This window comes from Choloepus didactylus, chromosome X, assembly GCF_015220235.1.
Source record: "Choloepus didactylus isolate mChoDid1 chromosome X, mChoDid1.pri, whole genome shotgun sequence".
NCBI classification, from domain to species: Eukaryota; Metazoa; Chordata; class Mammalia; order Pilosa; family Megalonychidae; genus Choloepus; species Choloepus didactylus.
In genome coordinates, this window is record NC_051334.1 from 143,692,219 (window position 1) to 143,757,396 (window position 65,178).

General features: G+C 41.8%; 4 protein-coding genes across 5 annotated transcripts; 3 read left to right on the forward strand and 1 right to left on the reverse strand.

Annotated features, from left to right (window-relative positions):
* Window positions 1-23,336: 23,336 nt before the first annotated feature.
* Window positions 23,337-29,869, forward strand: LOC119523346 (E3 ubiquitin-protein ligase Mdm2-like). The gene is made up of 2 exons (XM_037822112.1): window positions 23,337-23,671; window positions 29,053-29,869. Exons 1-2 carry the CDS (start codon window positions 23,337-23,339, stop codon window positions 29,867-29,869), a joined length of 1,152 nt encoding a protein of 383 aa, XP_037678040.1.
* Window positions 25,641-27,844, forward strand: LOC119523345 (M-phase inducer phosphatase 3-like). 2 transcript variants are annotated; one of them, XM_037822109.1, is made up of 2 exons: window positions 25,641-26,707; window positions 26,780-27,844. In XM_037822109.1, the coding sequence occupies exons 1-2, from the start codon at window positions 25,904-25,906 to the stop codon at window positions 27,458-27,460; spliced, it is 1,485 nt and encodes a 494-aa protein (XP_037678037.1). In that variant the 5' UTR covers window positions 25,641-25,903; the 3' UTR covers window positions 27,461-27,844. The 2 variants fall into 2 exon arrangements, with proteins under 2 accessions (XP_037678037.1, XP_037678039.1); XM_037822111.1 differs by having other exon boundaries at window positions 26,801-27,844.
* LOC119523347 (GTP-binding protein SAR1a) lies at window positions 28,267-29,008 on the reverse strand. The gene has a single exon (XM_037822113.1). It carries the CDS (start codon window positions 28,901-28,903, stop codon window positions 28,307-28,309), a length of 597 nt encoding a protein of 198 aa, XP_037678041.1. The 5' UTR covers window positions 28,904-29,008; the 3' UTR covers window positions 28,267-28,306.
* A 4,763-nt stretch (window positions 29,870-34,632) lies between the features above and the next one.
* Window positions 34,633-36,369, forward strand: SOWAHD (sosondowah ankyrin repeat domain family member D). Its single transcript, XM_037821794.1, has one exon. The coding sequence runs from the start codon at window positions 34,866-34,868 to the stop codon at window positions 35,781-35,783; it is 918 nt and encodes a 305-aa protein (XP_037677722.1). The 5' UTR covers window positions 34,633-34,865; the 3' UTR covers window positions 35,784-36,369.
* The last annotated feature ends 28,809 nt before the right edge of the window (window positions 36,370-65,178 follow it).

Consider the following 65,178-nt stretch of genomic DNA (forward strand, 5'->3'; position numbering starts at 1 on the left):
TGTCCTTACTTCAACCATTTTATCCCTTGGCTCTTATTTGTTAGATCTAGTATTTTTCTCTCTTTATCCTTTTAGTTACCCTTACTGATAATCATCATTTCTATACTCTCCTCCAAATCTCTTTCTCCTGTCTTTTTTTTCAGCTGGCAGAATTCCCTTTAGTATTTCTTTCAGGGCAGGTCTCGTTAACCAATTTTCTCAGCATTTGTTTATCTGTGAAAATTTAAAATTCTCCCTCACTTTTGAAGGACAGCTTTGCTAGATAAAGAATTCTTGGCTGGCAATTTTTCTGTTTCAGAACCTTGAATATAACGTACCACTGCCTTCTTGCCTCCATGGTGCTCAACAAGTAGTCAGCGCTTAGTCTTATGTTGTTTCCCTTGTATGTGGTGAATTGCTTTTCTCTTGCTGCTCTCAGGACTCTCTCCTTCTCTTCAGCATTTGATAGTCTGATTAGTCATGGAGTGGGTTTATTTGGATTTATTCTATTTGGAGTTCACTGGGCTTCATTGATTTGTATATATATGTGTTTTATAAGGGTGGGGAAATTTTCCCCAATTATCTCCTCAAATAATCTTCCTAGCCCTTTACTCTTCTCTTCTCCTTCTGAGACACCAATGATTCTTATATTTTTGTGCTTCATGTTGTCCATCATTCCCCTGAGATCCAATTCAAATTTTTCCATCTTGTTCACCATTTGTTCTTTTGTGCATTTGAATTCAGAGCAACTGGTTCACTCATTCTTTCTTCTGCCTTCTCAAATCTGCTGTTGTGTGTCTCTAGTATATATTTTAATTTCATCTACAGTATCCTTCATTTCTGTAAGATCTGCCATTTTTCTATTTATTCTTTCAAATTCTTCCTTATGCTCTTCTAGTGTCTTTTTGAAATCCTTTATCTCTTTAGCCAACTCATTGAAGTTATTTAGGAGATTTGTTTGAACATATTTGATTAGTTGTTCCAAATTCTATGTCTCCTCTGGTTTTCTAATTTGATCATTTGGCTTGTCCATATCTTCTTTCTTTTTTCATATGGTTTGCGATTTTTTGTTGGTGTGCCGGTTTGGATGTATTATGTCTCCCAAAACACCATGTTCTTTAATGCAATCTTCTGGGAGCAGATGTATTAGTGTTGATTAGGTTGGAATCTTTGGATTATGTTGTTTCCATAGAGATGTGACCCACCCATTCAGTGTGGGTCTTAATTAAATCACTGGAATCCTGTAAGAGCACACAGACAGAAGGAGCTTGCTGCTGCAGCTTACAGAGACATTTTGGAGACAGCTGTTGAAAGCAGACTTTTGCTGATGCTTTAGAGATGCTAGCCCAGAGTTTGCTCTGAAGAAGCTAAAAGAGGACAAAATGCCCCAAGAGCAACACTTTGAAGAATGCAAAGGAGCTGAGAGAGGAGATAGAACACAACCTAGGATCAGCAGTCACTAGTCACATGCCTTCCCAGTTCACAGAGATTTTCCAGACACCATTGGCCTTCTTTTGATGAAGGTATACTTGTGTTGATGCCTCAATTTGGACATTTTCATGGCCTTCAGACTGTAAATTTGTAACCAAATAAACCCCCTTTATAAAAGCCAGTCCGTTTTTTTTCTGGTATTTTGCATAATGGCAGCATAAGCAAACTGGAACTGTTGGTTTCTTGACATTTGATAATCTTGGTAAGGTTATTTTGAAAGTTGGTTTCCCTTGTTTGTCTAATGTTTTTGCTTGATTTTTGCATTGAAGGTCTTATTTGGCACTTGGTTTGTCAAGAACTACTTTTTTGTGGGCTTAAAGGAAAGATGTAAAGGAGAAAATGTTTTTAACAGAAGTTATGGGTTTAATTTTTTAATGTCTTATAGAAAAACTGTAAATGTTTTTTATACTGATGCAGTGATGCTTTGACCAGAATTTTCTTTTTAAAGGGGTGGGGGCAGACTTTATGGTACACTTACCATGAAAGTTGGCAAGCTATTACAGCAAGGAAATTGAAGCCTGAAATATTCAAAGTGGTACAGGATGTCATCCATACAGTTAATGGTATAATAAGACTTTTGATGTACACTAGAATCTTTACCATACTCTATTTTGTAATGAAATAGGAAGTGACACTGAAAATCCTTGGTACCACACAGAGGATGACTGGTTATTTTGTGGCAAAGTCCTTAAAAAGATTTTTCAAATGAAAAGATGCATTTTTTATCTGATATCTTTCAAATTTACTGAACTTTTCAGTGCTGTCCTGTAGCAGTCCGTGGATCTTTAATTATAATATACCCACCCAATCTATCTCTTCAAGGTTAAGTTGATATTTCAGCAGTGAGTGAGAAAGTAACTGCCATGGTGAGAAAGACAGGACATGGATAGGGCATTTGGAAAACGAATGTTTGTGTTTTCATTGTTATATAATTCTGTCGCCAAAACATGATGTAAGTGGGACACCTAGAAAAACTCTCATACCTGCACACTTTAACTCTTGGGAGTGAAAATTTCTAATCTGTTTTAAAATCTTCCAAATGTGGAGTTTTTGCACATTTTGCATATTTTGAACACATTAGTTAAAAATACAAAGCTGCTGATTGGTTTGCAAGAGCAAATGGTTGATATCAGGAAAGTGAATATTTACCAACTGAATTCCATCAACAACCTTTGCATAATTGGTGGATGGGATTGAAAAATGAGAATCATAACATAGTAAGCCCATCTAATGAAACTTTTCTTCCATCTATGACAGCTACTGAAACCAAATGTAGAAATGAACTAAACTTAGAACCACACCTTCACAGAGCTGTATAACAGTTGTTTCAGTTTGCTAAAGCTGCTGGAATGCAATATACCAGAAATGGGTTGGCTTTTTTGATGCGGATTTATTAGGTTACAAATTTATTGTTCTAAGGACATGAAAATGTCCAAATTAAGGCATCAAGAAGACACCTTCTCTGAGGAAAGGCTGCTGGCATCTGGGTTCCTCTGTCACATGAGAAGGCACATGGCAACATCTGCTGGTCCTTCTCCTGGCTCTGGTTTCAATGGCTGTCTCCAAATGTCTCTGGGCATTTCTCTCTTATCATCTCTCCAAAATTTCTCTGCCTTTTATCCTCTCATAGAGGTCTCCAGTGAAGGATTAAGACCCACCTTGAATGGGCTGGGTCACATCTCCATGGAAATAACCTAATCAAAAGGTCCCACCCACAATAAGTTTGCCCCCACAAGAATGCATTAGAAGAACATGGTATTTTCTGGGGTACATAACAGCTCCAAACCAGCACATTCCACCCTCTGGACCCCCAAAATACATTTTCTTTCCATATGCAAAATACATTCATTCCATCACAATATCACAAAAGCCTTAAATCATTTCAATAACAAGAAGTACAAACTTTCATAAAATCAGTTACAAGTGTGGTTTGTCCTAAGGCAAAATTCCCCTCTGGCTGTGGACATGTGAAACTTAGAACAAGCTGTCTGCTGCCAATATACAAAAGAGAAACAGTCATAGGATAAACATCCTGTTTTAGTTTGCTAATGCTGCTGGAATCCAAAACACCAGAGATGGACTGGCTTTTATAAAAGGGGGTTTATTTGGTTACACAGTTACAGTCTTAAGGCCATAAAGTGTCCAAGGTAACACATCAGCAATCGGGTACCTTCACTGGAGGATGGCCAATGGTGTCCGGAAAACCTCTGTTAACTGGGAAGGCATGCAGCTGGCATCTGCTCCAAAATTCTGGAGCTTTCTCCCAGGACATTCCTCTCTAGGCTGCAGTTCCTCAAAAATGTCACTCTTAGTTGCACTTGGGGTATTTGTCCTCTCTTAGCTTCTCCAGAGCAAGAGTCTGCTCTCAATGGCCATCTTCAAAATGTCTCTCATCTGCAGCTCCTGTGCTTTCTTCAAAGTGTCCTTCTTGGCTGTAGCAAGCTCGCTCCTTCTGTCTGATCTTATATAGTGCACCAGTAATTTAATTCAGATCCACCCAATGGGCGGGCCAACACCTCCTTGGAAATTACCCAATCAGAGTCATCACCCACAGTTGGGTGGGGAGCATCTCCATAGAAACACTCAAAGAATTACAAGCTAAATAACACCGATAGGTCTGCCCACACAAGATTACATCAAAGATAATGGCATTTGGGGGGACATAATACATTCAAACTGGCACACATCCCCATTTCCATAGGGAGAAATTGGAAAGAAAACAAGAGTCAAAGGTCCCTAACCCTTCCGAAAACCTATAGGGCAAACTCCATTAGATTTCAATGTCTGAGAGTCATCTACAGAAAGATGTTTTATCCTTGGGGCTTGAGAGAGCGGCAGTCCCGCCCTCTCCAAGGGCTTGTGCAGTTGCCCTGCTCTCTCCAAACACTGGGGTGAGTGTTTTACCATCTCCAAGCATTGGAGAGACCACTTTGTTCTTGGCTCCACCCTCTTCAAGCATCAGGGAGGCACCCATCTCTGGGGCACACACTCAACCCCCTTAGAACAGTGGGGTGGTGGCCAGGGAATGTGTTCCACCCTCTCTGAGGTCTGAGGTGGTAGCATTCTTCCTGAACAACAGGGCAGCCAAGTTCCTCTCAATTCCCCAGGCATCTGAGAGCCCTGAGGTGGCAGCACTCTTCCTGAACAATGATTGGAAAGCCCACCCTCTGCAAACTCCAAGGCAAACTCATCCTTTCCACATGCATGGGTGGGTCTGCTCTTCTGGCCTGAGGTTTCTTTGTTCCAGACCTCAGTTTCCATGGTTCTTCCTTTGAAGTGATTTTTCCTTCAATCTGTCCCTTTTTTGTCCCTTTTAGTCCAGGCTGGCAATGGTTCCATTCTTACAGATCTTGCAAAAAACCTGTCAGTTTGGCATGCAGCACACAGGGATCCCAACCATCTGACAATAGGACTTTCTACAAATCCTTTCTGGATAACTCCATCTCCAATCCTGGCTTGTACTGAGATGACTGACTGGTTCCATGTTTGGTTAAATCCTCACATGGGGCACTGTCCTCTGGGATCACTCTTTCTGGAAGCCCATAATTTTCCAGACCATTAATTTCTGGTTTCTTTGAACCCAAGGATTCAGTTCTCAACTTATCCCTTTCCTCTAGCATTTTACTATAAGCTGCAAGGAGAAGCCAGGCTATATTTCCCACATTTAGTTTGAAAATTACCTCAGCTAGATAGCCAAGCTCATTGCTTTCAAATCCTCCCTTCCATCTGACACCAGGACTCAATTTTGCCAAATTCTCTGCCACTTTAAAACAAAGATTGCCTTCCTTCCAGTTGGCAAAGACACATTCATCATTTCTGTCTAAGATCTCATTGGAAGTACCTAAAGGTACTTCTATATTTCTAACAACAGTCTCTTCAAAGCAATCTAGGCCTTTCCTATCAAGCATTTCACAATTCTTCCAGAATCTTCCCCTTATCCATTTATAAAACAGCTGTTCCAGCATTTTTGGTATTTGCAAATTGCAGCACCCCCACTTCTCTGGTACCAAAGTCTGCTTCTGTTTGCTAAAGCTACTTGAAGGCAATATACCAGAAATTGTTTGGCTTTTTTAATGGGGATTTATTAGGTTACAAATTTATGGTTCTAAGGGCATGAAAATGTCCAAATTAAGGCATCAAGAAGAAGATACCTTCTCTGAGGAAAGACTGCTGGCATCCAGGTTTCCTCTATCACATGGGAAGGCACATGGCAACATATGCTGGTCCTTCTCTCCTGGTTCTGGTTTCACTGGCAGTCTCCAAATGTCTCTGGGCATTTCTCTCTTATCATCTCTCCAAAATGTCTCTGCCTTTTATCCTCTCATAAAGGACTCCAATGAAGGATTGAGACCCACCCTGAATGGGCTGTCACATCTCCATGGAAACAACCTAATCAAAAGGTCCTACCCACAATAGGTCTGCTCCCACAAAATGGATTAGAAGAACATGGTATTTTCTGGGGTACATAACAGCTCCAAACCAGCACAAGAGTGTTAACTTAAGGTTTTTTTTTAAATTAAGCAGTCACATTCTTTGTGAAAAAAATATTAATAATACATTTTGGTGAGAGTCAAAATTGATTTTGTAGTGTAAGTAATATAAAAATTTTTAATTATTTTAAAATATTGTTTATTTCATCTTTGTCCCATTCTTTTTTTATTGTGGAATATAACATATTTGCATAGAAGTGATAACTTTCCAAGTGCAGTTTAACAAGTAGTTAGAGAGCAAATTTCAAAGAATGTTATGGGCTACAGTTCCGCAGTTTCAGTTATTTCCTTACTGTGAAATATAACATATATGCAAAAAGTGATAACTTTCAAATTACAATTTAACAAGTGGTTATACAGGAAATTTCCAAGAATGTTATGGGTTACAGTACATGGTTTCAGTTATTTCCTTATTGTGAAATATAACATATATACAGAAATGTGATAACTTTTAAATTACAATTTAACAAGTAGCTATATAGCAAATTTCAAAGAATGTTATGGGTTATGTTCCACCATTTCAGTTCTTTCCACATAGCTATTTTAATACCCTGGTGACTAAGAAAAAGAAAATTATATAGAGATTCAGTATTCACAATCCTTTGTTAAATTCTATCTTGTCTGTTGCTACCCCTTCCTCTAGTTTAATCACTTTCCCAATCTTCAGGGATGTTTAGGCAGTGAGCACTCTAACTTGTTCATGTTGAAAAGAGGTGTCAACATTATGAGAAAAGACACAATTGGTTGATGTTCTTGAAGAGGTTGTTTGTCTTATTCTTTTTAAAAAATGTTTTATTTTGGTAATATATAAAACTCAAAAGTTCCCTGTTTTAACCACTTTCAAGTGTATAATTCAGTGGTATTAACTTCTAGAAACAGTGTTGTGCTACCATCATCACTGTTCAGTTCCAGAACATTGTCATCACCCCCAAAAGAAACTCTTACTCATTAGTAGTCATTCCCCATTCCCCACCGGACCGTCAGCATAACCAACCACTAATCTACTTCCTGTCTCTTGGTGTTGCCTACTGTGGATATTTCATATAAATGGAGTCATACAATATGTGGCCATGCAATGTCTGGCTTCTTTCACTTAGCATAATGTTTTCAAGGTTCACCCATGTTGTAGCATACATCAGTATTTCATTCTTTTTTATGGCCAAATAATATTCCACTGTATGAATATACCACATTTTGCTTCTCCATTCATCAGTTGGTGGACATTTCAGTTGTTTCCACCTTTTACCTCTTGTGAATAATGCTACTGTGAACATTCTTGTATGAAAAAGCATGTTTAATGCTTGGCACAATGCTATTCAGACCCCATGGTGCTCAATAAGCAGCAAGTAACTGTTATTATTAGGAAGTGCTGCATTTTGGAACACAGCATGCCTGGATGTCATAAAAGCTGAAGGCACCAAAGACAGTATTCACTGCACAATTTTGCTGAGATCTGTCCCTACCCACCATAAACAAATGAGCAAGGCAGCATGACATAGAGGCATAAGCACAGACATTTCTCTACCACTTTCTAGCTGTGTGACCCTGGGTAAGTCACCTAACCTCTCTCAGCCTCACTTCACAGGCTTGCTACCAGGGTCAAAGAGATAATTAAACATGTGCAAACACTTTGAAAACTGTAAAGGTAATTATTTTTCTAAGCCTTACATGTGACAAAAGCCAATTCCTCTCAAGTAAAGCAAACAAACAATCTGTTCTACTCATTACCCACCCCCCTCCAGAGTGTTCACATTCTCTTCTAGATGACGTCCAAAACAAAACAGCACAGAGCCTGATGCTACTACTTCCTTCTTTGCATCTATTCTAGGGCCAAGGATGAGCAGCTGATACAGGGTAGAAACCCGAATTCATATCAACAAAGAGCCTGCCGTGCCACTCAGGTAGAAATGTGTGGCTTTTCTGTTTCTCTCAAGCACTGGTTAGAGCGCCCTCATGTGTCCCCACATGGTAATATATTAGGTCTTTCCAAGGGCCTGGCATTTTTCTAATGGCAGAATCAATAAAACGAGTAATGGAAATTTTTTTCTCGTCACACTTCAGTGACCCTTGAGCTGCAGTTAAGCTGTTCCAGCCTGAGCCTTAGGCAGATTTCTCGATTTCACTCAGGCCTAAAGATTTCTTTCAGTTCCCTGCCCACTCTTTCTCTTCAATCCTTTTGAGAAACACCTTTCACATATGTGTCAACTTGGTCCTACTACCTTCTATTATTCCAAGCTTATCTGGCTCTAAAAATAAGATCACAACTTTTTTTTTCCTAATGGGAACATCAGATTTTACTGAAGTACTGGGGAGAAAAGTAATTTCAAAATACTAGGGCAGGGGCAAGATGGCAGACTGGTGAGCTGTATGTTTTAGTTACTCCTCCAGGAAAGTAGGTAAAAAGCCAGGAACTGCGTGGACTGGACACCACAGAGCAATCTGTCTTTGGGCATACTTCATACAACACTCATGAAAACGTGGAACTGCTGAGATCAGCGAAATCTGTAAGTTTTTGTGGCCAGGGGACCCGCGCCCCTCCCTGCCAGGCTCAGTCCCGGGGGAGGAGGGGCTGTCAGCTCTGGGAAGGAGAAGGGAGAACTGCAGTGGCTGCTCTTATCGGAAACTCATTCTACTGATTCAAACTCCAACCATAGATAGACTGAGACCAGACACCAGAGACTCTGAGAGCAGCCAGCCCAGCAGAGAGGAGACAGACATAGAAAAAAAAACAACACGAAAAACTCCAAAATAAAAGCAGAGGATTTTTCGAGTTCTGGTGAACACAGAAAGGGGAAGGGCGGAGATCAGGCCTTGAGGCGCAAATGCAAATCCCGAAGCAAAGCTGATCTCTCTGCCCTGAGCACCTTTCCTTAATGGCCCTGGTTGCTTTGTCTATTAGCATTTCAATAACCCATTAGATCTCTGAGGAGGGCCGTTTTTTTTTTTTTTTTTTTTTTTTTTTTTTTTTTTTTAAATCCTTTTTGCTTTTTCTAAAACAATTACTCTAAGAAGCTCAATACAGAAAGCTTCAAAGAATTGAAATTTGGGCACGTCAAGTCAAGAGCAGAACTAAGAGAGCTCTGAGACAAAAGGCAATAATCCAGTGGCTGAGAAAATTCACTAAACAACACAACTTCCCAAGAAAAGGGGGGTGTCCGCTCACAGCCACCATCCTGGTGGACAGGAAACACTCCTGCCCATCGCCAGCCCCATAGCCCAGAGCTGCCCCAGACAACCCAGTGTGACGGAAGTGCTTCAAATAACAGGCACACACCACAAAACTGGGCGTGGACATTAGCCTTCCCTGCAACCTCAGCTGAATGTCCCAGAGCTGGGAAGGGGGAGCAGTGTGAATTAACAGAGCCCCATTCAGCCATCATTTGAGCAGACTGGGAGCCTCCTAACACAGGCCAGCAGCCCAGAACTGCTCTGGGGGGACGGCACTCACCTGTGACATAGCACAGTCATCCCTCAACAGAGGACCCGGGGTGCACAGCCTGGAAGAGGGGCACACTTGCAAGTCTCAGGAGCCATACGCCAATACCAAAGACTTGTGGGTCAGTGGCAGAGACAAACTGTGGCAGGACTGAACTGAAGGATTAGACTATTGCAGTAGCTTTAAAACTCTAGGATCATCAGGGAGATTTGATTGTTAGGGCCACCCCCCCTCCCCGACTGCCCAGAAACACGCCCCACATACAGGGCAGGCAACACCAACTACACACGCAAGCTTGGTACACCAATTGGGCCCCACAAGACTCACTCCCCCACTCACCAAAAAGGCTAAGCAGGGGAGAGCTGTTTTGTGGAGAACAGGTGGCTCGTGGACGCCACCTGCTGGTTAGTTAGAGAAAGTGTACTCCACGAAGCTGTAGATCTGATAAATTAGAGATAAGGACTTCAACTGGTCTACAAACCCTAAAGGAACCCTATCAAGTTCAGCAAATGCCACGAGGCCAAAAACAACAGAAAATTATAAAGCATATGAAAAAACCAGACGATATGGATAACCCAAGCCCAAGCACCCAAATCAAAAGACCAGAAGAGACACACCTAGAGCAGCTACTCAAAGAACTAAAGATGAACAATGAGACCATAGTACGGGATATGAAGGAAATCAAGAAGACCCTAGAAGAGCATAAAGAAGACATTGCAAGACTAAATAAAAAAATGGATGATCTTATGGAAATTAAAGAAACTGTTGACCAAATTAAAAAGATTCTGGACACTCATAGTACAAGACTAGAGGAAGTTGAACAACGAATCAGTGACCTGGAAGATGACAGAATGGAAAATGAAAGCATAAAAGAAAGAATGGGGAAAAAAATTGAAAAACTCGAAATGGACCTCCGGGATATGATAGATAATATGAAACGTCCGAATATAAGACTCATTGGTGTCCCAGAAGGGGAAGAAAAGGGTAAAGGTCTAGGAAGAGTATTCAAAGAAATTGTTGGGGAAAACTTCCCAAATCTTCTAAACAACATAAATACACAAATCATAAATGCTCAGCGAACTCCAAATAGAATAAATCCAAAAAAACCCACTCCGAGACATATACTGATCACACTGTCAAACACAGAAGAGAAGGAGCAAGTTCTGAAAGCAGCAAGAGAAAAGCAATTCACCACATACAAAGGAAACAGCATAAGACTAAGTAGTGACTACTCAGCAGCCACCATGGAGGCGAGAAGGCAGTGGCACGATATATTTAAAATTCTGAGTGAGAGGAATTTCCAGCCAAGAATACTTTATCCAGCAAAGCTCTCCTTCAAATTTGAGGGAGAGCTTAAATTTTTCACAGACAAAGAAATGCTGAGAGAATTTGCTAACAAGAGACCTGCCCTACTGGAGATACTAAAGGGAGCCCTACAGACAGAGAAACAAAGACAGGACAGAGAGACTTGGAGAAAGGTTCAGTACTAAAGAGATTCGGTATGGGTACAATAAAGGATATTAATAGAGAGAGGGAAAAATATGGCAAACATAATCCAAAGGATAAGATGGCCGATTCAAGAAATGCCTTCACGGTTTTAACGTTGAATGTAAATGGATTAAACTCCCCAATTAAAAGATATACATTCGCAGAATGGATCGAAAAAAATGAACCATCAATATGTTGCATACAAGAGACTCATCTTAGACACAGGGACACAAAGAAACTGAAAGTGAAAGGATGGAAAAAAATATTTCATGCAAGCTACAGCCAAAAGAAAGCAGGTGTAGCAATATTAATCTCAGATAAAATAGACTTCAAATGCAGGGATGTTTTGAGAGACAAAGAAGGCCACTACATACTAATAAAAGGGGCAATTCAGCAAGAAGAAATAACAATCGTAAATGTCTATGCACCCAATCAAGGTGCCACAAAATACATGAGAGAAACATTGGCAAAACTAAAGGAAGCAATTGATGTTTCCACAATAATTGTGGGAGACTTCAACACATCACTCTCTCCTATAGATAGATCAACCAGACAGAAGACCAATAAGGAAATTGAAAACCTAAACAATCTGATAAATGAATTAGATTTAACAGACATCTACAGGACATTACATCCCAAATCACCAGGATACACATACTTTTCTAGTGCTCACGGAACTTTCTCCAGAATAGATCATATGCTGGGACATAAAACAAGCCTCAATAAATTTAAAAAGATTGAAATTATTCAAAGCACATTCTCTGACCACAATGGAATACAATTAGAAGTCAATAACCATCAGAGACTTAGAAAATTCACAAATACCTGGAGGTTAAACAACACACTCCTAAACAATCAGTGGGTTAAAGAAGAAATAGCAAGAGAAATTGCTAAATATATAGAGACGAATGAAAATGAGAACACAACATACCAAAACCTATGGGATGCAGCAAAAGCAGTGCTAAGGGGGAAATTTATAGCACTAAACGCATATATTAAAAAGGAAGAAAGAGCCAAAATCAAAGAACTAATGGATCAACTGAAGAAGCTAGAAAATGAACAGCAAACCAATCCTAAACCAAGTAGAAGAAAAGAAATAACAAGGATTAAAGCAGAAATAAATGACATAGAGAACAAAAAAACAATAGAAAGGATAAATATCACCAAAAGTTGGTTCTTTGAGAAGATCAACAAGATTGACAAGCCCCTAGCTAGACTGACAAAATCAAAAAGAGAGAAGACCCATATAAACAAAATAATGAATGAAAAAGGTGACATAACTGCAGATCCTGAAGAAATTAAAAAAATTATAAGAGGATATTATGAACAACTGTATGGCAACAAACTGGATAATGTAGAAGAAATGGACAATTTCCTGGAAACATATGAACAACCTAGACTGACCAGAGAAGAAATAGAAGACCTCAACCAACCCATCACAAGCAAAGAGATCCAATCAGTCATCAAAAATCTTCCCACAAATAAATGCCCAGGGCCAGATGGCTTCACAGGGGAATTCTACCAAACTTTCCAGAAAGAACTGACACCAATCTTACTCAAACTCTTTCAAAACATTGAAAAAAATGGAACACTACCTAACTCATTTTATGAAGCTAACATCAATCTAATACCAAAACCAGGCAAAGATGCTACAAAAAAGGAAAACTACCGGCCAATCTCCCTAATGAATATAGATGCAAAAATCCTCAACAAAATACTTGCAAATCGAATCCAAAGACACATTAAAAAAATCATACACCATGACCAAGTGGGGTTCATTCCAGGCATGCAAGGATGGTTCAACATCAGAAAAACAATCAATGTATTACAACACATTAAAAACTCGAAAGGGAAAAATCAATTGATCATCTCAATAGATGCTGAAAAAGCATTTGACAAAATCCAACATCCCTTTTTGATAAAAACACTTCAAAAGGTAGGAATTGAAGGAAACTTCCTCAACATGATAAAGAGCATATATGAAAAACCCACAGCCAGCATAGTACTCAATGGTGAGAGACTGAAAGCCTTCCCTCTAAGATCAGGAACAAGACAAGGATGCCCGCTGTCACCACTGTTATTCAACATTGTGCTGGAAGTGCTAGCCAGGGCAATCCGGCAAGACAAAGAAATAAAAGGCATCCAAATTGGAAAAGAAGAAGTAAAACTGTCATTGTTTGCAGATGATATGATCTTATATCTAGAAAACCCTGAGAAATCAACGATACACCTACTAGAGCTAATAAACAAATTTAGCAAAGTAGCGGGATACAAGATTAATGCACATAAGTCAGTAATGTTTCTATATGCTAGAAATGAACAAACTGAAGAGACACTCAAGAAAAAGATACCATTTTCAATAGCAACTAAAAAAATCAAGTACCTAGGAATCAACTTAACCAAAGATGTAAAAGACCTATACAAAGAAAACTACATAACTCTACTAAAAGAAATAGAAGGGGACCTTAAAAGATGGAAAAATATTCCGTGTTCATGGATAGGAAGGCTAAATGTCATTAAGATGTCAATTCTACCCAAACTCATCTACAGATTCAATGCAATCCCAATCAAAATTCCAACAACCTACTTTGCAGACTTGGAAAAGCTAGTTATCAAATTTATTTGGAAAGGGAAGATGCCTCGAATTGCTAAAGACACTCTAAAAAAGAAAAACGAAGTGGGAGGACTTACACTCCCTGACTTTGAAGCTTATTATAAAGCCACAGTTGCCAAGACAGCATGGTACTGGAACAAAGATAGACATATAGATCAATGGAATCGAATTGAGAATTCAGAGATAGACCCTCAGATCTATGGCCGACTGATCTTTGATAAGGCCCCCAAAGTCACCGAACTGAGCCATAATGGTCTTTTCAACAAATGGGGCTGGGAGAGTTGGATATCCATATCCAAAAGAATGAAAGAGGACCCCTACCTCACCCCCTACACAAAAATTAACTCAAAATGGACCAAAGATCTCAATATAAAAGAAAGTACCATAAAACTCCTAGAAGATAATGTAGGAAAACATCTTCAAGACCTTGTATTAGGAGGCCACTTCCTAGACTTTACACCCAAAGCACAAGCAACAAAAGAGAAAATAGATAAATGGGAACTCCTCAAGCTTAGAAGTTTCTGCACCTCAAAGGAATTTCTCAAAAAGGTAAAGAGGCAGCCAACTCAATGGGAAAAAATTTTTGGAAACCATGTATCTGACAAAAGACTGATATCTTGCATATACAAAGAAATCCTACAACTCAATGACAATAGTACAGACAGCCCAATTATAAAATGGGCAAAAGATATGAAAAGACAGTTCTCTGAAGAGGAAATACAAATGACCAAGAAACACATGAAAAAATGTTCAGCTTCACTAGCTATTAGAGAGATGCAAATTAAGACCACAATGAGATACCATCTAACACCGGTTAGAATGGCTGCCATTAAACAAACAGGAAACTACAAATGCTGGAGGGGATGTGGAGAAATTGGAACTCTTATTCATTGTTGGTGGGACTGTATAATGGTTCAGCCACTCTGGAAGTCAGTCTGGCAGTTCCTTAGAAAACTAGATATAGAGCTACCATTCGATCCAGCGATTGCACTCCTCGGTATATACCCGGAAGATCGGAAAGCAGTGACACGAACAGATATCTGCACGCCAATGTTCATAGCAGCATTATTCACAATTGCCAAGAGATGGAAACAACCCAAATGTCCTTCAACAGATGAGTGGATAAATAAAATGTGGTATATACACACGATGGAATACTACGCGGCAGTAAGAAGGAACGATCTGGTGAAACATATGACAACATGGATGAACCTTGAAGACATAATGCTGAGCGAAATAACCCAGGCACAAAAAGAGAAATATTATATGCTACCACTAATGTGAACTTTGAAAAATGTAAAACAAATGGTTTATAATGTAGAATGTAGGGGAACTAGCAGTAGAGAGCAATTAAGGAAGGGGGAACAATAATCCAGGAAGAACAGATAAGCTATTTAACGTTCTGGGGATGCCCAGAAATGACTATGGTCTGTTAATTTCTGATGGTTGTAGTAGGAACAAGTTCACTGAAATGTTGCTATATTATGTAACTTTCTTGGGGTAAAGTAGGAACATGTTGGAAGTTAAGCAGTTATCTTAGGTTAGTTGTCTTTTTCTTACTCCCTTGCTATGGTCTCTTTGAAATGCTCTTTTATTGTATGTTTGTTTTCTTTTTAACTTTTTTTTTCATACAGGTGATTTGAAAAAAGAAGGGAAAGTTAAAAAAAAAAAAAAAAAAGAAAAAGAAAAAAGACAAACAAGGAAAAAAAAAAAAAAAAAAAAGATGTAGTGCCCCCTTGAGGAGCCTGTGGAGAATGCAGGGGTATTCGCCTACCCCACCTCCATGGTTGCTAACATGACCACAGACATAGGGGACTGGTGGTTTGATGGGTTGAGCCCTCTACCATAAGTTTTACCCTTGGGAAGACGGTTGCTGCAAAGGAGAGGCTAGGCCTCCCTGTATTTGTGCCTAAGAATCTCCTCCTGAATGCCTCTTTGTTGCTCAGATGTGGCCCTCTCTCTCTGGCTAAGCCAACTTGAAAGGTGAAATCACTGCCCTCCCCCCTACGTGGGATCAGACACCCAGGGAAGTGAATCTCCCTGGCAACGTGGAATATGACTCCCAGGGAGGAATGTAGACCTGGCACCGTGGGACGGAGAACATCTTCTTGACCAAAAGGGGGATGTGAAAGGAAATGAAATAAGCTTCAGTGGCAGAGAGATTCCAAAAGGAGCCGAGAGGTCACTCTGGTGGGCACTCTTATGCACACTTTAGACAACCCTTTTTAGGTTCTAAAGAATTGGGGTAGCTGGTGGTGGATACCTGAAACTATCAAACTACAACCCAGAACCCATGAATCTCGAAGACAGTTGTATAAAAATGTAGCTTATGAGGGGTGACAATGGGATTGGGAAAGCCATAAGGACCAAACACCACTTTGTCTAGTTTATGGATGGATGTGTAGAAAAGTAGGGGAAGGAAACAAACAGACAAAGGTACCCAGTGTTCTTTTTTACTTCAATTGCTCTTTTTCACTCTAATTATTATTCTTTTTATTTTTGTGTGTGTGCTAATGAAGGTGTCAGGGATTGATTTAGGTGATGAATGTACAACTATGTAATGGTACTGTAAACAATCGAAAGTACAATTTGTTTTGTATGACTGCGTGGTATGTGAATATATCTCAATAAAATGATGATTAAAAAAAAAAAAAAAAAAAAAAAAACTCTAGGATCATCAGGGAGATTTGATTGTTAGGGCCACCCCCCCTCCCCGACTGCCCAGAAACACGCCCCACATACAGGGCAGGCAACACCAACTACACACGCAAGCTTGGTACACCAATTGGGCCCCACAAGACTCACTCCCCCACTCACCAAAAAGGCTAAGCAGGGGAGAGCTGTTTTGTGGAGAACAGGTGGCTCGTGGACGCCACCTGCTGGTTAGTTAGAGAAAGTGTACTCCACGAAGCTGTAGATCTGATAAATTAGAGATAAGGACTTCAACTGGTCTACAAACCCTAAAGGAACCCTATCAAGTTCAGCAAATGCCACGAGGCCAAAAACAACAGAAAATTATAAAGCATATGAAAAAACCAGACGATATGGATAACCCAAGCCCAAGCACCCAAATCAAAAGACCAGAAGAGACACACCTAGAGCAGCTACTCAAAGAACTAAAGATGAACAATGAGACCATAGTACGGGATATGAAGGAAATCAAGAAGACCCTAGAAGAGCATAAAGAAGACATTGCAAGACTAAATAAAAAAATGGATGATCTTATGGAAATTAAAGAAACTGTTGACCAAATTAAAAGATTCTGGACACTCATAGTACAAGACTAGAGGAAGTTGAACAACGAATCAGTGACCTGGAAGATGACAGAATGGAAAATGAAAGCATAAAAGAAAGAATGGGGAAAAAAATTGAAAAACTCGAAATGGACCTCAGGGATATGATAGATAATATGAAACGTCCGAATATAAGACTCATTGGTGTCCCAGAAGGGGAAGAAAAGGGTAAAGGTCTAGGAAGAGTATTCAAAGAAATTGTTGGGGAAAACTTCCCAAATCTTCTAAACAACATAAATACACAAATCATAAATGCTCAGCGAACTCCAAATAGAATAAATCCAAAAAAACCCACTCCGAGACATATACTGATCACACTGTCAACATAGAAGAGAAGGAGCAAGTTCTGAAAGCAGCAAGAGAAAAGCAATTCACCACATACAAAGGAAACAGCATAAGACTAAGTAGTGACTACTCAGCAGCCACCATGGAGGCGAGAAGGCAGTGGCACGATATATTTAAAATTCTGAGTGAGAGGAATTTCCAGCCAAGAATACTTTATCCAGCAAAGCTCTCCCTCAAATTTGAAGGAGAGCTTAAATTTTTCACAGACAAAGAAATGCTGAGAGAATTTGCTAACAAGAGACCTGCCCTACTGGAGATACTAAAGGGAGCCCTACAGACAGAGAAACAAAGACAGGACAGAGAGACTTGGAGAAAGGTTCAGTACTAAAGAGATTCGGTATGGGTACAATAAAGGATATTAATAGAGAGAGGGAAAAATATGGCAAACATAATCCAAAGGATAAGATGGCCGATTCAAGAAATGCCTTCACGGTTTTAACGTTGAATGTAAATGGATTAAACTCCCCAATTAAAAGATATAGATTCGCAGAATGGATCGAAAAAAATGAACCATCAATATGTTGCATACAAGAGACTCATCTTAGACACAGGGACACAAAGAAACTGAAAGTGAAAGGATGGAAAAAAATATTTCATGCAAGCTACAGCCAAAAGAAAGCAGGTGTAGCAATATTAATCTCAGATAAAATAGACTTCAAATGCAGGGATGTTTTGAGAGACAAAGAAGGCCACTACATACTAATAAAAGGGGCAATTCAGCAAGAAGAAATAACAATCGTAAATGTCTATGCACCCAATCAAGGTGCCACAAAATACATGAGAGAAACATTGGCAAAACTAAAGGAAGCAATTGATGTTTCCACAATAATTGTGGGAGACTTCAACACATCACTCTCTCCTATAGATAGATCAACCAGACAGAAGACCAATAAGGAAATTGAAAACCTAAACAATCTGATAAATGAATTAGATTTAACAGACATCTACAGGACATTACATCCCAAATCACCAGGATACACATACTTTTCTAGTGCTCACGGAACTTTCTCCAGAATAGATCATATGCTGGGACATAAAACAAGCCTCAATAAATTTAAAAAGATTGAAATTATTCAAAGCACATTCTCTGACCACAATGGAATACAATTAGAAGTCAATAACCATCAGAGACTTAGAAAATTCACAAATACCTGGAGGTTAAACAACACACTCCTAAACAATCAGTGGGTTAAAGAAGAAATAGCAAGAGAAATTGCTAAATATATAGAGATGAATGAAAATGAGAACACAACATACCAAAACCTATGGGATGCAGCAAAAGCAGTGCTAAGGGGGAAATTTATACCACTAAACGCATATATTAAAAAGGAAGAAAGAGCCAAAATCAAAGAACTAATGGATCAACTGAAGAAGCTAGAAAATGAACAGCAAACCAATCCTAAACCAAGTACAAGAAAAGAAATAACAAGGATTAAAGCAGAAATAAATGACATAGAGAACAAAAAAACAATAGAGAGGATAAATATCACCAAAAGTTGGTTCTTTGAGAAGATCAACAAGATTGACAAGCCCCTAGCTAGACTGACAAAATCAAAAGGAGAGAAGACCCATATAAACAAAATAATGAATGAAAAAGGTGACATAACTGCAGATCCTGAAGAAATTTAAAAAATTATAAGAGGATATTATGAACAACTGTATGGCAACAAACTGGATAATGTAGAAGAAATGGACAATTTCCTGGAAACATATGAACAACCTAGACTGACCAGAGAAGAAATAGAAGACCTCAACCAACCCATCACAAGCAAAGAGATCCAATCAGTCATCAAAAATCTTCCCACAAATAAATGCCCAGGGCCAGATGGCTTCACAGGGGAATTCTACCAAACTTTCCAGAAAGAACTGACACCAATCTTACTCAAACTCTTTCAAAACATTGAAGAAAATGGAACACTACCTAACTCATTTTATGAAGCTAACATCAATCTAATACCAAAACCAGGCAAAGATGCTACAAAAAAGGAAAACTACCGGCCAATCTCCCTAATGAATATAGATGCAAAAATCCTCAACAAAATACTTGCAAATCGAATCCAAAGACACATTAAAAAAATCATACACCATGACCAAGTGGGGTTCATTCCAGGCATGCAAGGATGGTTCAACATAAGAAAAACAATCAATGTATTACAACACATTAAAAACTCGAAGGGGAAAAATCAATTGATCATCTCAATAGATGCTGAAAAAGCATTTGACAAAATCCAACATCCCTTTTTGATAAAAACACTTCAAAAGGTAGGAATTGAAGGAAACTTCCTCAACATGATAAAGAGCATATATGAAAAACCCACAGCCAGCATAGTACTCAATGGTGAGAGACTGAAAGCCTTCCCTCTAAGATCAGGAACAAGACAAGGATGCCCGCTGTCACCACTGTTATTCAACATTGTGCTGGAAGTGCTAGCCAGGGCAATCCGGCAAGACAAAGAAATAAAAGGCATCCAAATTGGAAAAGAAGAAGTAAAACTGTCATTGTTTGCAGATGATATGATCTTATATCTAGAAAACCCTGAGAAATCAACGATACACCTACTAGAGCTAATAAACAAATTTAGCAAAGTAGCGGGATACAAGATTAATGCACATAAGTCAGTAATGTTTCTATATGCTAGAAATGAACAAACTGAAGAGACACTCAAGAAAAAGATACCATTTTCAATAGCAACTAAAAAAATCAAGTACCTAGGAATAAACTTAACCAAAGATGTAAAAGACCTATACAAAGAAAACTACATCACTCTACTAAAAGAAATAGAAGGGGACCTTAAAAGATGGAAAAATATTCCATGTTCATGGATAGGAAGGCTAAATGTCATTAAGATGTCAATTCTACCCAAACTCATCTACAGATTCAATGCAATCCCAATCAAAATTCCAACAACCTACTTTGCAGACTTGGAAAAGCTAGTTATCAAATTTATTTGGAAAGGGAAGATGCCTCGAATTGCTAAAGACACTCTAAAAAAGAAAAACGAAGTGGGAGGACTTACTCTCCCTGACTTTGAAGCTTATTATAAAGCCACAGTTGCCAAAACAGCATGGTACTGGCACAAAGATAGACATATAGATCAATGGAATCGAATTGAGAATTCAGAGATAGACCCTCAGATCTATGGCCGACTGATCTTTGATAAGGCCCCCAAAGTCACCGAACTGAGCCATAATGGTCTTTTGAACAAATGGGGCTGGGAGAGTTGGATATCCATATCCAAAAGAATGAAAGAAGACCCCTACCTCACCCCCTACACAAAAATTAACTCAAAATGGACCAAAGATCTCAATATAAAAGAAAGTACCATTAAACTCCTAGAAGATAATGTAGGAAAACATCTTCAAGACCTTGTGTTAGGAGGCCACTTCCTAGACTTTACACCCAAAGCACAAGCAACAAAAGAGAAAATAGATAAATGGGAACTCCTCAAGCTTAGAAGTTTCTGCACCTCAAAGGAATTTCTCAAAAAGGTAAAGAGGCAGCCAACTCAATGGGAAAAAATTTTTGGAAACCATGTATCTGACAAAAGACTGATATCTTGCATATACAAAGAAATCCTACAACTCAATGACAATAGTACAGACAGCCCAATTATAAAATGGGCAAAAGATATGAAAAGACAGTTCTCTGAAGAGGAAATACAAATGGCCAAGAAACACATGAAAAAATGTTCAGCTTCACTAGCTATTAGAGAGATGCAAATTAAGACCACAATGAGATACCATCTAACACCGGTTAGAATGGCTGCCATTAAACAAACAGGAAACTACAAATGCTGGAGGGGATGTGGAGAAATTGGAACTCTTATTCATTGTTGGTGGGACTGTATAATGGTTCAGCCACTCTGGAAGTCAGTCTGGCGGTTCCTTAGAAAACTAGATATAGAGCTACCATTCGATCCAGCGATTGCACTTCTCGGTATATACCCGGAAGATCGGAAAGCAGTGACACGAACAGATATCTGCACGCCAATGTTCATAGCAGCATTATTCACAATTGCCAAGAGATGGAAACAACCCAAATGTCCTTCAACAGATGAGTGGATAAATAAAATGTGGTATATACACACGATGGAATACTACGCGGCAGTAAGAAGGAACGATCTGGTGAAACATATGACAACATGGATGAACCTTGAAGACATAATGCTGAGCGAAATAAGCCAGGCACAAAAAGAGAAATATTATATGCTACCACTAATGTGAACTTTGAAAAATGTAAAACAAATGGTTTATAATGTAGAATGTAGGGGAACTAGCAGTGGAGAGCAATTAAGGAAGGGGGAACAATAATCCAAGAAGAACAGATAAGCTATTTAACGTTCTGGGGATGCCCAGAAATGACTATGGTCTGTTAATTTCTGATGGATGTAGTAGGAACAAGTTCACTGAAATGTTGCTATATTATGTAACTTTCTTGGGGTAAAGTAGGAACATGTTGGAAGTTAAGCAGTTATCTTAGGTTAGTTGTCTTTTTCTTACTCCCTTGTTATGGTCTCTTTGAAATGTTCTTTTATTGTATGTTTGTTTTCTTTTTAACTTTTTTTTTCATACAGTTGATTTAAAAAAGAAGGGAAAGTTAAAAAAAAAAAAAGAAAAGAAAAAAGACAAACAAGGAAAAAAAAAAAAAAGATGTAGTGCCCCCTTGAGGAGCCTGTGGAGAATGCAGGGGTATTCGCCTACCCCACCTCCATGGTTGCTAACATGACCACAGACATAGGGGACTGGTGGTTTGATGGGTTGAGCCCTCTACCATAAGTTTTACCCTTGGGAAGACGGTTGCTGCAAAGGAGAGGCTAGGCCTCCCTATATTTGTGCCTAAGAGTCTCCTCCTGAATGCCTCTTTGTTGCTCAGATGTGGCCCTCTCTCTCTGGCTAAGCCAACTTGAAAGGTGAAATCACTGCCCTCCCCCCTACGTGGGATCAGACACCCAGGGAAGTGAATCTCCCTGGCAACGTGGAATATGACTCCCGGGGAGGAATGTAGACCCGGCATCGTGGGATGGAGAACATCTTCTTGACCAAAAGGGGGATGTGAAAGGAAATGAAATAAGCTTCAGTGGCAGAGAGATTCCAAAACGAGCCGAGAGATCACTCTGGTGGGCACTCTTACGCACACTTTAGACAACCCTTTTTAGGTTCTAAAGAATTGGGGTAGCTGGTGGTGGATACCTGAAACTATTAAACTACAACCCAGAACCCATGAATCTCGAAGACAGTTGTATAAAAATGTAGCTTATGAGGGGTGACAGTGGGATTGGGAATGCCATAAGGACCAAACTCCACTCTGTCTAGTTTATGGATGGATGTGTAGAAAAGTAGGGGAAGCAAACAAACAGACAAAGGTACCCAGTGTTCTTTTTTACTTCAATTGCTCTTTTTCACTCTAATTATAATTCTTGTTATTTTTGTGTGTGTGCTAATGAAGGTGTCAGGGATTGATTTAGGTGATGAATGTACAACTATGTAATGGTACTGTGAACAATCGAAAGTACAATTTGTTTTGTATGACTGCGTGGTATGTGAATATATCTCAATAAAATGATGATTAAAAAAAAAAAATACTAGGAAAGGATTTTTAAAGTGTGTACTAAATATGACTTGTTCTGTAGTCTAAGGAAAAGCTATTCAACATGTTAAACCTTTTACAGGAGTCTCCTCATGCACAACCCTGACACTTGGAAAGGGGGAAATGGCAACTGAAGACAATGATGTCTGGCAGTACACACACACACAAACACACATTCACACACACTCACACCTGCACACTCTTTAACTCAGTGGGAAAGGAGCTTTATCTCTTGGGCTTTCTCACTGAGAATCACGTGATGATATTATCACAGATCTTTGGAGGAAAGAAAATTTATGTTTTATATATGGTCCCTCAAGAATGTTTCCCCAGCGAGCTCCTCTCCTTTTGAGGCTTGTGCCGTACTGTGTAACTGGAAGTGGGATGGGGGCAAGAAGCCGAACCTGCGGGGCAGCCCTGAGCCCTCTGATCAAGGTTCTGATGCTTTTGGTGCCTGGAGCTTCTTCTGATCCAGTGCATTCGAAAGCACCCCAGTGGCCTGGGCCGTGCAAATAGAATGGCTGCCAAGGCCCAGCGCGTCCGCACGCCCCATGAATGGAATGGGGAAACCTCGAGGGACCCCAGCTCCAGGAGCGAAAATCCCACATGGCAAATGTGCAATACCAACATGTCTGTATCTACTGATGGTGCTGTAAGCACATCACAGATTCCTGCTTCGGAACAAGAGATCCCGGTTAGACCAAAGCCGTTGCTTTTGAAGTTGTTAAAGTCTGTTGGTGCACAAAAAGACACTTACACAATGAAAGAGGTTATATTTTATCTTGGCCAGTATATTATGGCTAAACGATTATCTGCGGAGAAGCAACAACATATTGTATATTGTTCAAATGATCTTCTAGGCAATTTGTTTGGAGGGCCAGGCTTCTTTGTGAAAGAGCACAGGAAAATATATACAATGATCTACAGAAACTTGGTAGTGGTCAATCAGTAGGAGCCATCAGATTCAGGCACATCTGTGAGTGAAAACAGGTGTCACCTTGAGGACGACAGTGAGCAAAAGGACACTGTGCAAGAGCTGCAGGAAGAGAAACCTTCATCCTCAAATTTGATTTTTTTTTTTGTTTGTTTTAACTTTTTATTAAAATGCTTAGAATACAGAATGACTTTCTTTTGTAAATGACTGTTTTGCTTTTCCTTAAACTAGGACATATATGCACTCTGATAAAACAGAATGAAAAGTGTCAATTCATGGGAGTTCCTGTACAAACTCTGATCCTGTTTGGAGTAGAGCTCCTCACAGCATTTTCTTTCAGGTACAGTATTATAGGAATGGTATTCAGGTACAGTATTATAGGAATGGGGGCAAGAAAGAGACTGGTGCTTCTTAACTTTTCAACCTCCTCCTCTTTCTCCAGTGGCTAAAATAAACCACTTTCACAAAGAGCTGCCCTATCATAGTTTACTAGCTTGCTACCACTTAAGTAGGGACAAATAGGAAAGAAACAAAAACAAGAAAACTAACACTGAAGCAACCATACTTTTCATGTCTCGAGATAGAGAAGTATGGGTAACCTTTAGCTAAAAGAAAAAAAAAAAGTATGCAACTACCTAGTTCATTCACTGTTAGCTAGATTTGTTCACTTAAGGCTTTACTCCCTTTCCAAACCAACAATTTTGTCATATTCACTATGCCCCGCTAATTAATGACATACATGCTCTTCCTAGACTTAATTTCATCGAGCTTCTGCATTCAGTACCTGACCTGTTTTGCCAACAGGGCAGTACTGAGGACTGAGAATGAGAAATCCAATTAAAGAACCATACTCTCATATCCCCAGGAATACATTATCCATATTTTCCCCATCCTTATATCAGAAGCAGGAATCCACTAAATTTAGTTCAACCCTCTGCAAGTAAGCATCATCATCACAATTTTCAATTTTGAAGAACTCACCTCTAACTTTTCATTAAAGGAAAAAAGTATAAAGAAAGACTCCCACCTTAAGACCATATCCTATCCCTTCATCTTGTACTATGAGGGTAGAACTTAAAGTTAATGAAAATCCAAATGCACACATAGCATTAGGAAAAATAGAATGCTGTAAAAAGAATCCTCACGCACACTATTGGGGATGCTGACACTTTTATACAGGATGTTTACTATCTGACAAGAAGTGGTGCTGGCTCAAAAAGAACAGCTCCACAGAAGTTCTTGGATTAATGTTCTCCCCAGCTTATTTCTGGAATAGAAAGGGCAATTTCATACCAAAAAGAAAAAATCTGGGAAAGCTACACTTGTTAACCTTTACTTTTAAACACCAAAAACTAGGTAACTGATAAGCTGTTAACTTTGCCCTGCTTTCCTCTCCTACTCAGAAATTTTGTTCCCAAGAATATGTGCAAAAGTAACTGAGACACATTTGCAGTATGTGACAACACAGGTGACCTGGATGCAATCTCAACTCTTTCATGAGGCAGAAGTCACTTTTTATACCTGAAAATGAGTAAGGAAGTTGCTATAGGGAAAAAAGAAATTTCACCACAGTATAAAAGCAGAGACTGGCTGAAAATCCTAATTTTCTAAGTAATAATAATAACAACCCATTCTATAATGAACTCCTCAGTAAACAATCTGCTACACACTCCTTGATGAGGAATGACCCTAGCTCACCAGAGTAGAAACCTGCTGCAAATGCAAAGGCCAGGGTCCTGCCCCTTTCCTAGTTCTCTGTGCAAAACGGGATGTCACCCACTACAAGGCAGTTAGAGACTGGTGAGCTCAGGGGGGTCCTCTCACCAACCTGTTAATTCAACAGGAGTAAGTTCACCTGGCTGAGCTCTGGCCTCCAATGTGTCTGTTCATAATTTTATGAAAAATCTAAATGCCATTCACTAAAAAAAAGAAGAATAGAAAACTCTGGACCAAGTAAATTGTGAACTCAAAAAGTTAGGAGGGAAGGCCTGAGGCTGTAGGTCGTCTTCTATCCAAGCTGTATAACTAAGCGGAGGGAATCGGCGAAGCCTAATTCTGACCTATTCAGTCCACAAGCAGAAGTGTACATTGGCTAATGGCCTCCGTTTCCCAGATTGTTCCTTCCTTTAATTCTGTTTGAGTCTTCGCTTCTTTCAGCTTTCTACCCACTTCCCTTTTTCCTGAAGGCAAGGCTCAAGACCCCAAACCTGAGAATTTATTTTTCCTTTGGTGAGAACTCGAACACCATGTCTGCAGATCTCTTTTCATCCACCAGTGAGGGAAGCCCTGGCTCAAGGCCCACTTTTAGGTGCAGCCAGAGGAAGAGGTTAAACTTGCTTCTGGAGAGAGACACTTCCTTTACCGTCTGTCCAGATCTCCCTAGAACTCCAGTGGGCAAACTCCTCGGTGATTCTGCAAACCTAAGCATTTTGTCTGGAGGAACCCCAAAACGTTGCCTTGATCTTTCGAATCTTAGCAATGGGGAGATGTCTGCCACTCAGCTTACCACTTCTGCAGACCTTGATGAAACTGGTAGGGAGAAGAGAGATCACTTGGATTCTTCAGGACCTCAGGAAATACAGTTAACTGGGATGAATCAGCATCAGCACCTTATGAAGTACAGCTCAGCACATTTGTTGTGCAGCACTCCGAATACTTTGGACCATGACCACAGAAAGAAAGATGCAATGTGTAGCTCACTTGCAAATAAAGAAAATAAAAACACTTTGAAGCCCTTGGAGTGGCGGGCACCCAGGAAACTAAGGTTTCAGAAGCGACCAGGGGGACCTTATGTGTCTCCCCTTTCTCTGCTGGACAATGGAAATTTCATGGAAAGTGAAATGAAAGACCTGGGAAGTCCCATTACTACAGTTCCAAAATTGGATAAAAATCCAGAACAAGTAGAAGACCAGGCAGAGGAGATTTCAGATGAATTGATGGAATTTTCCCTGGATGGTCAAGAAGAGGCCAAGGCATTTCTGAATAGAAGCTGCTTATATCACTCTCCCTCGATGCCAGAGAATTTGAACAGGCCAAGACTGAAGCAGGAGGTAAAATTCAAGGATAACCTAATACCAAATCAAGTTAAAAACTGTGGTTCGAGCCATGAAATGCTCAGAAAAGGGGGATCTTCTCATCTTCAGGGCTTAGGTCTAAAGAAGACGGTCTCTCTGTGTGATGTTAATATGACTCAGATGCTGGAGGAAGATTCTAACCAGGGGCATCTGACTGGTGATTTCTCCAGGGTATGTGTCCTGCCAACTGTGTCAGGGAGACACCAAGATCTGAAGTACATCAACCCAGAAACGGTGGCTGCCTTACTGTGGGGGAAGTACCAGAGTCTGATTGAGAAGTTTTATATCATCGATTGCCGCTATCCATATGAGTACCTGGGAGGACATATCCGGGGAGCCTTAAACTTGTATATACAGGAAGAACTACATAACTTCTTTCTGAAGAAGCCCATTGTTGCTTTGGACACCCAGAAAAGAATAATAATTGTGTTCCACTGTGAATTCTCCTCAGAGAGGGGCCCCCGCATGTGTCGCTCTCTGAGAGAAGAGGACAGGGCTCTGAACCAGTATCCTGCATTGTACTACCCAGAACTATATATTCTCAGAGGAGGCTACAGAGACTTCTTTCCCGAATATACGGAGCTGTGTGAACCACAGAACTACTGCCCTATGCATCACCAGGACCATAAGGCTGAGCTGTTGAGGTGTCGAAGCCAAAGCAAAGCATGGGAAGTGGAGCGGCAGGTACAGGAGCAGATTGCTCTCCTGGTGAAGAATGGAAGCCTATGATAATCGGTCAGCCAGTGGCTGCTAAGGAGTCACCAAAAGACACTGTAGAAACCCTGAGAAGAAAGAGACCATTTTCTATGTGGCTAGACCCAAGATTGTTAAAACATGTCCACAAACCAACAGGATGCCAAACTAATGAAATCCCAGGCCTGGGGATTGATTCGGTTTCGGTAGAGCTCCTGGCTGGTGGTTGTGTCCTGGAGCTGGCTCTGTAAGACTGTAGCCTTGGGTTGCAGAGAGATTTCTGTTGTTTCAGGGAGCCTTTGCATTCTTCCTCCCAATTAGACTCATGTTTTCCATCAAGCCATCCAGATCTTGCTCTCTCCCTGAAGAGAATTGCTCATTTTCTTTCTCCATATTTTTCTTCATCATTTCCCTCTCTGTCTTCCCTTTTCTTAAATGGGAGAATAAACAATTCAAATTGAAAAAAAAAAAAAAAAAAAAAAAAAAAAAAAAAAAAAAAAAGTTAGGAGGGACACCAATTACATTAACAACACTTTCTTTTAAAAATAGAATCACTTTCTTTTAAATCAACCACAGTGGTGAGACGTGTTTTTCTTTTCAGGTACCCCACGATGGCACACAGCTTTACTCAGCAAATCCTGCCAGCTTCCAAGTCCCGGGATGCAGACCTGCACCAGCATGTGGGGCAATGTTACCTCCCAATAGTGTGGAGAAGAGCACATGTCACCACTGGGCGATGAGAGAGCTGACCAGAGATTCCTGGCTTCTCAACGCCAGACATGGTTGGAGAGCTTTCCTTGTTCTATTAGAAAAGTTCATGAGGAAGCTGTGAATAGGATCAGTCCAGAGAAGTAAAACTCTTTTATTTTCACCGTCCAAACATCAGTCAATATACTGGGAAAGCCAGCGGAAACCCTCGCCGTAGCCTTGCCTCTTGAGCACACTGCACATGAACACTTCCATGGGGCGGGCGTTCAGCTCCTTCAGGGTCACATTCCCCTTTCCTGTGGTCTGTCCATAAAGTCCAAATATCTCACGGAGTTTTTCTTCACTAATTGCATCTGTTCTGTCGATTTTGTTACCCAAGATAAGGATTGGCACATTGGATATTGTTTCATCAGTCATTAAAGCATTAAGCTCAACTTTGGATTCCATGAGGCGAGCATGATCTGCACAGTCCACCAGAAAGACAATCCCATTAATTGCTGGGAGATAATTTTTCCAAACCCGACGGGCTTGCTCATGTCCACCAAGATCAAAAGTTGTAAAAGTCATTCCAGCAATTGTCAGCTCTTCTGATGTCGGATGTAGCGTTGGAACATGTTGGCCCAACCTGTCATCTTTGAGCATGTGTAGAAGAGTGGTTTTGCCTGCATTGTCCAAACCCAAGAATACAAGTTTTCCAGATTTCTTGTAGAGTCCTAGGAACTGGAGCACACTGCTGAAGCCATTGTAGATCCACTCAAAGATGAAAGACATTATTAATGCTTACTACCGCCCGAGGGGATCCTCCGGCGGCGGCGGTGGCAGCGGCGGGATCGACCCTCTCAAATCACACAAATCAGCAGCACCTAAGACCGCCAGCTACTCTCAAATTTGATTTTTAAACTAACTACCTCATCTAGAAGGAGAGCAGTTAGTGAGACAGAAGAAAATTCAGATGAATTAGCTGGTGAACGACAAAGAAAGCGCCACAAATCTGATAGTGTTTCCTTTTCCTTTGGTGAAAGCTTTGCTCTGTGTGTAATAAGGGAGATATGCCGTGAAAGAAGCAGTAGCAGTGATTCAACAGAGACGCCGTCAAATCTGGTATATCGAGTTACTGTATTTCAGGCAGGAGAGAGTGATACAGATTCATTTGAAGAAGCTCCTGAAACTTCCTTAGCTGACTATTGGAAGTGTACTTCATGCAATGAAATGAATCCTCTCCTTTCACTGCATTACAACAGATGTTGGGCCCTTCGTGAGAACTGGCTTTCTGAAGATAAAGGAAAGGATAAAGGGAAAATATCTGAGAGAGCCAAACTAGAAAACTCAACACATGTAGAAGACGGCTTTGATGTTCCTGATTGCAAAAAAATGAACGTGAGTGACTCTAAAGAGTCATGTGTTGAGGAAAATGATGATAAAATCACACAAGCCTCCCAATCCCAAGGAAGTGACTATTCTCAGCCATCAGCTTCTGCTAGCATCATTTATAGCAGTCAAGAAGATGTCAGAGAGTTTGAGAGGGAAGAAACACAAGATAAAGAAGACAGTGTGGAATCTAGATTTCCCCTTAACGCCATTGAACCTTGTGTGATTTGCCAAGGTCGACCTAAAAATGGTTGCATTGTCTATGGCACAACAGGACATCTTATGGCATGTTTTACATGTGCAAAGAAGCTAAAAAATTTAAATAAGCCCTGCCCAGTGTGTAGGAAACCAATTCAAATGATGTGCTAACTTATTTCCCCTAGAAGACTTGTCTATAAAAGTAGAATTATATATTTCTAACTATATAACCCTAAACATTTAGACAGTTATTTTGGCAACATGAAATTTATTTATATTTTTTTACCTATATCAAAGTGAGAAAGTCCATGTAGATTTCTTCTCTTTAGTGTGATTTACCTACTTGGAGAGGAGGTAGGGGTTAGTGAATATTCACTTCCTCTTAGGAAAATTTCACTTCTGTTTATATTTTATATTTGGGTTTTAATGTAATTTGAATTTGATATATAGCTCATCCTTTACTCCTACTCCTCATATGTTAAATAATTTCCACTTTCTCTTAAATGAGAAGTATCTGATTTTTAAAAATTATAAATAGGACATTTAAAATGTAACTATTTAGTACCTTTCTTGTAAGGAGATAAAATTTCTGTGAAAGATTGAATATTTAAATTTTTAGATACTCTTAAATCTTCTGATCCTTAGTTTCTCTGCTCTTTCAGAGCCTCGTAAAATACTCTTTACGGGTGAAAAAGAAATTGGTGATTACATTTGGTGCTATAGAAATAGAAATGGGCTACTTATTCTCCAGTTTCTTTGGTATAGTAAGGGATAGGTGGTGATGATATTGTCCATTGAGAAGTCTTTGAGAACAGCCATCCTTTACCCACAAGACAACTTTTTTAAAGCTTCGTAGTAGAATGTGGAGCTGTCCTGGGGGGGGGGGGGGTGTCTAAACTGATGTATGATTTCAGGATTTAGTGGGAATTGATTGTTTCTCTTAAATGAAAAACAATTTACAACACTTTGAAGTACTTCTCGGGCTGGTTTACACCGTCCCTTAAGTTGCCTAGGTTTCAGACCTTTGCCAGTTTTAGAAACCAGTGAATTCAGAAAGATAAATTCAGAGATTAGATAAACAGAAAGAACTGTTCATTTTTAAAATAGCTGGAAAGGTCAACTTTTCTCTAAATTACCCAGAAATTATGCATCACTTTCCTTCAAGAATGGCAGGGTCATAGGATTCTAAAACATCTCTCAAACTGTGTAGATTAATTTATTGATTTATATTTACATACAAGACTTCAGCAAAATCATATGACTAACCAAACCTTTAGACAAGTGGAATTGAGTTTTGATTTAAGGTCCCAGTGTTTTTCTTCTAGGTATGATAGGTTGAGAACAATAAAATCAATTAACTATGAGTTTAGAATAAAACTGAGGGATACTTTTACACAGCAACTTCAGTTATCTTTTACTAGCAGTAGATTGTTATAGACAGACTTCAGAAAAACAACACGCATACATGACTACATGTATATGTATACATGCATACATATGTAAGTAGGAAATAGATGGCTGAAGGTATCAATACTTGAACCAGAGCTATCCTAAAATACAGTAAATCTTAATTAATTTGGAATTTATGATACTTCAACTAGAACTAAGCAGAATATATCCTTTCTAAGGAGAGTTAGTAGTATAAGATAATTTAATGTACATTCAGAGTATACATATGCAGTTATTATGCTGTTTACAAAACAAATCTGTGCAAATGGAATCTCATTCTAAATGCCTATTACTAATGTAGTCTTGATTGCCTAAATTTTTAGGCTTAGTATCCATATTTATTGATTTACAAATAAACAATTTATTAAATGATTAAAAAAAAAAAAGAATATTCCCCAATCCCTCTATCACCAGGAGTTGTGGAAGTCTCGGAGACTTTAACTCCCGTGTTCCACACATCCCCCTCTAGCCTTTTCTGTTCCCTGGTATTTATCTGAGCCCATAAGCCCCACCGGCAAACTCCACTGAGAGCCAAGGGTACATGTGCCTTTGGCTTCACTCCAAGGGTATATTCCTGACAAGTTGTTTGCAAATTCAATTTTTGCAGATCAATTACAATTCCCCACTGACTTCCAACAGGATTTCTGAGCCGCTCTTTTCACTGAGATTGATTTTTGATGTATGCCCAACACTTCAGTTTTAAGTTTCTCTGCCTGTCAGCTATCCTCTCTGACAGTTCAACGTCACCTGCAAATTGAAGAAACTGGACAAAGGAAGCATAAGATCTCTTCTAGTTTTAATAGTCCAGGACCTGTAAATGACCCCTTAAATATATTTGAGAGGCCTCTATTTGGAAAAGACACAAGGTATGACCATTTGCAATGCATATACCTACCCTACATCCAACTTTTGGGGAGGCTATTTCCAATGGCTTGAGGGGTTTCTGCCCCACTCCCTTGGAGGGGTAGCAAATGCCTCAGATGGCTGGCATCTTAGTTTTAAATGGGTTGGTACTATCCTGTCTGCTTTCCACTCCCTCTGCCCTATTCTCTGGTATTAAATAGAGATGGGTGATGTAGTTCTGGGGAACAGTGTATATGGTTGGTGATCCTGGGTAGAAAGCAGTTGCTAAGTAAAGATGAAACGAGTTGCTAGGGAGGTATAGTGGCTTTGATCTCTGGCAACCAAGTTAAGCAAGGACATGTGTCATAGGTCTGTGGCACTGGCCAGGCAGCTGCATTTGCTATCTTTGAACTGGCACCAGAGGTATTATTAGCGCTAATAGGAAAGGGATTTGCCTGCTTAGTGGTGAGGAAAATGAATAATCTAAGCATTCTTCCATCCTGTATTCTACACACTGGCATTTTGATTAAAAAAATATTGCTGCAACTGTTTGCATATTCTGGAAGTGTGTGTGCATGTGTGTGGTTTGGTGTTTACAGATTTGGGGTTGCAGAGGGGAGTTTCCAGAGCAACGGAAGTAGCAGCTTGTCAGTCAGGGTTCATTTTGAAAATGAAAGCTTGAAAGCTTGGGGCCCATTCTGGGCCTGGGCCTGGTCTTTGATTAGTCAACTCAGTGAAGCAAACCACTTGATTACTATTTTTTTTAATGAATTGACCAAATCTATGAGTTGCTTTTGATGTTCTGCAGATACAGTCTGAGGCAGCGATGTGGCTGCAGGAGTGCAAGCCCCCAACACACATGCATGCCCCCACCCGAACACACGCAAAATCACATTTCCCTAGGTGCACAAAAATAAATATGACAGTTGTCAAAGAGTTGATAGTTTAATTGGACTGTCAGAGCAAGGGGAGAGAAACATAACATAAGGCAGTCTGTGCTGGGTGCCAAATGAATGGTAGAAACAGAGGGTTGTGGGGTGGGGGAGAAATCACTCTGGGCTGGAGTAATTAGGGCAGGTTTCCTGTAGAAGATGGAAACTGAAGCCGACCTTGAAGGACAGGGAGAACTTCATGAGACTGAAGCTGTGAGGGAGGGCATTCCGGGTAGAGAAGGGCAAGTTCAAGGTTATACTTGGGTTAGGGCAAGTTCATCCATTTGGCTGGAATTTGGGGCTTGTGTGAGTGATTTGATAAGCCTGGCTTGAATGCCAGTTCCACTATGCCAGAACAAAGGCTATGGAGTTAGACAGACCTGCTCTGCCACTTCTGCTGGGTGACCTTGGACAAGCAGCCTATCCTCTCTGCAAACTGGGGATAGTAATGGTATGTGGCTCTTGAGGACATTGGAAGGATTAAAAGAGTTAATATATACAAAGCATCTAGCACAGCGTCTGGCACATAGTAAATGCTCAAATTTGGATTACAAATGCATAGGCTATCATGAAAGAAAGCTCAGAATATTTAGCGCTGGTCCCAAATATCTGAGGGCCCAGGAAGAAAACCTTCTGATACCTTCCATTACTGGTACCACTGTTGGGTCTAGTGGAGTGGGCTGGCTTGGCCTGAGCCCCCATCCTCTCTGGCCCCTCTGTTGGAGCAGTCTCCTGGTTTCCCCCCTCTGCCTCTCCCAGAATCATCTTCCTAAAACACCATCTTAATCGTTGTCTGTGTCCCTCTCTAGCTCAAGAACCTTCTATGGCTCCCTGTTGCTCACAGACTGAACTCCTTAACAGGCCAAGAACCACCATTTATTGAGGGAAGGGCAGGGCAAAAGGAAGGCCGGTGTTAGGAGTAAAAAGGTAAAATACTCTTCTCTTTTAAAAGCTCTGAAACCCTGACTTTCCAGAAATCAGCAGGTCCCCTAGGGAGAGAGCAGGATTGTGTCTCTGGAGAGGGCGGGGCGCTATCATGGCCGCTGGCTCAGGTTCACCCGTACCTGCTTCTTCAAGCCAACTTAGGAAAGGTTAAAGAGGAGGGGAGGAAAGAGCGGAGCTAGGAGCTGCGGGAAAGCAGGGGACTACCCCTTCCCAGTTCCCTGGAAGGTCTCCTACCTGGACCCTGGTCTCGGGTTTCCCTGCAGGAATCCCGTGCAGCTCCGGGAGCTGCGGGGGAAGGTCAAGGCCACACAAAGGGCAGGGAAGGCGAGTCAGAATCACATGGGGCCGCCGGGCCGCCTCGGTGAAAGCTGGGCGCGGGACGAGGGCGGTTCGGGAACAAAGTGCAGGGAGACTTCTGAAGAGATAAGAGGGAAGGGGGAAGGAAGGGTGGCGGGGAGCGAGGGCCCTTGGCGATCAAGGATGGCGCTCCCAGCGGCAGCGGCTGGAAGCCTAGCTCACCTCGCTGGGGAGGGGGCGCCCTAGAGCTTCCTCCCCCCAGCAGCTCCAGGGATGCTGAGAATACGGGTTGCTGGGGCAGGAGGCCATTCGCTGTAGCCTCCGGGAGCGCTCCCACCCCCGCCCCACCGCAGCCCTCGCCGTGCCGGAGGCGGGGCTTCCCTGCTCACCTGGCCGTTTGGGGCGGGGCCGCCCGCGACCTGGAGGAGCTGAGGTGACCGCGGTACCCAGAGCATTGGAACGGGCCTGGCCCTGGGGACTTGGCCGGAGCTCCCACCCCTCCACGCCCCCCGCCGCCCGCGCCGGCCACCCCCCTCGCTCGCTTTCTCCCTCCCTCCTTCCCTTCTTTGCTCCCTCCCTCCGAGCCCAGTTGCTCAAGCCGCTTCCTTCCCCAACGCCAGCGCCAGTTCCTCTCCCGGTGGGGCCCGGGAAGGGCAGCGAACGCTAGACTCTAGAACGGCCACGGCAGTAGCTGCAGGACCATGACCGAGCCCCGAAGGGCAGCGAAGCCGACGCCAACCGCGCAGAGCTTGCGGGGCTCTCTGCAGCCCCGCCCCTCAAGAGTGGACACCGGTAGTCTGGGCAGGTATCGGGGCCACGCCGCCGCCGCCTCCCGGGAGCCCCCCTTCCATGGTACGCTGATGCTCTCCGGAGCGGGCTCAGGGCGCCGGCGGGTAGTGCTGCGGGAGCTGCTGGGACTGCAGGGGGCGGCTCCCGCCGGGTGTCTGTCGGAACAGCCCGCGGGCGGGCCAGGCGGCAGCGGGCTGTGCCTGGAGCCCCGAGAGCACGCGTGGATGCTGGCTGCCGCGGAGGGCCGCTTTGAGGCGCTGCGGGAGCTACTGGAGGCCGAGCCTGGGCTGCTGCTGCGGGGCGACCCGATCACGGGCTACACGGTGTTGCACTGGCTGGCCAAGCACGGGCGCCACGAGGAGCTCATACTGGTGCACGACTTCGCCCAGCGCCGCGGGCTGCAGCTCGACGTGAGCGCCCCGGGCAGCGGCGGCCTCACGCCCCTCCACCTGGCGGCCCTGCAGGGCCACGACATGGTCATCAAGGTGCTGGTGGGTGCCTTGGGCGCCGACCCCACGCGCCGCGATTACAGAGGCCACAGGGCGTGCCACTACTTGCGGCCCGAGGCGCCCCAGAGGCTGCGGGAACTGTTGGGGACCGAGGACTGGGAGGTGGCGGGCGGCAGCGAGCGCAACAACGTCAACAACAACAGCAGCGGCTCTGCCGCGTGGACGCTGCGACGCATCCAGAGCGCAGCGGGCGCGACAACCGTGCAGCCCATGGCGAGAACAAGAGCGCCACCGGCCAAGGAGAAGGACGCTGTGGGCAGCCGGGTGGCGCAAATTCAGAGCCTTTTCCGCCAAATGTTTCCCTTCTTCCAGGACCGTTGAGAGCGGCGGAGACGGGAGAGCGCGGGGATCCGTGACGCTGCGGCAAGGCCCGGGCCACTTGCTTCGGCTCCCACCCGGCAGACGGCGTTTTGGACGCAGCTCTGGACGCAGCCAAGCGCGTGGGACCTGCAATGAGCGGACCACATAGGGGCCCATCTCGGGTACCTGTCCCATGTCTCCTGAAGTCAGGGCAGGAGGACCCCGGCACAGGGCACCGCCTGAGATCGAGCCAAGAACCATGCCGGCCTGGCGCTGGGTCCCAAAGCTTCCGGGACAAAGGAGTTAGGAGCAGGCCGCATGGTCCGGCCGTGGGAGAGGGAAAGTTAAGTTTCAGTAGCCATTTCTGGGCAGACGGAAGCTTTGGGTTTATTAGGAAACATTTGCTAGAAGAATCAGTTAAGACTGTAAACCACTGATGCAGAAAAAAATCCTAACTCACTAGGCCTGGTCGGCCATTAACGGGTCAAGTTGTGCCAGTAAAGTTAGCCCCTGGCGACCTGCTCCTGAGACGGTACCTTTTCTAATGTATCACAGATGACTTCTTAAGTATATTAAAGTGGAATATTTTTTCCTTTCACATGGCAAAGCTGGCCTTGAGTGACTTTGTTTTTTCATTAACCACAAAGGGTGAAGCTGGATACATTTTCAGAAAAGAGGTCACCAACCCATGGCCCAGAGCTGATGGTCCAGGCCAGAGCCTCATTCTCAGAGCAAATGGCTGGAGATGTCCACCGAAGAAGCTCTCCCCTTGGCTCTGAGTAAAGATACACAGTTTACCTGTCTCCCCAGCTCTTTGGCCTCTAGGTCTGGCCCTTGGCACAAGTGTCATTCTAGAGGAACTGTCACATGGGGGGCAAGGGGGTGATAAAAGGAAAAAGTCTCCAAATTTATATTTCTGATATTTCATAGTGAGTCAGGTAATTTACCTTAACTTGTGCCCTCCAATGAGACACAGCCACTGGCAAGATAGTTTTCCCCATCCACACTGTTTGTTTGTTTTAATTAAGTTTAGTACATAAGTTGTAGTTTGGAAAATTGCTCCCATTAAAAATAACATGAATTGCATAGAATATAGGAAGGGTGACTCAGCCTGAAAGGAGGGAAAAGCAGTTGGTGGTTAGAAATCCATGCTGCCTTAGAGAACGGTGCATTTTAAAACATAGCACTGTATCCTTGCAGACGTGGGTGGCCCTTGCAATGGACAGTTTGCTCCCCAGTCCTCTCATCCCAGTCCTTGAACACCAGGCAGAAACAGTCACCACAGAATGGAAGGCTCAGAAACATTGCCCTAAGTCTATCCATCCAAGATTCCTTCTCTGCCTGGTGGGCCTGTTTGTCCTCTTTGTTGCCTCCTCTGTGCTCAAAACTTTCCTACCTTCCTTAATAACCTACTAGGTTCTTCTCATTCAGGAAATGATCTAAACTCTTCCTATTGATGGTTTCAACCCATCCCATGTCTCTAGGAACTACACTGTAAATATGTATCCATGGTGCAATGTGGCATTCCCTTTTTCTTCTAAATGAAATTTCTTTGACAGTTGAAGTGGGGGGTGGTGGTGGTGAGCAGTTCCCAGATTCTGGCATTCAGGTAATCTGAACTCTCTCTCAACCCCCTGTGCCCATTTTATAGATGCAAATGGCTAATTGATACTGGTCTATGGTTTCTGCTCCACAACCTCCCCCTTGACAGCCGCCAAAGTGGGTTGGGCTTGGTGAAGGCTTCAGGGCAGTGCCTTCCTGCCACATGGCTGAGTCCGCAGGCTCCTGGCTTGGAGGGAAGATTGGCGTGCATGCCTTTGCCGAACACTCAAAGGACACTTATAGCAATAGTTCCCTCTTCCTAGGAAAAGTTTGAACCTAAGCAATTTAACTATTAGCAGGTTTGAGGCTATGAGACAAGCACCCGCCCCACTCTTTCCAAAATGAAAACCAAATCAGCTGGAAGATTTGAAAGTGGCTTTCTATAGTTTTTCCTGTAGTCAGCTATTCTTCCCCACAGATTTTTTCTCATCATGTGATATTGCCTAGCCTACCTCCTCCATGTAAAATTGAGGTTTGGCTGCAGGGGATAAACTCCCATGCTGAAAACTCTCCATGCCTAACATCAAGCCATTGGCATTTCTGGTATGCTTTTCAAGGCAAGACTGGTATGCTTACCCCAAGAGAAAGAGCAAATTCCCTGAGAAACCTCTTTCCAGCTGAGCAGAATGAAGTTAAGCAGATGATGCAAAGCTGCATTCTAGAGAAGGAGAAAGTTATAAGTGGGACTGTGACAGGTAAGCACGGTGGTGGTGGTGGGGGTGGGGGCACCGCTAAGGGTGGTACATGACCTGGGCAGAAAGGTGCTGGAAAAGCTTTCTGAAGACTGAAGGTAATACCTGATCTGAGGCTTGAGAGGTGAGTGGGAGCTGGCCAGTGGAAAAGGGGGCAGGGGGATTCCCTGCAAAGCTGCTGGGGTATGTATGGGAGAATGCAGCATGTGCCAGGAACTGTAAGTCAGCCAGTTTGGCAGGAGGGTGGGAGATGGGAAGAAATGAAAAGTAAGGCTGGAAAAGTAGATGGGGGTCCAGATCACTAAGGGTCTCAAAGGACAATGCTAACAGAGGAATATGTATTTTAACCTAAAGGTAGTTGGGAGTCATAGAAGTTTCTAAGCAGGGGAGTAACATGATGAGATTTTAGAAAAAAATCACTCTGGCAGTTATGTGGAGGATAGATGAGAAAACTGAGATGCAAACATATCATGCAAGCAAAGCATTTCTGGAACAGCATTTCAAAAAAAAAAGTCATGTTTCCATCTGGGAAGTTCCAAAAGCCCTGGGTAGGGCAGTGGCTTTCAAGTTTTTCTTTTTTTTCTCTTCCATAGCCTTTGCTCTCAAGAAGCTTACCTGGAAGTCCCATTTGGCACGGAAAACTGACAAATACAGAGCTGCTCAGGTTGAAGCTGGGTTGGGACCTCCCACCCCCAACCCCTACCTACAACCAAGACAGACAGTTGCACACAGTGGCCCCTGGAGCAAAACTGAAAACCACTAGGATGGTAGAAAGTAGTCAGACAAACCTGGGTTCAAATTCTGACCACCACATTACTTGCTGTGTGACCTTGAGCAAATTGCTAGCCTCTCTGAGTTACAGTTTCCTCATCAGTAAAATGAGGACAATACAACCTCTGTTGCAGGGTTGTTCTGAGGATTCAAGATAATGTGTGTGCAACACCTAGCACAATGCCTGATGCATTGGAAATACTCAGGAAATAATAGCTGTTGTTTGAAAGAATTGAAAGGGGCTCAGCAGGCTCTTGTGGTGAAATTATATTATCTGCTAGGGTAGTCCAAGAGGGATTCAATGGTTTACCTGTATTATTCCATCTCTAAAATATGTTCACATTCATTGCAAGTTATTTTCCATCTGTGCCAGATGAGTGGTTGTTCTTCAAAGGATATGTGGGTTCCTGTCTGCTGATGGTCTTCACAACCTATATGCTTTTACTTTAGACATAATTGTAACAAGCAAGTTACCTTGTTTTCAGCCCACAGAAGAAGTAAAAGCAGCAATTCAATAAGTCCCCACAAAATATTAGATATGTTAGATATTATTTCCAGATAAAGACATAAACAGGGGTCTGAGTTAAACCTGAAATCCTCTGAAGAGAATAAAAGCATGCAAGTCCTTCATGTTCTGACCCAATTGATCTATAGAAATGCTCCCCTCCTACCCCAGCCAATATATCCTACATTCCACACCCAAGCCTCCCTACCTTCCCTCCTTCCTTCCATTCATTTTAACAATGGAGCGTTCCTGTCCCCTTTCAAGATGTAACCTATAATCTCAACCCCATCTCCTCCCAGCATGTAATCTCATCAATTGCCCTTCTCTCCTGTATCTTCAAGCATGCCCTTAGTTCAGTTCACTGCAACACACACTTATTGAGTGCCTACTAGGAGCCACGTCCTTTGGGTGGCAAAGAGGTCAAGTCTTCACCAGCCTTCTGGCCCAACCCTGTGGCTTGCTTTTCTCTTCACAGCCAAGCCTCTCCAAAGGGAAGTCTCCTTCCCTCACTGTCTCCATTTCCTCAGCTCTTATTCATTCTTCAACCCTCTGCGTTGTAGCTTCTTCCTCCATCATCTCAGAGCAAGTGCTCCCAGGAAGATCCCCCACAATGACTTCCTGTCTACCAATCCATGTCCTTATTGTAGTTCACTTGACCACACTGGACAATGTTGGCTACTATCTTAGTTTGCTAGGCTGCTATAACAAATACTTCACAGTGGGTTGGCTTAAACAGTGGGAATTTTTTGACTCATAGTTTTGAGGCTAAAAGATGTCCAAAATCAAGGTGTTGGCAAGACCACACTTTCTCCTCTAAGACTGGTGCTGGCTTGCCGCAGTCCTTGGAGTTCTTTGGTTTGTATCTCTGCCTGCCATCACATGGTGATGCCCTCTCCATTCGTTGGCTCTTCTGGTTTCTGCTGACTTCCAGATTCTTCCTGTGTGGGCTCCTCCAACGTCTGGCTTCCAGTTTCTTCTCTTTATAAGGCTTTAACTAATATGGATTAAGACCCACACTCATTCAGCTGGGCCACAACTTAACTAAACATAACATCTTCGGGAGGTCCTATTTGCAATGGATTCACACCCACAGGAATGCAGATTAAGATGAAGAACATGTCTAAATTGGGGTATGTAATTCAAGCTACCACAACTGCTTCTTCCTCCTTGAAACACTCTTATCTCATCTTCCATGACCCCTTATGGCTTTAAGTGTTGGTGTGTACCGGGTTGAAGTCCTGGAAGCTTTCCACTATACATTCTCTCCTGAAGTGATTTCATCCCCTTCTCCACCCCTGTTCCGGTTTGCTAACGCTGCCATTACGCAAAATACCAGAAGTGGATTGGCTTTTATAATGGGAGTTTATTTGGTTACAAATTTACAGTTCTGAAGCCATAAAAGTGTCCAAACTAAGGCATCAACAAGAGGATATCGTCACTGAAGAATGACCGATGGTGTCCAGAATACCTCTGTTAGCTGGGAAGGCACGTGGCTGGTGTCTGCTAGTCCTTTGCTCCTGGGTTCTGGTTTCAAAGTGGCTTTCTCCAAAATGTCTCTGGGCTTCTGTCTTCGTTCCTCTCTCTCAGCTCCTGTGTGTCTTTGCTTTCTCCCAGGGCGTTTCTCTCTAAGTGCTGGGGGTTCCTCTCTTAGCTTCTCTGGGGCAAACTCTGGGCTTCTTCTCTTAGCTTAGCATCTCCAAAAGTCCTTCGTCTGCATCTCCAAGCATCTCTAAGCATCAGCAAGCATCTGGGTCCGGGTCACCTCCTTTTAAAGGACTCCAGGAAATTAATCAAGACCCATGCTGAATGGGTGGGACCACACCTCCATGGAAATAACCTAATCAAAAGTATCACCTGCAATTGGGTGAGTCACATCTCCATGGAAACAACTTAATCCAAATATCCCACAAGATTGGATTAAAACATGGATTTTGGGGGAACATAATATATCCAAAACTGCACGTACCCCCCCAAGTCTTCTCCAGCCACACAGCCCTCCTTGTTTTTCCTTTAAAGTGCCACTTCTTCTGAACTCTGGGATCCTACATGCTGTTCCCTCTCCAGAAGCACTCTTCCTTCTAGTCCTTGCTTCTCCCTTCATCTGGCCTACCTCCATTCATCCTTCAGATACCATCTTTCCTTAGGGAAGCTTTCCCTGACCTCTCGGATTAGGTTAGCACCCAACCCATTGTATGCATTCATAAGACCCTATATGTCTTCTTCTTTAAAATGCAATTTTACTGAGATATATTCACACATCATATAATCCATCCAAAGTATACAATCAGTGGCTAACAGTATCATCATATAGTTATGCATTCATCAACACAATTTTTGAACATTTTCAGTACTCAAAAAAATAAAAATGAGAATAAAAATAAAAGTAAAAAGAACACCCAAAACATCCCATACCCCCATCCTCCATATTATTCATTTACTTTTTATCCCCATTTTTCTACTTATTTGTCCATACACTGGGTAAAGGGAATGTGAGGCATAAGGTTTTCACATTCACACAGTCACACCATGTAAGATATATAGTTATACGCTCACCTTCAAGAATCAAGAATACTGGATTGCAGCCCAACAGTTTCAGATATTTCCTCCTAACTATTTTAATAAACTAAAAACTGAAAAGGGATTTCTATATAATGCATAAGAATAACCTCCAGAATGATCTCTTGACTCCATTTGAAATATCTCAGCCCCTGAAACTTTACTTTTTTTCATTTCTTCTCCCCATTTTGGTCAAGAAGGCATTCTCAATCCCACAATGCCATGCCAGGCTCATCCCTTGGAGTCATGTCCCATGTAGGGGGGAGGGTAATGAGTTAATTTGCATAGTTGTCTTAGACATACAGGCCACATCTGAGCAACAAAAGAGATTCTCTGGGAGTGACTCTTAGGCATAGTTCTAAGTAGGCTTAGTTTCATCATTGGAGAGATAAGTATCATAAGGGCAAACCTCTAGATCGAGGGCTTGTCTTATTAAATTGGGAGCCCCTACTGCTTAAGAGAATAACAGGAATTCCTCAGTTGAGGAAGTTTAACAGTTTCACATTTTCCCCCAGTCCCTCAAGGGGATTTTGCGAAGACTTTTTTATTTTCTGCCCAAAATATTCTGGGATGTATTGGGGCATTACATTAGCCTGTACAGAATAACAAGATCTCATTCCCTATTCTAGGTTCCATGCAATTATGTTGTTTAAATAAACTGACCAGACAGGTTAAAACAGTGTGCTACAGAAAATATAAATTTGGACCAAATAAACCTCTCTTTCTTTGGTCTCACACAGAAGCTGAAGTTTTAGAATACAGTCATTATTATGCTTTATGCTTTATTCTAATTTACCTTAGTCCTAACCAAGTCCATTTCATTCATCTTCTAATTGAAGTGTGATCTCTTTCTCAGCTTCTTTAACAGTTGCTATATGGGGTAATGCTGGCTTTTAGAGCTGCAGAACTCTAACTTTGAGTCCCAGGTGCCACACAGATACACAAATTTCCAGGGAACTACCAGGTTAGACACAAAGAGCTCAGCATCTCAGAATTTAGAAACAACAGTTAAACCTCAGGAATAGATGTGACTGCTGTAAGAGCTTACAATCTAGGAATCTTTAAAATGAGCCTTATTGAACATTCTGTACTACTTAATCATTGATTGCCCAATCTTTGCCCCCATTCTATCCCCAGATAACCTATGCTCTCGAATTCAATTCTCAGTGTTTGCTAATTATAGTTAGTTTATATTAATGCGGTCTTACAATATTTGTCCCTTTGGTTTTGGCTTATTTTACTCAACATAATGTCCTCAAGATTCATTCACCTAGTTGCATGCCTCACAACTTCATTCCTCTTGCAGCTGCTCAATATTCCATTGTATGTATACACCACAGTTTGCCCTTCCCTTCACCCATTGCAAACTGTGAATAATGCCGCCATAAACACCAGTGTGCAAATGCCTATTCCTGTCCCTGTTTTCAGTTCTTCCAAGTATATACCAAATAACTGGGTTGCAGGATCATATGGCAACCCTATACTTAGCCTCCTGTGGAGCCACCACACTGCCCTCCAGAGGGGCTGCACCATTCTACTTCCCTGCCAACAATGAATAGGTATATCTCTCTCTCCACATCTTCTCCAGCACTTTTATCTTTCTGTTTATTTTTTAAACAGTTTTATTCACACCCAAAACAATCTATCCTAAGTGTATAATCAATAGCTCCCGGTATAATCACATAGTTATGCATCCACCACCACAATCTATAGGAGAACATTTCCATTTCTTCTGCAAAGAAAGAAGAGGAAAAAATATTTTAAAATAAAGAATAATTTAAAAAAATAGAGAGACAATCACTACCACCACAAGAATCTCATACCCTCTCTTATTTCCCCCTTTTATTGACATTTAGCTTTGGTATATTGCCTTTGTTACAATTAACGGAAGAATATTTCACTGTTACTGTTAACTATAGACCCTAGTTTGTACTGATTGTATTTTTTCCGTATACCATCCCATTTTCAACACTGCCTATATGTTTTCTTAATAATCCTAATCACAACTGATAAGTTATTCATGCAATTATTAGATTAATATTTCTCCTGCCCCACTAGACTTAAATTCCAAGAGGGCAGGGACCAAACCATTGCTGTATCCTCAGCTCCTGGCACATGGGAGGTGCTCAATAAATAGTTATTGATTGGCAATAGATTATTAGGTATGACACCAAAAGCACTAGCAACAAAAAAAGATAGATAAGTTGGACTTCATCAAAATTAAAAACTTTTGTGCATCAAAGAACACTGTCAAGAAAGTGAAAAGACAACCCACAGAATGGGAGAACATGTTTGCAAAGAGTATGTCTGTGAAGGGCCTAGTGTCCAGAATATATAAAGAACTCATATAACTCTAAAATACAAAGACAAATAACTCAATTTAAAATGGGAAAAGGAAAACAGTTTGGCAGTTCCTTAAAAAGCTAAACATAGAAATACCATATGATCTGGCAGTAACCCAACAGAATTGAAAATAGGGACTCAGATACTTGTACACCATTATTCATAGCAACATTATTCATGATAGGAAAAAGGGGGAAACAACCTAAGTGACTATCAACAGATGAATGGATAAACAAAATGTGGTATATAAATACAATGGAATATTTTCAGACATATAAAGGAATCAAGTTCTGATACATGCTACAACATGGATGAACCTTAATAAGCCAGACACAAAAAGACAAATATTGTACGATTCCACTTATATCCATTTATTATGTTTCCATATATACTAAATATTTAGAATAAGCAAATTCATAGAGACAGAAAGTAGATTAGTGGTTACTAGGGGCTGCAAAGAGAGAGTTAGGCAGGTAATAGCTAAGGGGTATGTGTTTTTTTTCTTTTTAATTGTGATAACATATATACAACATAATATTTCCCATCTTAACCACTTTCAAGTATACAATTTAGGGATGTTAATTACATTCACAAATTTGTGTGACCATCACCACCACCCATTACCAAAACTTTTCCATCACCCCAAAGAGAAACTCTGTACCAATTAAGCATTGACTTTTCATTCCCCACTCCACCAACATCGCTGATAATCTATAATCTTCTTTCTGTCTCTATGGGTTTGCATAGTCTAGTTATATCATATAAGTGAAATCATACAATATGTGCCCTTTTTATCTGGCTTATTTCACTAAAAATGCTGTCTTCAAGGTTCATTCATATTGTAGCATCTGTCAGAACTTCATTCCTTTTTATGGCTGAATAATATTCCACTGTATGGATGTACTACATTTTGTTTATTCACTTGTCAATTGATGGACACTTGAGTTGCTTCTACCTTTTGGCTGCTGTAAATAATGCTCCTATGAACATTGGTGTTCACATATCTGTCCTAGTCCCTGCTTTTAATTCTTTTGGGTGTATCTCTAGAAGTGTGATTGCTGGGTCATATGATATTTCTTTTTTTTTTTTTTGGCAAAATGAAAGATATTTAATACATAAGAAAGCAACAGAACCGATAGATATAAAAAGCATTACATGGTGCAAACACCAAACAGATATACAACTATTAACTTAGTGGTGCTTATAAAGAAAACTAGGCAAGAGCACATATAATCTCTTCCTCTTTTCTCATTTAGTGCATAGTACTGAGCTGAACACTGTTCAAAGAGTTATTTTAAATTACCTTTTTTTCATCCCACTCTATAAAACTGCATTTTCCATTCCTGTTGTGACTACACGATCAGAAATGTTATTTGGAAAACTGCATGTTTTCTGTATACTGGCAGTGCATTGTATGCCAGTTATTCAAGTGCATGTAGAAAGAGAATTTTTGTACATCAAGACCATAGCGAGGCAGTTTTATCAGGATAGAATCTTCTACCCAAACTTACACACACTTCTCTCAGAACCTAGACATAACTCTTTCCTGGTCAAGAGCCTCATATGGAGGAAAAGATATCTGAGCTTGAAGTGTTGGCAAAAGAGCTTATAATAGGCAGCATAAGCCCTGCTAGGCAGACATAAAGGGGAGGCAGGGCTCAGCTTCCAGGACATGAGGTATTCTGAACATATACCCCAGAGTTTGGTCTACCAAGAGAATAACTTATATGTTATTCAAGGCAACTATAAGTTTTTAAGTTGCTCCCCCATACTTAATCCCCACAACAACCACGAGGCAGAAAGGATATAGGTATGTGTACTCATTTTACAGATGAGAAAAACTGAGGCCTGGGAAGGTCAAGAAACATGCCTGGAACTAGGACTCAAGACTGGTGGAATCATCTTACTCCTTATCTCTATCCAAGAGGCACTTAATAGTGCACTTACAGTCCGTAGCTATTGATTAAGGAGTGCTACTCAGAGCCTGCTTATGACTGCCTTGCCAAGTGCTAAGGAAACCAAGAAACAGTTCATCCCCCTTTAAAACATTTTTCTATTGGTTTTTAAAAAGGGAAGGGAAAAAAACAAAGGAGATATTTTGATTCTTATTTTAAAAGGAAATGAAAACATGAGGCAAGCTAGAGGAAAAGAGCAGGAAAAGGGAGGGCTGAGCTCAGTTTCTTAGTGCTGAGACAACAGGGGAGCTAATCACCCCCATTCTCCCACCACACCCACAAAGGAAGCCTCTGACTACAAGCTGTTACTTTTTTATATAGTAGCTCTAATGTGACAGCTTCCCTTCCTTATTGCTAGAATCCACCACATATGGTATTTCAATGTTTAACTTTATGAGGAACCACCAGACTGCTTCCCACAGTGGCTGCACCATTTTATATTCCCACCAGCAGTTCACAAGTGTTCCTATTCCTCCACATCCTCTCCAACACTTGCTATTTTCTGGTTCTGTTTTTTTTGTTGTTGTTGTTGTTTGTTTAAATAATAGTCATTCTAGTGGACGTGAGGTGGTATCTCATTGTGGTTTTGATTTACATTTCCCTAGTGGCTAATGATGTTGAGCTGAGCATCTTTTCATGTGCTTATTGGCCATTTGAATATCTTCTTTGTAGAAATGACTATTCAAGTCCTTGGTCTTTTACTTAATTGCATTGTTTGTCTTTTAGTTGTTGAGTTGTAAGAGTTCTTTAAATATTCTATATATTAAAACCTTATCAGATCTGTGATTCATAACAATTTTCTCCCTTTCTGTAGGTTATCTTTTCACTTTCTTGACAATGTCCTTTGATGCACAAAAGTTTTTAACTTTAATGAGGTCCAATTTACTTATTGTTTTCTTTTGTTGCCATGTTTTTGGTGTCATATCTCAGAATTCATTGCCTAATACAAGGTCCTGAAGATAGTTCCCTGTTTTCTTCCAGGAGTTTCATAGTTTTAGTTCTTATATTCAGGTCTTTGATCCATTTTGAGTTAATTTTTGTATATGATGTGAGGTAGGAGTCCATTTTCATTCTTTTTCAGATGCATATTCAGTTTTCCCAACACATTTTGTTGAAGAGACTATTCTTTTCCCATTGAATAGACTTGTCTCCCTTGTCAAATGTCAATTGGCCATTGATGTGTATATTAATTTCTGAACTCTCAAACCTGTTCAATTGGTCTATATGTCTGCCCTTGTGCCAGTAGCACACTGCTTTGATTACTGAAGCTTTATGATAAGCTATGATATGCAGTTTGTTTTCGAGGGGATGAAAATGTTCTAAAATTGACTGTATTAATAATTGCACATATCTGTGAATATACTAAAAAACATTGAATTGTACATTTTAAATGGGTGACTTGTGTAGTATGTGAATTATATCTTGTACTGGTTTGACTCTATTATGTCCCCCACAAAAGTCATGTTCTTTAATCCAATCTTGTGGGGGCAGACTTTTAGTCTTTTGATTAGGGTGGAACCTTTGATTGAGTGTTTCTAGGAGATGTGACTCACCTAACTGTGGGTATGACCTTAGATTAAATTATTTACATGGAGATGTGGCCTTGTCCATTCAGGGTGGGTCTTAATTAGATCACTGGAGTCCTTTAAGAGAGGCTGGAGCCAACAGAGATGCTTAGAGATGCTTGGAGATACAGACAGAAGGACATTTGAAGATGCTAAGCTAAGAGGTGAAGCCCAGAGTTTGCCCCAGAGAAGCTAAGAGAGGAACCCCAAGAGAAATGCCCGGGGAGAAAGAAGCAAGGTTGCACAGGAACTGAGAGAGAGGAGTGAAGACAGAACCCCAGAGACATTTTGGAGAAAGCCATTTTGAAACACAACCCAGGATCAAAGGACCAGCAGATGCCAGCCACGTACCTTCCCAACTGACAGAGATGTTCCAGACGCCATTGGCCATTCTTCGGTGAGGGTGTCCTCTTGTTGATGCCTTTGTATGGACACTTTTATGGCCTTAGAACTGTAAATTTGTAACCTAATAAATCCCCTTTATAAAAGCCAATCCATGTCTGTTATTTTGCATAATGGCAGCTCTAGCAAACCAGAACATATCTCAATAAAGCTGTTATTAAAATTATAAAGAATGAGAGTCAAATGTTCTCTTATACTTGACAGCTGTGAAAACACATACACACTTTACACAAACATAAACACACTAGTTATTAAATTAACTAGCACAAGAAAAGATCAACTCTTATTTATCCTTGTACCCCCATATCATTTTGCATAATATTTTTGACTGGTCTATTCCATATCTGCCACTTTCTATCTCAAGGATAGAAAGTTATTTGTATGACCAAGATTTCTTCCCACAATACCCTGTGTACCCTCTCTTGCAGCTCTCATTACCCAGCAAAGTCTGTTGCACACTGCCATCAGCCTTACTCTCCTACATATTATGTGCAACAAACTTTACAGACTTCAGAAAGGAAAGGGGAAGTCCATAAATAGAAAGTAGAAAGAGGAACTAAAAACACTAGAGCAATCTGAGGTCCCTTGGTTTAGCAGAAAAGGAGCTTTCTGGCCTCAGGTTCCCTGAAGCATCCCTGTTATCTCACCTCAGTATGATAAATGATTTTCACACAGGTGGCCCCGGGCCATCACCAACAGATTAAAGTCCTTAGTATTTCAGTTGAAGAAGGCAGACTAGTATGTGATGCATCCTAAATAATTAACATTCTAAAAGTTTGGGCTCATAAGGGGGTACTCCTCAACAATCCAGAAAACATACATTTATAGAACTCAGTCAATAAATAAGGTACTCCTGGATTTAGAGCACTTTAAATGTGATGGTCTTTTTGATATGTCAACTTGGATATGCTCAAGTTCCTAGTTGTTCAAACACCAATCTAGGTTGTGGTCAAGGTATTTTGTTGATGTAATTTAAAGTCCATAATCAGTTGATTTTAAATAAAAGAGATTATTATCCTAGATAATCTGGGGGGGGCTTGATTCAATCAATTAAAAAGCTTTTAAAGCAGGATTGAGATTTCCATGAAAGAAGGTATTCTGCCTAAGTACAGCAGCTTCAGCACATGCCCAAGAGGTCCAGTCTGCCCTTCCCAAAGGCTTGCTGTGTGAATTTTCAATTTGACTAGCCAGGCCCCACAATTGGAATCAGAAGCCAATTCTATGCAATAAATATCTTAATATATATCGTCTGGTTCTGCTTCTCTGTTTGAACCTTGACTGATATGAAAAATAGCCATGCCACTCCAAGATGATAGGTTTATGCTTGTTTTAGTTTGCTAAAGTTGCTGAAATGCAATATACCAGAAATGGACTCGCTTTTAACAATGGGGATTGATTAGCTCACAAATTTACAATTCTGAGGCTGTGAAAACGATCAAATTAAGGCATCAATAGGACAATACCTTCTTCCTAAAGAAAGGTTGCTGGCGATCCGGGACTCCTCTGTCCCATGGGAAGGCACATGGCAGCATCTACTTGTCCTTCTCTGCCAGGCTTGCTCTGTCTGTGGCTTTCTTTCTGTGCTTCTGTTCATGTCCTTTTCTCTCAGCTTCTGTGGCTTTTCTCTCACAGCTTCTCTGTGTGCTTATCTGAATTGCATCTCTTATATAGAACTCCAGTAAGAAGATTAAGACCCACCTGTGGCACACCTCAACTGAAATAACCTAATCTATAGGCCCCACCCACAATAGTCTACACCCACAGGAATGGATTAGCTTTAAGAACACGATTTTTTCTGGGGTACATACAGCTTCAAACCATCACAGTGATCAACTTAAAATTTATTCAGATGGAACAGACCCAGTGCCCAGATCTTGGTTTCCAATACTATTATCCAATAAAAGGAACCAAGGTTCCTTGGAGAAATGGCTGATTGTAGGACTGGGATAGAGAAAATACAAGATGAGCCTGGAGCATCTTGTAGTGCCAGATGGCAAGGAAGTGCTAAAACAAAAAACAAAAACAAAAACAAAACAAAACAAAACAGCAACAAAAAAAACACTAATAAAACCCACATTGATGGGAGTGTGTGAAAGGGACACAGGAGCAAAATGAAAGTGTTCCCAATGGCCAAACAAAGCTGGAACAATTTGAGCAACAAAATAAAGTAGCATTGCATTACAACCCAAAGTACAAAATAAATAACCATGAGCCCACACTGATATAAATGATCAAATAAATAAATAAATGAAGGAGAAAAGACAAATCTCCCTTGCAGAAATTCTAAATAATTTATGTAGATACTCTGTCCTCAAGGAGGGGGAGCATGAACAAAGAATTCTGGAATATGTACTTTGTACAAGTTCAGTACTTAGGCTACAAAAGTAGGAGTCATTCTGATGTTTCCATTTTTACTTTAATTTAGAAGCAAGTCCTGGTGATTTAAGTGACTAAGAGTTTGCTGACCCTCTGTTGGCAGTGACTGTCCTGTCTCCTAGTCAATGCCAAATAAGTGGCATTTCTACCCTCAGAAGAAGATAGAAACCATCTGTCCTAGTTTGCTAATGCTGCAGAATGCAAAACACCAGAGATGGACAGGCTTTTATAAAACGGGGGTTTATTTCACTACACAGTTACAGTCTTAAGGCCACAAAGCATCCAAGGTAACACCTCAGCAATCAGGTACCTTCACCAGAGGACGGCCAGTGGTGTCCGGAAAACCTCTGTTAGCTGGGAAGGCAGCTGGCGTCTGCTCCAAAGCTCCGGCCTCAAAACGGCTTTCTCCCAGGAAGTTCCTTTCTAGCAAGCTTGCTTCTCTTCAAAACATCACTCCCAGCTGCACTCCGTTCCGTCTCTTTGAGTCAGCATGTTTTATATGGCTCCACTGATCAAGGCCCACCCTGAATGGGTGGGGTCACACCTCCATGGGAGTATCCCATCAGTTATCATCTACAGTTGGGTGGGGCGCATCTCCATGCAAACAACCTAATTCAAACGTTCCAACTTAATCCCCACTATTCTGTCTGCCCCACAAGATTGCATCAAAGAATATGGCTTTTTCTGGGGGACATAATACATTCAAACCGGCACACCATCTGTGCCGGTTTGGATGTATTATGTCCCCCAAAATGCCATGTTCTTTAATGAAATCTTGTGGGGCAGATATATTAGTGTTGATTAGGTTGGAATCTTTTGATTGAGTGTCTCCATGGAGATGTGACTCAATCAACTGTGAGTGAAACGTCTGATTGGATAATTTCCATGGAGATATGGATGCCGCCCATTCAGCATGGGTCTTGATTTAATCACTGGAGTCCTGTAAAAAAAGCTCACAAACAGAAGGACCTCAGAGCAGCTAAGAGAGACATTTTGGAGATGGCCATTGAAAGCAGACTTTTGCTGACACTTTGGAGATTCTAGCCCAGTGTTTGCTCAGGAGAAGCTAAGAGAGGGCAAAACGCCCCAAGAGCAACATTTTGAAGAATGTACAGGAGCTGAGAGAGGAGCTGGAACACAACCTGGGATCGGCAGATGCCAGCCACGTGCCTTCCCAGCTAACAGGTTTTCCAGATGCTATTGACCTTCCTTTGGTGAAGGTATACTCATGTTGGTGCCTTAATTTGGACACTTTCATGGCCTTCAGACTGTAACTTTGTAACCAAATAAATCCCCTTTATAAAAGCCAATCCATTTCTGGTGTTTGACAAAATGGCAGCATTAGCAAACCGGAATACCATCTAAAAAGACTTTTTCTCAACTTCCTGCAACAAAACCTATGAACTCACCTGCACGTGCTCCCGGTTTTTCTTCCTGTACTTCTGTTATAATAATAACAGCTACCATTTATGGGGTGTTATTATATGCCAGGCACAGCGGTAAGTCCACTACATGCATTATCTTCTTTAATCATCTGACCAAACTTAGGTGGTAGGTTCTCATCATTTCCCTGTTTTACAGTCAAAGAAACTCAGACTCAGGGAGATTAAGTGATTTGCCCAAGGCCTCACATCTAAAAGGTGGTAGAACGAAGTGTTTCAACCAGATAGTCTGACTCCAGAGTCTAAACTTTTAACTCCTAGGCTCTCCTCCTTTGTAAGATAAATCTAGTCCTGTGCTCTAACTCATCTTTTCCTATCCCTTGGGGGCTGTGATACATTTATTCTCACTGACCCCTCTGTCTTCCCACTTCTCCTTCTCTTCTGTGTCCTTCACATCAATATGCAAACAACAACAACAATTTAAACAACCCAATTTAAAAATGGGCAAAGGACTTGAAATAGTTCACCAAAGAAGACACACAAATGACCAATAAGTACACTAATGATGTTGAACATCATTAATCATTAGAGAAATGCAAATCGAAACAAAAATGAGATCCCACCTCATACCCACTAGACTGACAATTTAAAAAAATAAAGGAAAAAAAAGTATTGGCTAGGATGTGGAGAAATAGGAAATCTTGTGCATTGCTGGTGGAATGTAAAATGGTGTAGCCACTGTAGAAAACAGTCTGGCAGTTCCTCAGAAATTTAAACTTAGAATTACCATATGACCCAGTAGTCCCACTTCTAGGTATCTACCAAAAGAATTGAAAACAGGGACTCAGACAGATAGGTGTACACCATTGTTCAAAGCAGCATTATTCATAATTATTCAAAAGGTGTGTTTTGGTTTGCTAAAGCTGCCGAAATGCAATATACTAGAAATGGACTGGCTTTTAACAATGGAGATTTATTAGCTTGCAAGTTTATAGTTCTAAGGCCATGAAAATGTCCAACTCAAGGCATCAACAGGATGACACCTGGACTCTGAAGACAGGCCATCAGTATCCAGGACACCTCTGTCACATGGGAAGGCACATGGCCGGCGTCTGCTAGTCCTTCTCTCCTGGGTTACATTGCTTTCAGCTTCTGGCTGCAGTGGCTTCCTCTCCCAGCTTCTGTGGGTGTGTCCTTGTCTCTCAGCTTCTCTGGGGCTTTTCTGAGCTCTCTGGGCTTTTTTCTGTGTGTCTTTTATCCTCTTATAAAGGACTCCAGTAAAGGGATTAAGACCCACCTTGAATGGTATGGGTCACATCTTAATTGAAATAACTGAATCAGAAGTTCCCACCCATAATAAGTCTATACCCACAGGAATGGATTAATTGAAAAACATACTTTTCTGGGTTCCATAAAGTCTCCAAGCCATCACAAGGTGGAAGCAACACAAATGTCCATCAATGGACAAGTGAATAAGCAAAATGTGATATCTCAGAGCTAGAGCTCGGCAGATATGAATGTCAGTATTAGCACATACAGCAATCGTTAAAAAAAAAAAAGCTGAAAAAGAGTCCAGACTTCAGAGATATGAATGAAGCAGATCTAGTTAGGACTAGGGCAAATCGGACCAAAGGGTAAAGGACAATACTGACTGCTTTAAAACCTCAACTTCCATGTGAGACCAAGGGAAGAGATGTTTATTTGGTGCAGGATCTATATTTCCTAAACAATTTAACTCATACAGTTTGTTCAAATACCATAAGTACATGGAACTTTGAATAGGAAGTGAGACCTGGTAGGTTTGTACAGGTTAGTGTGAAATAGCAACACATCCCAAAGTAATTTAGGCAGAGAATAAAAATATATGAGATATAGTTACATACTATACAATCATCTGGATAATTTCTTAAACCCAAATCTGATAGGTCACTGTCCAATTCCCTACCCCTCAATGTTTCTCTAGGCCTCAGGACCCAATCCAAGCTCCCTCTCAAGACTTACGAGGCTCCTCGTGACCTGACTCCTGCTTACCCCACCAGCTTCTTCTCCCATAGCTACTTCCTCTTGCCACCCTCTCCCCTCACCCCCGAATATATGCCCTTTCTCTACTCTTGCCACACAGAGTGACTTTCAGTTCCCTAAAACCTCACGGCTTTCTCTCAACTGGGCCTTTTCAGCCTGTTTCCGCCGCCTATAGGATATGAATACTCCACATTCCAGTCCCCAGCCCACCCCCAAACCTAACTCCTCTAAGGCCTTCAGGGCTCAGCCTGCTCTTCCTCAGGCACTCCCACATTCAGGATGAGTCCCCAAGTACCTAGTGTCTCCCTCACCACAGCACTCAGCACTAGGGGCTGTCCCTGAGCAGGCCGTGATCCCGTGATGAAGGGGACCTGTCGTTGAGGCGCACTGCTGCAGCCCAGCACCTGGCACCCACACTGTGCCTGCCTCCTAGGCTGTTTTATGAAATGAGCGGGAATTGGACGTAGCTGACCTTGAGTTGAGATCCACTGGTGCTTTGATTGAACTAACAGTTGCGTTTTTTGTAGCTCCTTTGCCCTTCATTCCCATGCTCGACCCAGTGGAAACACTTTTTCTAATGGAAACCATATTAAATGTACATTTAGAGAGTTACAAATTTGGCACTATGGGGTCATGATGTCAGAGCTGAGAGTTCAAATGCAATTTCCTCATTTCAAATTTAAGAAAACTGAAGTCCCAAAAGCTGAAGTGGTTGTTCATGGCAGGCTAGTTATCAGCTATAAAACAAGGAATAAGCTTCCGATTTCTTGATTTCAGGGCCCCATCCTATACCATTCTGTGATGGATTAAAGATGACCATGAATTTTTTTTTAATAATTCAATTTTATTGAGATATATTCACATACCATACAGTCATACAAAGCGTACAGTTGTTCACAGTACCACCATATAGTTGTGCCCATCACCAAAATTAATTTTTGAACATTTTCATTACCATACACACAAAAGTAATAAGAATAAAAATTAAAGTGAAAAAAAACAATTAAGTAAAAAAGAACACTGGGTGCTTTTTTTGTCCCCGTTTTTCTACTCATCCATCCATATACTGGACAAAGGGGAGAAAGGGGAGTGTGGTCCATATGGCTTTCCTAATCACATTTTCACCCCTCATAAGCTACATTTTTATACAATCGTCTTCAAGATTCATGGTTCTGGGTTGTAGTTTGATAGTTTCAGGTATTTACTGCTAGCTATTCCAATTCATTAGAACCTAAAAAGGGTTGCCTATATTGTGAGTAAGAGTACCCACCAGAGTGACCTCTCAGCTCCTTTTGGAATCTCTCTGCCACTGAAGCTTATTTCATTTCCTTTCACATCCCCCTTTTGGTCAAGAAGATGTTCTCCATCCCATGATGCTGGGTCCAGATTCCTCCCTAGAAGTCATATTCCACGCTGCCAGGGAGATTTACACCCCTGGGTGTCAGACCATGGATTCTTTGATACTCCTCTCATTGAGAGGTGGGGTCTATATTCCCTTCCCTTGAATCTGGGTGGACTCTGTGACTGCTTTGACCAATAAAATATAGTGAAAGAGATCTATTGGGTTGGGCAGGTTCAGCTATACTTTGTGGGGCCCAGGGTGAACTGAAAAATGTGGGACTTCTTTTGAAAGAATCATTAAGAATTTCAAGATGGCAACAGCAGAGCATTACACCAAATGCAGGGCCCTATGTGACCACACAGGTTGCACACCCATGAAACTGGCCCTGGTGCCAATTTGGGGACCCAGGTATTAAGAAACTGGCAGCTTCCTGTTCCTGTCTCTTGGTGCACTCAGTCAAGCCAGCTGTCACGTAAGAAGTCTGATGACCTCGAGGTCACCGTGCTGTGAGAAGCCCAAGCCACATGGAGAGGCCTTGGAGAAGGATATGCCATGTAGAGAGAGTAGCCAAGGTGCCGGACATGTGAGTGAAGGAGCCATCCTGGCAGTAGACCCTCTAGACCCCGCTGCTCCAGCTGATACAAGGGGGATCAGAGAAAATCTGCCCAGTCAAGGCTTTTTTTAATTCAGTTTTATTGAGATATATTCACATACCATACAATCATCCATGGTGTACAATCAGCTGTTCACAGTACCATCATATAGTTGTGCATTCATCACTCCAATCTATTTTCGAACATTTTCTTTATACCAGAAAAAAGTAAAAATAAAAATAAAAAATAAAAGTAAAAAAGAACACCCAAATCATCCCCCCCACCCTATTTTTCATTTAGTTTTTGTCCCCATTTTTCTGCTCATCCATCCATACACTGGATGATAAAGGGAGTGTGATCCACAAGGCTTTCACAATCACACTGTCACCCCTTGTAAGCTACATTGTTATACAGTCTTCTTCAAGAGTCAAGGCTACTGGGTTGCAGTTTGATAGTTTCAGGTATTTACTTCTAGCTATTCCAATACATTAAAACCTAACAAGGGTTATCTATATAGTGCATAAGAATGCCCACCAGCGTGACCTCTCGACTCCATTTGAAATCTCTCAGCCACTGAAACTTTATTTCATTTCATTTCGCATCCCCCTTTTGGTCAAGATATTCTCAATCCCACGATGCCAGGTCCAGATTCATCCCCGGGAGTCATATCCTGCATTGCCAGGGAGATTTACACCCCTGAGAATCAGGTCCAACGTAGGGGGGAAGGCAGTGAGTTCACCTGCCACGGTGGGTTAGCTAGAGAGAGAGGGCCACATCTGAGCAACAAAGAGGCACTCAGGGGGAGACTCTTAGGCACAATTATATGCAAGTTTAGCCTCTCCTTTGCAGTAACAAGCTGCATGAGGGCAAGCCCCAAGAAAGAGGTCTCGGCACATCAAACCACCAGTCCTCAATGTTTGTGAGAACATCAGCAACAATCCAGGTGAGGAAGTCCAACACTTCCACATTTTCCCCCAGCTCCTCAGGGGGGCCCTGCAAATATATTTTTATTCTCTGCCCTAATTACTTTGGGATGAAGCACAAAGTTTTTGTTTGCATAAAATGCTGCCATTCTGAGAATCCCAATTATGCACTAAGTATATGTGCATGCATATTACAAATGTATGAATGTTACTTTAATGATTAAAATAGGCAAGTAGGCATCTCACACTAGGTGCATACACTGTTTTAGCATCAACCTTCACCAGACCTTTTTTTCTTTTTTAAACAGTTTTATTGAGATATATTCACATACCATACAATCCATCCAAAGTATTTAATCAATGGTTCACAGTATCATCACATAACTGTGCATTCATCATCACAATTAACCAGATCTTTTTAATTAAAAAAATGTGAGTTAAGAATACTTCCCTAGGCCCCTATGAATACTTCTCTTTCATTGTACTTACAATACACAACAATTGTGTCTATCTCCTTGACTACCTAGCACCTGTAGGTGTTCCATAAATATTTGTTAAATGAGTGTATGTTCCTATCAGGAGATAAACATCTTCATCTTCTGGGGAACCTTTACTGTCTCCTAAGAATAGGATTAGGCTACAGACTTCCACTTCCTCAATAAATTAGGATGTCTTGATATTATTCATATGAGTTTCTTTATTATCGATCCATACTCAGTTTTTAGCTTGAGACATTATCCCCACTCGTCTGAGCTCTCTGTTGAAAAAGAAACTGTCTACTGCCTCTCCAATCCTCTCAAAAACAAAAAAGAGAAAGAAAAAAGAGGAAAGAAGGGAAGAGAGAGAGGGAGGGAGGGAGGGAGAGAGTGAGGAAAGGAAGGGAAGGAGGGAAAGAGGGAAGGAGGGAGGGAAAGAAGGGAAGGAAGGGAGGGAGGGGGGAAGGAAGTTGGAAGGAAGGAAGGAAGGAAGGAAGGAAAAAATATCGGTTATAAGTTTACACCAGAAACACTTAAATATGGATTGCTACCATTTACCAGGTCCCTACAATAGGCTAGACACTTCTGACACACCATCTCATTTAATTGTCACACCAAGTCAGTATTATCAGTCCCCATTTTACACATGGTCACGGAGGTTAAGTAACTCCTCCAGTCACCCAGCTAGTAAGCAACAGGTATGTGATGTAAACTCAGGCCTGTCCAGCTTCAAAGCTCTGGGAGCTTTCCACTTCACTCTGCTGTCACCACGCCATTAACCAAAGAACCTACAAGAAGGGTTTTGCTAGACAACCTGCAAACAGTGCATTTTTCTCTATTAACTTATGGGGGAACCAACCCATGTAGACACATGGAGCTTGACAACTTTTGGTGGTTTACAAACATACCCAGAACTCACTCTTCATCAGCATGCCTCCTTGGGCATCACACTTTAATGCATATGTAATAAATTTCACCCCTAGGCTTGGGCATTTGGTTGGTTATTTTATTTTTAAACGAACGTTTTCTTTTAGAATTGATTTAGATTTACAGAAAAGTTGCAAGAATATTACAGAGAGTTCCTGTATACCCCAACCCAGTTTTGTCCATGGTTTTTTTCTTAATGTTTTGGATTATGACCAATAAATGAGTTAATGACAATAGAAAAGTTACCTCTACTTTGTGCTGTTTGGAAACCATCAAAATATGTGTCTAGGGCCAGCAACTAAACCTACAGAAGAACTCTTGGCACCACTAGAGATGGGTGCCTGGGCTATAATGCATAAGGCAGTCACAAAGGCAGCCTCTGGAACTAGTGTCTCTAGATAAAAACATGGGAGTCATCGGAGACTCTGGAGAGAGGTAGCATTTGATTCTAGCTTGGACTAACTGGCCTGCAGCCAAAACCCAAGAATTTGGTCTTAGATCAAATGGGTATGTCTTTTTCAAATCTCTCAGCTCATAAAGTTCTCTAATTTATTTCAGGATTATCCCTTGTTTACTTGATGTGTCATCCTTCCCATGTCTCAGTAGTCTTAGAAGCCTCTGAAAATACCCACAGAAAAGCCAATTTAAACACAGATCAGCATAAAGGACTGTAGAAAGCACTGAGCAAACAGAAGAGGACGAACATACAGAGAGGTAAGGGATTTCTTGAGGCAACCCTAGCTCAGAGGTCTCTTGTTCAGAGCTCCCAGCTTGGAGCTGCATTGGAGTGGGTGCTCTTGGAGATATCTGCTCAGCCCATACTACTTTCTCTGGGCACTAGCTCATCCACAGGCCGGTCAGGATTACAGATGGCCCTGTCCTACTCCCCACCCCACCCCCAGCCATTGTTGATCGACTCTTGACTGGACATATAACCCAAGCTGGGCCAATTGGGCTCTCACTCCCATGGCCTTGCTGTTGGGATCCAGAGATTCCCATCCATTTCCATTGATCAACTGACCTGAAGACTGAGAGGTGGCCATGTTGGGCCATGTGCTCAGAGAACCAGAGGAAGCAGCTCTGCCAGGAGGGACCAGAATGAAGCAGAGATGCAGAAAGAAGCTGAGCAAGAGACTGTGAGGCCCAGAGGAGAGCAGCCTGCCTGGCTTCTCAATGGCTTCAAGGTCCAGGTTCTGGTTCTTCTTGAAGCCTGCTGCCCACTGCCTTTGGGTTCCATGAGACATCTCTGAAGGCATCTCTTTTCCTTAAAAAAAAAAATCAACATTTGTGAGTGTCTCTGGTCTAACTCTCAAGGTTAAGTTTTAATTTTCCTGTTCTGTAAAACAAAAAAAAATTCTGGTTATAAAGACATCTCATTGTAGAAATTTTAATTAGCTTCCTTCTGATTACAAAACACACTTTCATTATGTCTCTGTATCCTGAGAAGTATAAAAAAGAAAATCAAATCACCTGTAATGAAATGTATACATATGTTCAGCAAAAGATATGTACAAAATTGTTCACCGTGGCACTTTTCATAAAGGCCCCAAGATGCCTATCAACAGCAAAATGGAGAAATAAATTGCAATGTATTCACATGCTGGAACACTATACAGCCATGAAAACGAACAATCTACAATAGCATGTATTCCAGTTTGCTAATGCTGCCGTTATGCAAAATACCAGAAATGGAGTGGCTTTTATAAAGGGGGTTTATTTGGTTACAAAGTTACAGCTCTGAGGCCATAAAAGTATCCAAACTAAGGCATCAACAATAGGGTATCTTCACTGAAGAACAATCAGTGGTGTCCAGAAACTCTGTTAGCTGGGAAGGCACATGACTGGCATTTGCTCTGGAATTCTGGTTTCAAAATGGCTTTCTCCAAAATGTCTCTGGGTTTCTCCAGAGCAAATTCTGGGCTAGCGTCTCCGAAGCATCACCGTCAGCAAGGGTCTGGGCCTGGAGCTCATTTAAGTAGTCCAGTGAACTAATTAAGACCTACCCTGAATGAGCGGGGTCAAATCTCCATGGAAACATTCAATTAAAAGGTCATACCCTAATCAAAAAGATTAATCAATCTGCCCCCACAAGATTAAAGAATATGGCTTTTTCTGGGGGACATAATATATCCAAACTGGCACAGCATACAACATGGATCAATAGCACATGATGGTAAGCAGGCACATGACATGATAGAGTACAAAGTTTATTATTCCATTTATATAAAATTCAAAAACAGGCAAAACTCATCTCTGTGGTTAGAAGTTAGGACAGTGGTTACACTTGGGAGCAATGGGTGACTGGAAGGGGGCTCAAGGGGCATCTGGGAGGCTGATAATGTTCTTTCTTGATCTGGGTGGTGGTGACACGACTGGATTCACCTTGTGAAAATTCATTGAGCATTTGCAAGTGCACTTTTCTGTTTTTGTTTTGTTTTATTTTGATAGATTTTTAAAATAGCCTATAATCCCAGTATTGATAGTAGCTCTTTAGGGGGAGGGGGATTAACTTTTAAACTTTCTCTTTTTCTTTGCTTCCCTTAGAAAATGTCTCTGGTCTGGCCTATGCTGCTGGTCTTTGCTTTTTTGGTGTGTTTTTCTGTCATTCCCCCCATGGCTACTATTATACGCATCTTTGCCTTTATGAAACATCTCCAAAACATCTGTATCATCAGCTCTGCTGGAACCTAAACTATTCAAATTGGTCAAGTGAACAGTTTCATTTCGGGTCAGGGCTGCGAGCCAAGTCCTGGCCTGCTGATCCTGCTACAGCCCCCATGTGCAGCCCCAAGTGGCCTGGTGAGTGTGCTTCAAGCGCAGGGGCTGGCCAGCCAGGGTGGAGAAGGTGCTCCTACAGAGGGTGAGTGGCAATGAATGGCTCCCCGACCTGGAGCCCCAGACAACAGTGCCATTCCCAACTCATGATCTGTGCATACCTGATTCTTCATATCCTTTCCCTAGCACCTTCAACTCCAGCTAGCCACCCCCAGATGTGCACATGCACGTGCACACACACACACACAGATACACCACCACAGGCCACTGTCTCCCCTCTTGTGAACCTGGGTGAGGCCTTCTCAGGCAAGAAAGTTATCATTCCTTTACTCCTGTATACACATGTGTTAAGACATGTTTTGTACTGCCATTGTGCTCTTGCACGCATATCTCCCCCTCCATTCATCCATTCATTCACTCCCGCCCTCCCTCACTCATTCAATGTACTTATTAAGCACCTCCTTTGTGCCAGATACTGTGTTAGGTGACAGCAAACAGTAGTGGACAAGCAAGCAAACCCATTCCTATCCTTGAGCTAACAGTCTATTGAGGGAGGCAGACATCAGTTAATTAGCCACACATACAACTTCCCGGTTACATTTGGGAAGGAAACCTACAGGGTTATTTGAGGTAGTAAGCAAAAGGACCTACCTTGATTTGGGGAGGGCAGTCAGGAAAGGCCTCCCTGTGGAGGGGAAACATAAATTGATAACTGAAAGATGAATGGACATTAACCAGATGAAAAGGGGGAAAAGCATTGCAGATTGAGGGAACAGCACATGGGAAGGCTCTGAGACAGGGTGGAACTCTGTGCTTTAAGGTGTGGCTGGATCCAGCTGAGTAAAGAGGGGTGTATTAGTTAGGGTTCTCTAGGGAAACAGAATCAGCAAGAGATATCTATAAATATAAGATTTTATCAAAGTGTCTCACACAACTGTGGGTATGCATGAGTCCAAATTCCATAGGGCAGGCAGCAAACTGGCAACTCCAATGAAGGTGTTCAATGAAATCCTCAGGCAGCAAACTGGCAACTCCAATGAAGGTGTTTGATGAAGTCCTCAGGCAATGAACTGGCAACTCTGATGAAGATATTCGATGAACTCCTCAGGAAATGCTTCGCTGACTAGCCAAAGAAGTGAAGGTCCTCTCCCTCTCTTCTTTAAAAGTCTTCAACTGATTGGATTAAATCCAGCTGATTGAATTCTCTCATTGCAGAAGACATGCCCTTCGTTGATGTAACAAGTCACAGCTGCAGCCAACTGACTGATGATTTAACAAACCAGCACAAATGTCTTTGCAGTAATGGTTAGGCCAGTGCTTGCTTGACCAGACACTGGGACACCATCACCTGGCCAAGTTGACACATGAACCTAACCGTCACAATGGGGTAGGAGCCACACCATGCTCCTTTTGGACCATTTTAAGGATTGAGGTTTATCCCAAGAGCTGTGTGAAGGAAGAACGGCGACGTGGCGTATTGAGCAGATTTGTCTCTTGGAAAGCTCACTCTGGCTGGCTGCAGTGTTACTCAACCAGAGTTTCTCAACCTCAGCACTATCGACATCGGGCTGGATAATTCATTATGGTTGGGGGCTGTTCTGTACATTGCAGGATGTTTCACAGCATCCCTGGTCTCTACCCACCAGGTATCAGTTGCACCTTCCCCCCAGTTGTGACAACCAGAATGTCTGCAGAAATTGCCAAATGTCCCCCGGAGGGCAAATCACCCCCGGTTGAAAATGACTGTGCCAGACCATTTACTTAGTTCAGCCTGATTTTTGTTTTCTAGGATGAGGGCTCACCACCTTCCGTTCCTCCATTCCCAGAGACATACTCATATGGTGTGCACAGGCGCATATGCAGTGTCTTGACTGTGACAACCTTGAAAGTCATGCTTAACTCTGGCTCCCCAAACACCCACCAATGCTTTGCATAGGCAGGGGCCAAATGTTTGTTGGATGAATGCTTCTGAGCACATCATCAGGGAAGTGTAAAGGGTTAATATTTTACCCTCTTCTTTCCGAGAACCTCCCTTCCCATTTAATCTGGTTCTCAGTCCTATTCCTGCTAATAGTAGCTACCTGGGCCTGTTACAAGCACTCAAAAAAAAAAAAAAAAAAAAACTGTTCATTGCTATTAGCAGGAATGAGAGTTGCTTGACCTCCTTTATCTCACTTGTAAAACTGGAGTTTATCTGGTAGAATTTTTCCTTTGCAGACATTGTAATTCAATCTTTACAAAACTGAGGTAGTCAGGTATGATTCTGGATATGTCTCTTAAGAGACCAAGTTCCCCAAGCCGGTTCAGTGTGAGTTGGATTCAACTCTAGGCCTGGCTGCAAGACCCAGGATTTTAACTCTCGTGTCACTCTGCCTCCTTTTCAAGGCCTTGAAGGGTTAATCTCCCCCTCCAAACTAAAATCCTGGCACTGGTAGGGAACCTGGATATCATCCATCTAGCAGCTGACACTGAGCACCAACTCCATGCCAGCTCTGCCTGACTTCTGAGTCATCTCTCCTGCTAACACCTCCCCACTACCTTCGCTCCATGGGCCTTGGTTCAGTTTTGCACAGCATATAGCACATGTGAGCTGGGGAGGGAATTAGACAGCAAAGCTTTAATAATGCTCCCTCCCTATTCCTCTTCTTTTTCTAGTCAAGCACTGAACAAACGGCTTTAGTGCATTGCTACATTTCATCCCCACAGCCCTATGGAAGGAGATCTAATTGGCTCCATGTTGCCAGTGAGGACAGAGACTCACAGCTGGCGAATGATGAAAAGCAAGATTTGAATCCAGGCTGGTCATACTCCAGTCTGCAAACTCTTGACCACCACTCTACTTCTGCCTGCCTCTCATTAAGTCATCAACGGATACAGTATTACATACCACAGGGTTGGTTGACTTCATGTCTCTCAAAATCTGAAACCTCACGCTTTACCTCTTGAAAGTAAATGTTCTATTTCATTAAGTTCCTGAAATCTAAAACATCTCACAAGCTTCCACTCCTCCCTTCAGGAAGCACCGATCTAGTCCAACCCACTCCACAGATGAGGAAATGAGTACTGGCAGGCAACTGTATAAGCTGGAACCAAAACCTGCACCCCAGATGCCCAGGCTCAAAAGAAACACCTTACACAGGGCTACCCACCACTCCTGCTGTCCACTTCATTTCCCTTTCTCTCAATTCTAATCCTGCCTTTTCTAGAAATTCTATGTAAACCTGGCTCTGCCTCTAGTGTGACCTTGGCCTTGTCATTTAGGCTCCCTGGACTCAGTGAGGCTGTCCCAACCTATTCTGAATAGTGAGGCTGGTATTTCTAACGGTCAGAAATTTCCCTATGGCCTGTTAACTGAATAAAGTCCCTCTGCTTGTTGACTTGCATGTTAACACTCACCACCTGCTGTTCACAGTGGCAGCAGCCTTTGAATATGAAAGCAACATCAATACAATGGGAGAAAGTATTTGAAATACAGATATTTCAAGGGAAGAGAAGGAAAGGAGAGAGATGTGTTCCAAAGATTCCTTTGCAGCTCCCAGGTTCCAGGGTTCGTTGTTGGTTCTGCAGCCTACTCTGCAAACGTCCAGGAAGCATGGTGGTCCTAAAGGTTTGCAATCATCTTAGCCTCCCAGTGTGGCTGGAGGGCAGGAACCTCTTTCCTGCACAGCCCACACTACCACTTGCTGCATGTTGTATACAGTGCCAGACATCTCCTGCCATTTGTCCTCTCAGCTATGTCCTGCATAGGGCGTCTATGGGTAGGGAGTTAACACCAAACCTGATTTTCCTTTCCCTTGCTTGCAGTTTTACTAATTCCACAATCAACTCCACAAGGGAACTTTGTTACTTTCCACCTTTTCCATAGATGTTGCTATGGTTTGTGTATTGGCCCATACTAGCACTTATCACTGTATTATAATTTGTCTATCAAATTATTATGCTTTACCTCTTGAAGTACTTAGAACAGTGCCTGTGCCTGGCACATAGTAAGTACTCATTAAATTTACAGAAAGCATCTTATTCTGTATATATTAAAATTATATTTCACAAAGTTGTTAGTGGTTCTTTGTAACGTGTTAAACATAAGCAATTCCCTGGTGATTTTTCTTTTAAACCAGGGAAACTGCAAGAGTTAAAGAATAGTGCAATATCTTTACAAAAGGCCTATTAAGATTCCCATCAGGTATTTTAACTGAGCTTCAGTTCTTC

Excerpts from the sequence above, each read along its gene's own strand:
- LOC119523347 (XM_037822113.1), bottom strand. The coding sequence starts at position 28,903 with ATGTCTTTCATCTTTGAGTGGATCTACAATGGCTTCAGCAGTGTGCTC.
- SOWAHD (XM_037821794.1), top strand. The coding sequence starts at position 34,866 with ATGACCGAGCCCCGAAGGGCAGCGAAGCCGACGCCAACCGCGCAGAGC.
- LOC119523346 (XM_037822112.1), top strand. The coding sequence starts at position 23,337 with ATGTGCAATACCAACATGTCTGTATCTACTGATGGTGCTGTAAGCACA. Across the intron at positions 23,672-29,052 it reads AACTTGGTAGTGGTCAATCA|GAGAGCAGTTAGTGAGACAG; the intron begins GTAGGAGCCATC and ends CTCATCTAGAAG.
- LOC119523345 (XM_037822109.1), top strand. The coding sequence starts at position 25,904 with ATGTCTGCAGATCTCTTTTCATCCACCAGTGAGGGAAGCCCTGGCTCA. Across the intron at positions 26,708-26,779 it reads GGCCAAGACTGAAGCAGGAG|GGGGGATCTTCTCATCTTCA; the intron begins GTAAAATTCAAG and ends ATGCTCAGAAAA.